The 72,089-nt window shown below is 37.8% G+C and overlaps 3 protein-coding genes across 4 annotated transcripts in view; 2 read left to right on the top strand and 1 right to left on the bottom strand.

Moving 5' to 3' along the window:
- Positions 1-12,231: 12,231 nt before the first annotated feature.
- Positions 12,232-36,824, bottom strand: cbarpb (CACN subunit beta associated regulatory protein b). 2 transcript variants are annotated; one of them, XM_067398664.1, is made up of 10 exons: positions 36,760-36,824; positions 34,296-34,366; positions 32,022-32,167; positions 28,407-28,486; positions 28,033-28,195; positions 26,037-26,208; positions 24,607-24,759; positions 22,693-22,924; positions 17,779-17,968; positions 12,232-13,885 (listed from the first exon to the last, which is right to left on the bottom strand). In XM_067398664.1, exons 2-10 carry the CDS (start codon positions 34,338-34,340, stop codon positions 12,448-12,450), a joined length of 2,619 nt encoding a protein of 872 aa, XP_067254765.1. In that variant the 5' UTR covers positions 34,341-34,366; positions 36,760-36,824; the 3' UTR covers positions 12,232-12,447. The 2 variants fall into 2 exon arrangements, with proteins under 2 accessions (XP_067254765.1, XP_067254766.1); XM_067398665.1 differs by having other exon boundaries at positions 28,407-28,468.
- A 2,005-nt stretch (positions 36,825-38,829) lies between these two features.
- atp5f1d (ATP synthase F1 subunit delta) lies at positions 38,830-49,263 on the top strand. Its single transcript, XM_067396133.1, has 5 exons — positions 38,830-39,081; positions 42,230-42,383; positions 47,801-47,889; positions 48,883-49,020; positions 49,136-49,263. Exons 1-4 carry the CDS (start codon positions 38,968-38,970, stop codon positions 49,003-49,005), a joined length of 480 nt encoding a protein of 159 aa, XP_067252234.1. The 5' UTR covers positions 38,830-38,967; the 3' UTR covers positions 49,006-49,020; positions 49,136-49,263.
- A 17,642-nt stretch (positions 49,264-66,905) lies between these two features.
- The window catches only part of midn (midnolin), a 23,036-nt gene continuing 17,852 nt past the window's right edge, over positions 66,906-72,089 (top strand). The window contains exons 1-4 of the mRNA XM_067396131.1: positions 66,906-67,154; positions 69,451-69,682; positions 71,749-71,836; positions 71,927-71,989. Coding sequence (XP_067252232.1) covers positions 67,079-67,154; positions 69,451-69,682; positions 71,749-71,836; positions 71,927-71,989 — 459 coding nt within the window. The 5' untranslated portion in view covers positions 66,906-67,078. The remainder of the gene's footprint in view (positions 67,155-69,450; positions 69,683-71,748; positions 71,837-71,926; positions 71,990-72,089) is intronic.

Here is a 72,089-nt window from a genome sequence, read left to right as displayed (position 1 = left end):
TACTGTAGTGTATATATTAAATTGAATCTCTTCAATATAAGAAAGACAGCAGGGTCTCACTTTTGTCTCTAAGTTGTTCTTAACTGCAGGCAGGCAGGATCTCACATTTGATAATTTCAGCAAGAGGTTTTACAGGGTCAGTTTTAGAGCAGTAATGCATGAAACCAAATCTCTATTTGCTTCCCAGCAAAGATTTGACCAAGTAACTGCAATTTGTTTTATTACTATGACATTAAAGGAAATTTTTCTTCATTATGATTTTAGGACATTAGCATCACCATGACATTTCTGACTTTATGCCCCCCAAAATATCAAAATGGCTTTTATTCAAAAATTAAAAGAATAGTCATCATTTAGAAAACAATTATATTTATCTTTATTTTTATTACAGTTTTAGTTTTAGTAATTTTAGTCCTCCAATCAACTCCGAGGCAACATTTATAAGTTTCATTTAAGTTTAATATATATTTTAAATTTAGCTTTATTTCAATTAACAAAAAATATTTTTAATGGGTTTGACCTCTTCAATAGTCCATCCATTCAAAATAGATTTTTTTTTTTTTTTTCGCTGGTGTATTTGTAGTTCTCAGTTGATAATCTAAAATGAAGGCTTCTGAGGTCAGACAGGGCCAACCCATTACACATTTCATTATGTTTCTGAGCTCACAATCTAAGCTTGATTTTCTTTACAAATCAGGATGCAGTTTTTGAAGAGTGCCATTTTCCTAGTAAATAGCAAGAAATCTAGATTGATTCATTTGTTCCTCAGTACATAATGCTAGCGGGACACCTAAAAATACATTTTATTTCTGGGAACTCGTTAACTCCTCAATGTCCTGTTTTGATTGATAAAAGCTTACCCTGGGTTTGAATAATGCTTATTTGTATTCATATAATCATGGGACAATGATCATTTCAGTTACATATTAAGATTGTAATTGTGTCCTGCTTATGCTCCCAAGGAGGTCCAAAGATGAATGTTCAAACCTAAAATGTCATTTCAGGTTACAAAATTGATGTGCTTTTAGTTTAGTTTATTATCCATGTTGTGGAAAATTGTCTCTGGCTTCACCATACAATACATCACAAACAATATAATAACAAAAAAAAACAAAAAAATACTTTTTACATTCGATTGGCCCAAACCCAAATTTGACAAAAACATACTTTTGGCTCCAAACCATGTTTCCAAGTAGACTCGAACTGAACCACAACAAACACCATCTGTTGCATAACAGTCTTCCAACACAGTCATCGATATTACCTATTTAAGTCTCCAGTAAGTTCATTTTGTTCCCACTTTCACTGTCATGCCATTATTCCGGTTCCATTAGTGTTCAAACCCCTGTCAAAAAGTGCCATTTATTTAGAATTTTTTTCGCAGCACCATTTTTGTCCAGCGTTGATTATTTCCGGCATGTAGCATTTTACACAGCTCTGGCTCTCTTCGTCGGGCTGTTGAAATAGCCGATTAGAAAGTGGTGTGTGGTAAAGTTGCCATGGCAACTGTGAGTCATTCTGCAGCAAGCGGAATAGTCACACTTCTACAATAGAATGTGTTCCCCCCCTTGTGTCTTTCTTTCAACATGGCCACATCTCCAGTTCGGTATGCATTCTTTTGTGTTTTCTAGTGTCAGACACAGGGGAATGACTTCCTATAAACCACAGGCGCAGAGGTCGATTGCATTTAAATGGCAGTACACATGACAGGGACACTGCTGTTTGCGCTAGACAAGCTAATACCTCATTGCCAGTGTTATCAAGCAACTCCTCAGAATCTTATTCATTGCAGATTTTATTTTATTTTTCTGAATCTAATTAACTAGTCTTCAGATAAGTAGTGTTGCAGTTACACCCACAGACTACAATTATATCATCTCATCCCCGTTGTTTACAGCTGCTGATTATGCTGATTGTGTATTATAATTAGACAGCCTGATTAGGTAGATTGATGACGTATGCCTGTGTGAAGTGTGCTTATATCACTGTGTTGTCCGAGTGGAAGGTTCAATCATATTCGTGATATAATTGAGAGCCATTCATTATGTTGCCAAGCCATATTTTGAATGCTTGTTTCATATTAGCGCTGCTTGTGTAACAGAGGCCAGCTAGTAAGAGTTGTGTGGGTAAACCTCACTCCCCTGGCCTCAAGAGGCACACTAGAGACTGCGGTCTTTAGCGACCTTTTAGGACAGGTTACACTTGCTAAGCAGGGATATACAAGTGATTGGAATAAAACTGAAATTGTGTTATGGCTTATTGTGATTTTTGGCTTATGGTGCGATTTCAAAACACTGCTTCATGAAGCTTCGAAGCTTTACGAATTCGACTCAGTGGCTCGGAGCGTGTATCATACTGCCAAAGTCACACACCCCTGTGGTGAACCATTGAATTTTTTAAACAATTATGACTTAACGAAGTCTTGTTTACTGAAATCACATGACTTTAGCAGTTTGATACACGCTGTGAACCACTGATTCAAAACAAAGATTCGTAAAGCTTCGAAGCTTCATGAAGCAGTGTTTTGAAATCGGCCATCACTAGATATTGTTGAATAAAGTCGTTATTTAGTTTTTTTGCCGCACAAAAAGTATTCTCGTCGCTGCATAACATTAAGGTTGACCCAATGGAGGCCTCACTGAGTCATCGGATTTTATCAAAAATTAATTTGTGTTCCGAAGAATGAAGGTTTTACAGGTGTGGAACGACATAAGGGTGAGTGATTAATGACAGAACTAGCCCTTTAAGGGCTCCCTGCAGTTTTCTGTCAAAATAATAGCTTGATGGTTTAAAATTTGAAAATGAAGCCATAAATATTACATACTATAGTTTTACTGTTGTACTGTAAAATAAAATTATTATTATTATATAATTTATATATTATATATTATTATACATTATTATTAAATATGTTTGTTAAATACTGTATATTTTATTTTACAGTGAAATATTACATTACAAATATTTCTTATTTTATGTAGTAGTAATAATAATAGTAATAGTAACAATTATTATTGCTGTTATTATTATAGTAATACTTATTCACAAGCACAGCTATTTTTAATGCAATTTTATCAGAAAAAGCGCAATTAGTTTTTCCCCTAAATCGTGCAGCCCTATTGTTGAAGTTGAAATTGTGAATCATATTTTACAAGAAAAGATGCATATATATATATATATATATATATATATATATATATATATATATATACACACACATACACACACACAAAGCTATACAGTAACTTTCAGAAATGGACAAAAATTCAAAGGCATTTTATGTGAAGCATTCCTCTCTGGTTAAACATTTATGTGGCTGTGCTTTCTTTAGATTAGCATCATTCAAGTGTTTTTTTTTTTTTAAACAGATAAAGAATATCACAGAAGAATGACGCAACAGGGCTGTTATGGAGGTGGACGCAGACAAGAGGAACCCTACTCTCATCATCCTCATAAGAGGAGGAAGAGAGGCGGAGGAGGGAAAGTGTGTGGGTGGATGTGTGGGCATGAGCTGGATCCTAATCAGCTTTCCAGGGATCTGTCTTTCTCTATCTATGTCTCTTTCTATACCTCTTGGTCTCCCCCTCATCTCTCTTTCTCTCTCTCTTTGTCTCTTTCTATTTCTTTCTCTATCGCAGTGGCACCTGCCCATTCATGTGGGCTACACTCCGTATGACTCATTCATAAGCACCAGCACAATTTCTTAACAAGTTCCCACTTTCCTCTGCCCACCCGGCCCCTTAGGAAAGCATCTGCTAAAATCACCTCACATCATGCTCCCGATGCAGCCATTACCATTCATCATGGTGAATGTAAAAGAGGGTTGGGGGTAACATGGCAAGAAGTCACTTTATGTGACGTCAGAATGAAAGCAGGAAAGATAAGACAAAGGTCTCTTTCCTTACACAGTTTTGGTTTTGTTTCAATCGTTTGTTACCTTTGTCTCAGCTTTTTCTTCTAAAATATGAATGTGTGTATATATATATATATATATATATATATATATATATATATATATATATATATATATATATATATATATATATATATATATATATATATATAATCATTATATATCAGCTCTCATAAAGTTTCTTATGAAAAATAAAATATACACAAATTCATGTATTATGTAGAAGTGTACATTAAATATATTTACAATAATCATAATTATATACCTTTGTATTAAACAGTACAGTATAAAGTTGTAGCCATATAGCCAACTACTGTATCCCATACTCAGAATTTGTGTTCTGCATTTTACCCATCCAAGTGCACACACATAGTATTGAACACACACACCCACACACACACACACACACACACACACACACACACACACACACACACACACACGCACACACCCAGAGTAGTGAGCAGACATTTTTGATGCAGTGCCTGGGGAGAGATTGGGGGTTAGGTGCCTTGCTCAATGGCATCTCAATTGTGGGTAATGAGAGTGGAAGACAGCACTGTTCATTCACTCCCCCACCTGCATTTTCTGCCAGTACTGAGATTCAAACCCGCAACCTTCACGTGTGTCTAAATCTTCTTAATGCGTGGCGAAGAGGAGAGTTTGAGTAGCCAAAGACTCTCCAAGGATCACAGCTGGAGAACTGCAGAAATTTGTAGAGTCTTGGGGTCAGAAAGCTTCCAAAAAATATCAAATAGCCCCTACATCACCTCATGTTGTTTTAGTAAAAATCCTCTGGTCTCATCCAAAAATCAAACTCCAGCATATTCAGTTGTCAGACACGACTGGAACTTCAAACGGGACCTGATTCTATGGTCAGATGAAACTAAAAAAGCTTTTTGGCTGCAAACCCACCAGATGGGTTTGGTGCACACGTGGATAAAAAGTATCTCATGTCCATGGTTAAATATACTGCTGGATCTTTAAAATGTAGGCAGTTTTTTCTGCCGGAGGGCTGTGGTTGGATCTTCCATCAGGGCAATGATCCAAAAAAACATCAAAATCAACACAAAAATTTGTTGCTGATCTGAATGAAGCTTCTGTCATTGCCTCCCCAGTCTCTTGACCTGAACCCTATAGAAAATGAGTGGTGTGAACTGTGAGCTGAAGACAAGAACCAACATGGATCTGAGAATTTAAAGGATAAGAGGAATTTAAAGGAAAGGAGATTCTGTTTGAAGAAATGGTCTCTGATCTCTTGTCAGGTGTTCTCCAAACTCATCAGGCATTATAGGTGAAGACTCAGAGCTGTTATCTTGGCAAAAGGCAGTTGCAAAAAGTATTGAATAAAAGGGTGCCATTGTGGTGACCAGGGCGGGCGAGAGCCGTGAGGGAACGGTGCGAGGCCGGTGGCGCGAGAGTTAATGAGCCCCACCTGGGAGGCGCACTGGCCTTCAGTCTCTCACGGAGGAGCTCCGGAAGCATAAAAGGAGGAGCGACGACAGTGAAGGATGAGAGAGGACCAGGCCTGGATGTTATTATGTTTGTGTGGCCGGCAGACGTATGCCTGCCGGCATTATTTTCATTTTGTATTTGTTTATTTTGGAATTAAAGTTATGTTTAACGTTCGCCGGTTTCCGCCTCCTTCTTTCCATACTTATGAACTGTGTTACATTGGTGCCGAAACCCGGGAGGAAGGAGGGACATGCTGTCGGAGAGCCCTCGCTGCTGAGGGGGATCGTGGTGCTGCGGAGTTTGGGCAGCCCGGGAGTAAAGACTGCACGAGGCTGCCCGAGGCGGTGGTACTGGAGCCTTGTGAAAGGTGGGACGGAGACCCGGATTCTGTGCTCCTGGGATGAGGTGGGTGGCTGCCGTCCTGCAGGGAGCGGAGGAGTGCCGTCGTCTGCCGTGGGCCGGAGACTGCTACCGTCAGCCATGAAGGGGAGGATCAGGGGACAGCGGACATGCAGTAAGCGCAGTTGCGGGTGTACCCCCGGCCTGCGAGGGGAGTTGGGGGTATGTGGTGACCAGGGCGGGCTCATTAACTCTCGCGCCAACGGCCTCGCGCCGTTCCCTCACGGCTCTCGCCCGCCCTGGTCGCCACAGCCATTAACTGTGGTCCATGTGTATTGGAGAGATTTATGTAATGAGATTTTCTCCCTATTTTCAATTGTTTTACTTCGATGAAAGGTTAGGGGTTTTTTTTGTGTGTGTGTGTGTCAATTTTTTTGAATAAAAATCAAAAGGATTAACAATGCAGATTTATTTTCACAGGCTTCTTACCAAGGGTGCCAATAATTCTGACCAGGACTGTATATATTCAGCTCTGATAATTTGGTCTGAGTCGAATATCTAAATGCATGTAAAATCTATAAAATAACAATATTAGACATAATAATGAATATAGAGAACATGTATTTGAGACATTTGATTTATATCTAAATATCTGACTTTTCATTGCAGACTTCTTGGCTGAGCACAATGAGAGACATTCTGAGATCTCTAAATCTCTAGAGGAGTCACAAGAGATCGCTGCCATCTTTTTCTAGACACGTCTCGTAAACAGGAAACTTAAGCCAAAAAAAACAACAAAAAAAAAAAAAACAAACAAACATCTGATTGCTGTCTAGGAGAAACAAATGAGGTAAAAGAGATCTCAGTTCTGATTTTTCTTTCCTGTGGGAACCGGATCATATTTGGCACTTACATTCCGATGCTTCTGAAGTCTGGTACATCGAAAAGTCCAGTAACCAGTTTCAGCACAGCTTAATTGGAGAGGAGAGCCTGAGTGACCTTCCGATAAAAGTGTGTCTTATCCTGTCTGAGTCATCGGCATCTCCCACGCATTTCATCCCTCTCACTCTCTTTCCCTCGTAGAAGGGAATGGGGCAAGCGAAATGTTGATGCTTTTCAGAGTGCCATTCTGTCTGTTGATAGGATGGGGTGGTCAGTGAGTTACATTTCATCTCCATTAATTTGTGCATTGCTGGTGACTCACTGGCCATCACTGCTTAATGGATTGCACAGGATATTGTGTTTCACGAAGCAGAGATATTTCAGACACCATTTGTTCCTGTGATTTCAGTTTGTAGGCACAGTTGACGCTTCCATTTTAAGAATAAATTATATGTGCAGATAAGTCTGCAAGAGCAGTTGCTCTTAGTAGACACTACGAAATGATAGCGTTAGGAGGCTACTTCCTTTGAAACCATATGTGCTGTCACTATGATGATGAGAAGCACATCATATTATGTAGCCTCGAGCGGTGCATATGTACACCAAGCACGCTTCACAGAGTACAGTCATCCGAATGAGTGCCAAGCTTTGAGGGGTGAGACGAGTCTTTTTCTTCTCTTAGCTTTTCTGCCCGAAGTACTGAATGAGGTTTAAATTAGCTTAAAATGCGCTAAATTACGTGTGTGACCGTGCAGAAACTATTATACTCAAATAAGATTTAAAAGGGCAATGTTTATTAGTTAGCATATTGCTAAAATTTGAGAAAATGAAATTTTGGCAGATATAAGCAAATTAAAATGTACAATCTTTCACCGCAGGAAATTGTGAAGATACTGATGATGTCATCCTGCACTACACAGATTCTGAACCAATCAAATTCGAGAATGTCCCTCCCCTTAGTATCACCTAAAACTGGCAAGTTCATGTTTTTTGACAAACTAGAGTTGTTGGATATTAATGTTGCCTTCAGAAATGTCCTACTTCCCATTTCTGATGTCGTAATTATGAGTTTGTCGATTTCAAGAAACGATATAAATAATTGAGGACAGCAGGTTTATTCAAATGCATACAAAATGCTTTAAATGGTTAATTATATATGTAAATATGAAATGACTGTTATGGCAACCATTCACTACAGAAGTGTCTTTCTGGGAAAGCAGGATGTCTTCCTGTTGGTCCTCGAAACAAGATTCCAATCGACCAATCAGATTTTAGAGTTGGGGCTTGAGCAACATTTTCATCAAGAAATTACATGACGGCCCATTTCAAGCACTGTTTCCATTTGACTTTGGAAGTTAATGGTTAGAGTTGAGGTTAGTGATAGTGTTTGGAATATGCTTGTTTGACAAAAAAGATCTAGAATTGGCCAATACTTTTTTTCCTTTATCTTCCCTCACCGCATCATTTTTGTACACCACAGTGATTAATTGTTTAGTGTTTAGCCTCAAGTTTTAGTGCCAAATAGAATCATGATCAAACATTCGGTCTCCATTGGAGAGATGAATCTCAAAAGCCTCTGACATCCATAGCGTTGGTCATCTTTAATTCAGATGATGAACATTCAGTACAGCACAGGGACATATATAAATAGGACGTGTCAGTGGCGACATTGTTCGCGTTGTTGTGCAGATGATTGATAACCACTATCACAAGCGTAAAGGCCCTTTCCCATTCTCCCTGGTTACCTGGGGTTGCTATTGATTTAGAATCATAATGACTGTACAGCCATCTTTAATTTATTAGCTTGGCTGATATGAATATTTGATGTTCCCAAAGGGATATTTCAGCACCTAAGATGGAGAACAGCAGGATGGAACATGGACAGGTGCTGATAGCTGTTTTCGGGAGAGAGCCGACAATCTCTTGATCTTGAGATGAAAAAAAAATGGACTCAGGCAAAGTCATAATGCATCATTCTTTATTGACTAGTTGGAAAAACATAACATGAAAATAAACGTTTAGATTAGTTGGTCCCTCAAGGCTCAGTAGATCTAGAACAAAGAGATCCAGGTAAACAAAACAAAGCCTCGCTCTCTCTTTTTTGACTGAGTAATTAGTCAAGCAGATTTTTACAGATTTTTTTTTTTTTTCTACATGGAAATTTGCACATAAATATATTTCCTCTTTCATCGAAATATACCCAGCATAGAAATAATTATTTTTGTCCATGGAAATATGGCAAAAAATCTCATCAAGTCAGCAAAGCATAACTTCTAAAATAACAGACTCCGTTAAAATACTTTACAATATTTTAGTACCAAGTCTATTTGTTTTCATTCCTGGATTCACAAAATATCTATGATTTGGTGCTTCCTTTTGGATCTGCTAAACAATAATTTGTCATCACATGCAAATCTATACACAGTAATCCATCAACCGACAGGCTATTTGATTGTGCACTTATCACCCAAAGGTCCCAACTAGGTTTATGTCAAATCCAAGACATAGACTATTCTAGTGCCTGAAATGGGACATCATTGTGCTTATATACAACTCTACTTTATCTTTTGTACAGATTTAGCTGTCCCTGACATGTTACGGATTACAGTTAGTCAAAACCAAGGTCTGGATTTGTAACCGCTAACCCTTGTGTATGTATATTTGACAATGCCATGTAAAATGCATCACATTTTGGATTTCCATTTCCATAATGCAATAACAGATTTTGTTTGTTTGTTTGTTTATGTTTTGTTTGTTTGTTTTAATATCCTCTGTAAGGTAATTTGGCCTATTCAATTATGTATGCTCAAACTGAGTTTTAAGAAATAAGTGCTCTACTGGGATCTCACCCTAACACTCACTCTCTTAAGGGATAGTTCACCCAAAAATAGAAATTCTGGCATTACTCACTTTCATGTCATTCTTGTGTTGAAGACAAAAGAAGATATTTTGAACAATGTTTCAACTGTTTTTGTGCATATAGTTAAAGGCAATGGGGTCTAAAACAGTGTTATTATATTTAACAAAACTAAAATTAAAACCATAAGAAAACATTAGCATTACTTAAAAAAAGAAATAAATAACTGATGTAAGGTAACACTTTACTGAATGAAAATTTCCTGATAATTTACTCACCCCCATGTCATCTAAGATGTTTATGTTCTTCTTTCTTCAGTCAAAAAGAAATTAAGGTTTTTGATGAAAACATTCCAGGATTATTCTCCTTATAGTGGACTTCAATGGCCTCCAAACGGTTGAAGGTCAAAATTACAGTTTCAGTGCAGTTTCAAAAGGCTTTAAACGATACCAGACGAGGAATAAGGGTCTTATCTAGTGAAATGATTGGTCATTTTCTTAAAAAAAATTACAACTGTATATGCTTTATAAACACAAATTATCGCCTTGCAAGTGCTTCCACCATTCCGCCTTGCTTCAAAAAGCTCACGGTATATGTCTTACGCCTTCCCTATTCAGCTTTTGGAAAAAACGGAACTGGCGCCACGTTCGTTACGCAAGTTGAATAGGGAAGTTCACTTTAGTTAACATGATGATCAACAATTCTTCCACAGCATTTATTAATCTTAGTTAATGTTAATCTCAACATTTACTAATACATATTTAAGGTCAAAATTTGTATCAGTTAACATTAGTTAATGCACTGTGAATTTGATTAAATTAATTAATAAAAATCATACAGACATTAAAATCTTATAAAAATGACAAACAAAACAAAATTAAATTAAAATTACAACAGAAAACATAAAAATGCAATTCAAAAACTATAATAGTATCTTAATTATATTAAAATAACACTGATTGGACCACATTGTCTTTCATTCTATGGACTTTTTAAGATTTTTCAAGTGGACTATCCCTTTAAATGTTAAACACACAGGAAGGCACCGTATTAACCATGTGAGATGGTCTGTGCATTTCATTTAGACCGAAACAATCAATCAACAATTTCAGCTAGTCTGAAGCTCTCTTTTCTCTGGCATTGTTAATTACTCCATGCACATCAGCCATTGTTCAAATAGATAATGAAAGCTTTTTATTTCTGGACAGGGCACTTCAGCTGCAGCCTAAATAGCACATGTAGACTTTTGTGTCCTACTCAACAGCTCAAACAATCACCCTAAAAGGGCACACAACCTTTTGAGCCTTCATAGATAAAGCAGATGCTACACAAGCTTTGCTTCATTACATCAAGAGCCTCTATATGTCACCAATGGCTTTTTCTCTCACATTTCACAATGATAGAATGTTCTAACACATCCCAACTGAGAATCCGAGGACAACCTTTTGTTTGCAAGATCAAACCCAGAATGATCAATACAACGCAACCCATTCTGTGAGCTCAATCCAAGACAGACAGGAGGCTGCTGACAGACGGGAATATAGCATAGTGGATAGTTCGGATTAATGTGAATGGTGGCATTTGCACCCAGATACGACAATGGCTTATGCTGGGCAGTGAGATTTGCTCTAACTGACTCTAAATGACGAATTTGTCCAAAGGCAGCGTGTGTAGCCGTTCACGGTCTAGGTTCTAGGTCACCTTCAAGTAAAGGTAATGCTAGTGTACACACAGAGCTGTGAAATACATGCAAGAAAAGGTATGCCCTTCTCTCATTGAAATTCATAAAAATGTCTCAGGCTTGATTCAAACCCTTTATGAGGCATATCTGTGATCCTAATTTTGCAGGACTGTTTTTTCTTTCCCAACTGTTGCTTACAGTGATTTCATGTTTGATCTTGGTATTACCTGACAACAATTTGGCACTATATACTTGAAAATTGTTCACTCTATTTTTCATTCTCACAGATGTGGTCAACGATACAGAACAAATGATAAAAAGCACAATAATAATAATAATAATAATAATTCAATGGTCATTGGTCATAAAATTACAGTATCTCACAAAGAGGCAGTTTTAGCCATTCAGTACTTTAACGATAAAATAACGATATTAAATGAAAAGGACACTTAATAATGGATCGCGAATGTGTTGGTGGGGAACAAGCTAACACGCCTAGTGTTTTAGTGTAACTAATCCCATCTTGTTTAACCCAAATTTCAAACACTAGGAAAGAGTTTACTTAGGAATTGGACCAACGCCATGGTGTTTCAAATAAAACAAGACATTTAGTACTGATAATGCTGTTGTTTTTGAAATACAGGTTATGTGACATAATTAGACACATCTACCTATACCAGGAAATTTCTACAGTTTATACTAATTATTATTTATAAGTTGTTTTTTTTTTCTGAAATTTGATTGAATGTGACAGCAGGTTTAGCTACTAAACCAGATGCTAATAATAAATATTATTTAGTATTTCATGAAATGAATTGAAAAGCAAAACATAGTAACCAAATGGAGGGCTATCAAGTACTTTCCAAATTAAAAATAATAATAATAATATTAATTTGGGTCATGAACAGACATCCAGATAGGCAGCATTGCAATATAATTCATGCACTTACAAATATAATCAATCTTAAATCTAATAGCACCCAAATTCACAGTGGATTACCTAGTGCAGAGAAAATATTGGCTTTTGAAGTCAACAAGTAGCTAAATTAAGAGCTTTACTAACAGACTTTTGACATTTCATTTGTTTAAGAATTGGTCCGTTGAGCAACATGAGGTATGCGCCTTAACTGCCTTTTATTTAAGAATGGGCATGGAAGAAATGTCTCTACACCACTTCTCTAGGGCATAATGACAATGATTTCAACATCATTTAAATTACCAAAGCAAACCTTTTCCAGATCGGAGCCAATGTCGACCAAAACTTTGGACCTGTAGTTGCTGCAAAGTGTTCTTGTACGAGGAGATGAAGGGAGCCACATGCTACACTGGACTGTGATCGGGCGATGTGTAGGTCAAAGTCACTGCACTACACTCGGGCGGTTCCCTGGTCCTGCGGAGATCTGAGTACAGCCGCTCTTCAAGGGTAGCCGCTAGCTTGTCACTCAGCTCTTCTGTGATTGTCTGTGGGCCGTAGCTTGTACATTCAGGCGTACATTCATCAGGAGGCTCAGGGGGTGGCAAACCTCGCCTAGAGTTCTCCCAGCCCACCGATTGCTCTCCGGTAATGTCAGTTGTTGGAAGGGGCTGAGATGCCTCAAGGACTTCCTTTTCGTTGATGGTTCCACTGCTTTCAGTGCTGGAAGATATTCTTATGTTGTCTGGATCCACATCAGTAGCAGTATCCTGATCTGCCTTGGGTGTCTCAGGAGTACTGGTTGCACCTTCGCTGCTCTCTTCATCAGGTGCACTAATGATTCGTGGGAGCGTGCTGTGGTAGCTAGTTTCTAAAGGATAGTTGACAGTTTCGCCACGTCGGAGCGGAGTGCGGTACCGGTCAAAAGAGGATTGGAAGCGCTGGCCGGGGTCGCTGTATTGTTTGGAGCGCTGCCACTGCTTGCGCAGGTGCACGCGGGAACGATGCTTGGAGCGCAGCGGGGACTCCTGCTGATCGAACTGCGGGTCGTGCCGCAAGAACTCGTGGAAAAGTGCGTCGGTTTTCTCATCAATGCTGTAGTCGCGACGGGAAAGGATGGGGGGATGAGGTTGATCATTGCGCTGAGTGAACATCTGGCCATAAGGGGACCACAGCATGGTGCTCTTTTCCGTTTCAACTCCGTCCACACCGCCGGTGGCACCTGCAGGTTCCTCTTCGAGTTCTTCGTCAAAGACATCCGTGTCGAAGCTCTCGCACACGGTCCCTTTGCGTCCGGAACTGAAGAAGTGCCTGCGCTCCACAGCTGAGCCATCCTTACTGCTACTGCTGCTTCCGAACAGACGTAGCTCCTCAGGGGCACGCGAAGGTGCTTCTATTGAGGCATAACCACTGTCCATCTGGAGGAGCTTGCGGTTTCCAGGCTCCCCGTCACTTCCTCTTTCAGAATCGACACTATCCTGTTTACGACCTTTCTCCAGTCCCTCATCTAGAGGCAAGTCCACATCCCCCTCTATCTCATCCCCAATATCCTGCGAGGGGTACCTAGGCAACCCTCCCATCTCGGTCTTACCCCCTAGAGAGCACACGCTGTCTGCGTCACTACGGACTGAGTCTTTGTCATTGTTGCTGCTCTGGTCGGATGAGACATACCGCTCGAGGGACGCACGAAGAGTCCAGATATCACGGTACAAGGTCTGAGGTTCTAAGCTCTCCTGATGACAGCCTATTCCAACACTCTCATCTGGGGGCTCGGAGGTGAGGCCGATCACCCCGGGACCCATCGCTCTGCTGCAGCTGGGCTCCACCATCACCTCCACCTCTAACCTGAAGAACAGCACACATATGAAATCAGACAAGCTCATATTCCTACATATCGTCAGTATTTCTTTAGCAAATGCCACAATGTAACACAACATCATGTTTTATGTCAGTGTGGATCTGTGAAATAAATTGTTTGTTTATTTTTCCTTTCCGTTAGAGCTTTGAGCCCAGATTCAGACATTTTAATTTTTATTTTAACTTAAATATATTTTTAATTTTTTCACAATTTTATCATTTATATAAAATGGCAATGCTCCAAAAGAGTAAATACAAAACCTCCCACAATAATTAAATAAGCACTGCTAAAAATATCTGAAAATATATATAGATCATAACTAAGGTAAACTTTTTAACCTAACTAACTGACTAGTCTAAACTTGTCAAGTAGTCAACTACTGTAAACCATCCCTAGTATATTAATATATTTTATATCAGTGTAGGCCACGCTACTGTTCAAAAGTATGAGGTCTGTAATTTTTTAATGTTCCGTTTTAAATGAGGACACTATGGGGAATACCTTCAGCAAAACATCATCCTCTTCTTGTCTTAGGAGTCTGTTTATTTTGAATGTGTATCTAAGGCAATAGTTACGGCTAGCACAAATGCTAAGAGCTTTAAAAAGTGACCATGTCAACATTATCTGACACCTGATGACACATATTAAATGTGTGTTATGTGCTTTGGCGAGGAGCATGCACACTCAGTCCTTGAGGGGGCTGATTGTGTGCATTGTGAGAGTTTTTCTATGAAGAAACTTTGCCCTCATTTGTCCCTTTTTTCGAGGGAATTGAGGCAATCATCTGTGCCTTGTGGTTCAGAACATGCTGCAGCCTAGGCGAGTAGGAGACTAAAGTCGTGGGGGCTCGCAGATGGAGCTGGCCGACGAATTTGAAAAAGATATGCATATTTCTGATTCTTTGGCGGCTGGCAAGGGCGAGCTGCTGGATAAGGATGATGTGTTATCACTCACATCATCTGTCCCAGCAGTGAGCGCGCTCCTAGCTTCAAGCCAAGATGAGCAGGACAAGACTGTTGAGCTCAAAGATGTGTCTGAGCGCTCTCAGCACGTCTGCCCTGCATATGATCGGAGGCTGGACTGGAAGTTATGTCCCGTGCTACTGACAGATTAGATCTGCCGTGGAAACGTGAGCAGCGTCAGTTCACGCACAGCTGTTTGGGCGAGCATTTTTTTGGGGGACATAACTCCCAGTTTGTATGAGCCTTTCCTGTCTCCCTGATCTTCATGCTGAGGTGGAGTGATCATGGGGAAAGCCTTTTTCTGTCCGCATTCATCTTTTTTAGAATGCAAATTATGCTGATATGGAAGGAATGCGGGAACATGGTTATGTGATGATGCCTCCAATCCAAGAGACACTGGTTAGCTATCTCTCAATGGGTGAGGCATCCACATTGAAGGCTCCGTCTCTGCCAACTAAGCCACTGCATGTTACATCTCGCTTGATGAAGCAAAGAGACATCTCTTTGTGAACCTGCCTGACATCGGGGAGAAAAAGAAAAACTTTCTCCTCAACGAGCCAGTTTTGCCTTCTGAACTTTTCGGCACATCCATTGAGATGGCTCTGCAGGAGGGTAGAGCACGGAGGAGGCATGAAGCCAAAGGGAGAAAGATCTTAGGGAAGTGATCCAAATGCGCTTAGCTTCTAGGATCCCAAAGGCTAAACAACATTTGCCTCCTTCCCCCGTCCCCCCTTCCATTTCCTGACTGAGGTCAGGTGGGGTGTGTTAGAGGCTCTGACCCATGTTTACACCAGGCCCCTGAAGCTGGACCGATGATATTTTTGCCAGTATGTCAACATTTGCCTTACTGATGGCACAGGTGGATTGTTGTGAATATGCTGTCTGGTGCCTGGCAGTTTACCGAGTTGTTAGGCTCGCTATCTGAGTTACTGCCTTTATTATGGCACATTGCTAGGCCTCCTCTCACTATAGACAGTCGCTTTATAGAGGCCTCCGCTCCTCAGAGCTTAGCCCGGAGAGCTATATCAAGTAGTTAGGCTCTCTGCGAGCCTCCCTGGTAAGCTGTCCTGAGACTTGGGCATTGTTCCTCCTCTCTTTTGGGAGTCGCTATTTTTAGGCCTCCGCCTATAGAGCTCGACCAGGTAGTGCTGCCAAGTTGTTAGGCTTTCTTGAGCGTCCTTGCCTATTTCCTCTCAGAAAGTTGTCTTGCTGAGGCCTCCATTCTCAGAGCTAGGTTATGCAGTAGCACAGATTTGCAGGCTGTCTGCTTGAGCCTCCTTGGTGCCCGTAGATTGTGTGGGATGTAGTGCTGATGCCTAGTTAGTTGTTAGGTTCTTTGTGAGCCTCCTTGGTTACTGCTTGGAAATGGAGCACCATTAGGCTCCCCTGAGCTACGCTTACTGTTAGAACAGGCGTAGGATGCAGTGCCAAGGCCTCCATTCCTAGAACTTGGCCACTGCCCTCTATGCAGAGTGTTGTTAGGCCTCCTTTCCTTGTGGAGTCATTTAGGCCTCCTCTCCGCAGAGCTTCGCCTGTCCAGTTAGATGAAGTTGCTAGGCTCTTCTGGGCCTCCTTGATGTTTTGCCTAAGGCTGGTTAGGCCTCATCTTGCTTGGGAGTCGGTTTCTGATGCTTCTTTCCTAAGTGTTTTTGCTGAACAGTAGTTCAGAGTGGTTAGACTCTATCTTGAGCCTCCTTGGAAAGGCTATATTCCCTTATTATGCTTACTTAGCTCGGACTCTGGCCATAAGGAATCAGTCATGACAGCCGCTGTTGTGTACCTTGGGATGGTGAATTCTTTTGAGACTTTGACTTATGTCAGCCACTTAGTCACTCATCCCTTCAGCATGGACGCATGGGTATTCCATTCCCCATAGCAGCCTCTAGGGGACACAGAGCGAGTTCCCATTCAAAAGAGAACGTCTCAGGTTATGCATGTAACCATAGTTCCCTAAGAATGGAAACGAGACACTGCGTCCCTTTGCCATGCTTCAGATACTCCTGCACCTGTCTCGTGGATGATGTTTTTCACAGGTGCCCTTTTATACTCACGGTCTCACCTGTAGTGATGTCATTGGCTGTCACTGTCCAATGTCAAGTTCATTGTCGTGTTTAGACTTATGCTTCAGTTTCTGAAGGAAATCTCTTATGATCACTAAGGCTGCATCTATATGGACTAAAATACAGTAAAAGAGTACTATACTGAAGTATTATTACAATTTAAAATAACTGTTTTCTATTTACATATATTTTAACATGTATTTTTCAAGATTCTTTTATGAACATAAAGTTCAAAAGAACAGCATTTATTTGAAATAGAAATCTTTTGTAACATTGTAAATGTCTTTACTCCCACTTTTGATCACTTTAATCACCCTTGCTTAATAAAAGTAATTTTTTTTACTGATCCGAAACTTTTGAATGGTACTGTATATCAAATATATTATGTTTCTTTATTTTTCCTTTCCATTAAAGCTTTGAGGCCCAGATTCAGAGATGTTAAAACAGATGCCTCCATTAACGCACAGATGGTTGTGACTCACTCTCTGATGGTTAATTTGAGAAGACCAGCAACAGATACAGGGAAGTCAGTTGTAATAGGTAAGCAAATATAAACAAATATATTAATGATCAAAACCATGCATATCGACCTTCCTGGACCATTTTGCAAACCATATGCAAACCAGTAGCTACAAATACCAAAAGATAAACCTGTGGAATTTACCCACATTCAAGGAAACAACTTCCATATTCTATATTTAAAGCAAAGCTTTTTGCACTGTAAGCTGATGATGCCATGATAAGGCAATGCAATCAGCGCGCTTAGATCAGTCCAGCATGGAATGGGGTCTGCTGTATGAGGAGTTGCAAGGCAGATGGTTGCTATAGCGAATGCATGGGCGAGGCAATTAAAGATACCTGCCGAGGGAGGGTGGGGGTGTGGAAGGAGGGGACAGAAGGCGTGGACTGGGCCGGGTGGGGCAGTAGGTAACATCCTTGGTGCGAGCGATGTACTGTATGAGGTCGATGTGATGGGCGTCATGCTCCTCTTGGTCCATGCTCTCGCTGGCTGCACGCTGCCGCTGGAACTGCCTCCGTTTGGGGGAGCCTTTGGGAATGACATGAATTTTTCATCAATAATCTCACAAAGCAATTTAAAAGGCTAACATGAAATCAAAATCAACACATTCCAGGTTTTATCGTAAATGATGAATTGATCCACCAAACCTGGATAGTTTCTTGTTAGTATTAGTCAACTATGGTCGCAAGTTCCGTCGTCACCAACATAGTTCAGCAATTCTGCATTTCCCGAAAAATCATAGTTCCAATGAACATTCACAAACATTAAAGTTTCGCGGTTGGAACAACAGCTCTCGACAGAATAGGTTCTTGTTGGTATTAGCCAAATATGATCGCAATTTTTTGTCATTTCTAATCTAAATTCGATAACTTGCTTTTCCTCTCAAGCCTTTTCATAAACGATTGTTGCATTTCCCCCCATTTAAATTAGTCATTATCCTCTGCTTTGGCACCATGGTGAAAGAAAAATTAATGTACACATGCAAATCTCAAAATGAATCCAAAAATTCTGTATAAGCATAAGCTCGGAACTCTACGCAGTTCCCGTACTACTCTCCATTGAAAATAAACAACTTCTGCTCCATCATTTGTTGGAGATAGTAAAGGGGCGGCTTTAGGCTATGCAGGCTATTGGATAATGTTAACCAATAGCGAAATGATTATTCAGGCATTGTTTTAGCAAACTTGCATTTGGTCTGGCTCCATTTTGGTTATTTTAATTATATATTTTAATAATTCCATTTAATTATTAAATTAAAATTTTAATTGATATTAATTAAATTATTATTGGTAATATTTTAAAATATAAAATAATTTAATAATGACCTAATTACCCCTGTAGTGCATTAGCTGTAATGCATTCAAAAACATAATTAACATATTAACAATATCATTATGTATCTTATTAGTTAACATGGGCTCTCTACAATGGAAATCCATTAGATGGAGAACATTGCTTTAATCATGACCTTATTGTTCCACAGAATAAAAAAACATTGAATGTTTGGAACGCTCTTTTTTGCTATCTCTCATTTAAAAAAAAAAAGTTTGGAATGGAAGAGCCCTGCGTCAACCGGCCATCTGCTTAAGAGCGAGTCTTGGCACGCAAATACAGCAGCTCCGTCTTGGCTGAGAGAATATTCTATAGTCTGCCACACACACACACACACACACACACACACACACACACACACACAAAAGCCGAACTGTTTCTCTGCTCCATGCTACATGAAGGCACTAAAACTCTATTAAGGTTTTCAATCATTTTCCAAGGTAATACACAATGCAGGAGCTAAATGAAAAGCAAAGAAACATTCAATATTGCTTTGCATCCCCTAAGGCTAGGAAACTGATCGCTTCACAGGTTCATAACACTGTCTGTACTTTCCACAGCATCTCACTTCCTTTCATGCTGACAGACCTGAGAGGATAAATCTAAAGTTTTTTACAGTAATACTTATATAATCAAACAACAGTATTCTAGTTAATCTATTTATTCATGTTTATTCATTCATTCAATCCCATCAGCTACACCTTGCGCTTTTCTCATATTTTAAATATTAAAGATAATATTATACTTGTACAAAAAAAGTCTAAATTCTAAGCTTTTAATTGTCTTCACCACAAATTATTGGTCATGATATTAACAAAATTTAAGCAAATGCAGAAGCCAGAAGTTTTTTGCAGAATATGGGAAGTTGTGCGTGGAGTGACGAATCACAATGAAACACAAGTTGCATGGTGATACTCCAGAGCAGTGTCTTCAAAAATCTGCTGAGAAATATAATAATAAATGCATCTCTACCACAGTAAAGCATGGAGAGATGTCATTGTGTGGGGAGCCTTTTTAGCTGCTGCTATTGGTGAACTACTTCACTGAGAAAAGTCAGTCATTTAATGCTTTGGAGTATAGAAGAATATTGCAGAATGGCTTGCTTCCAACAAATGAAATCTGTTATCTAAAGAGGAATGATCAGATGTTATTTTTCAACAAGACAAAACTCCTGCCAAAATTGCAAAGACAACCATGAATTGGCTTCAGGCTCATGTTTTGGCCTGGTCAGAGCCCAGATTTGAACCTTATAGTGAATATTTGGTCTCACATTAAATTCAAATGAACTGTTTAATGCCATCAACATTGAGTGGAACAACACTGACTCTTCTTCCTATGATTTGTGATTAAAAAAGTTAAGACCATTAAAAGACCACTACATTTTTTGCCATTTTTGGTTTGGCCCATTTTTGGCTTGGCCCGATCCAAGTGCCTATGCTTCGTCTACGTAGGTTGGCGCTCCGTGCCTACACATGCTTGATCCCTGACTTGCTTCACATGACGCCGTTCATCAATCAACACCCATGATCGAGGTTGGATCCAGCATTCTCTGAAGGTACTCTGTCGACACCCGATGGCCACCATTGCCACAGTTACCAGGGTATCTCGGAACTTGTCCCAGCAGGAATCCAGGTCAGGGGCCAATAGTTCAAAGTGATTCTGGTTATTCCGTGATTCCACGTCATTGTATCAATCAAACTTCAATCAAACTTTTATTTATATAGCACAATAATCACAACAGCAGTTGGCCATTGTGCTGTACAAGAGGATAAATAAATAAATATAATAAAGCAATAATAAAGGGAGTTTTCATCAAAAACACAAATTTGAAATCTTTAAAAATCTTTTGTACTACTGCAATACGACCAGGTCTTGAAGTCGTACAACATCGAAAGGCTTTGGTCGTTGGCCATGGGCTGGCAAGCACATCAGTCAAAGTCGGCAGGTTGCAACAAGCAGGAAATGGTCAATACCAACATCGGCGCCTCGATAGCTTCAATTATTTAGGATAGACGTGTGTCAGCTCTTAGAAACGCGGATAAAGTTGATCTCATTGCACACCCCATAGGTGTCAGGAGCTTTCCATGTAACTCTGTGGATCCGCTTGTGTGGAAAGTATGTGTTCCCGACAACGATATATATATATATATATATATATATATATATATATTAGGGCTGACCGATATATCGCATGCGATTGTCACGCGCATTTCGTCAGTAAAGCCGGTTCCCTGATTACGGCTAAATCGCCATCACCTGCTTTCAAATGGAGCGGCATTTAATAGACAGAGCCGTAGATCACTGACAAGCCACGCAATATCGCGTTCATTATCGAAGGCGATTCATCTGCGATATGAACGCGATATTGCGTGGCTTGTCAGTGATCTACGGCTCTGTCTATTAAATGCCGCTCCATTTGAAAGCAGGTGATGGCGATTTAGCCGTAATCAGGGAACCGGCTTTACTGACGAAATGCGCGTGACAATCGCATGCAATATATCGGTCAGCCCTAATATATATATATATATATATATATATATATATATACACACAAACTCGATTCCAAAAAAGTTGGGACACTGTACAAATTGTGAATAAAAAAGGAATTAAATAATTTAAAAATCTCATAAACTTATATTGTATTCAATATATATATTGGATAACATATCAAATGTTGAAAGTGAGACATTTTGAAATGTCATGCCAAATATTGGCTCATTTTGGATTTCATGAGAACTACACATTCCAAAAATGTTGGGACAGGTAGCAATAAGAGGCCGGAAAAGTTAAATGTACATATAAGGAACAGCTGGAGGACCAATTTGCAACTTATTAGGTCAACTGGCAACATGATTGGGTATAAAAAGAGCCTCTCAGAGTGGTAGTGTCTCTCAGAAGTCAAGATGGGCAGATGATCACTAATTCCCCCAATGCTGCGGCGGAGCAATATCAGAAAGGAGTTTCTCAGAGAAAAATTGCAAAGAGTTTGAAGTTATCATCATCTACAGTGCATAATATCATCCAAAGATTCAGAGAAGCTGGAACAATCTCTGTGCGTAAGGGTCTAGGGCGGAAAACCATACTGAATGCCCCGTGATCTTCGGGCCCTTAGACGGCACTGCATCACATACAGGAATGCTACTGTAATGGAAACACAACATGGGCCGGGCACTGAAATGGCCAGCCTGCAGTCCAGATCTTTCACCCATAGAAAACATTTGGCGCATCATAAAGAGGAAGATGCAACAAAGAAGACCTAAGACAGTTGAGCAACTAGAAGCCTGTATTAGACAAGAATGGGACAACATTCCTATTCCTAAACTTGAGCCACTTGTCTCCTCAGTCCCCAGACGTTTGCAGACTGTTATAAAAAGAAGGGATGCCACACAGTGGTAAACATGGCCTTGTCCCAACATGTGTTGATGCCATGAAATTTAAAATCAACTTATTTTTCCCTTAAAATTATACATTTTCTCAGTTTAAACATTTGATATGTAACTATGTTGTATTCTAAATAAAATATTGAAATTTGAAACTTCCACATCATTGCATTCTGTTTTTATTCACATTTTTTACAGTGTCCCCACGTTTTGGAATCGAGTTTATATATATATATAACAGAACTGCATATGTATATGTATAAATTTTCTTATTAAATATAATCAAATTTTGCAATTTTCTAAAGAAGTAAAACCCTCTAAAATGCAACTTTCTAACAGCTAAAGTTAACTGAAGTACCTAAAAATATCTAAAAATATCATTTTAATAAGGGAGTACATCTAAAGGAGATTGTCATACTATATAAGGGTACAATAACAGCATATAGCGAACCCATTATAATATGAACTAAAAACAATTTCATTAACACAGTCTGTTCATTTATGATGAAATTCACACCAGGTGGTGGATGTGTCACTGACCTCTCATGTCTAGACTTGAAGCTCTTTGGCTGCTGTCAAATTTCCACTTCTTGATCTTGAAGTAGGGACTTGCTCCCTCAAGGCTGGCATGTCGGCGGAGCTTGGTGAAGAACTGCAGCATGGGACCCTGTGGGGCCCCTCCAGAGGAGGAGAGGGCCGTGGCTGAAGCCGATGCACCCTCTCTACCATTACCCATAATGTCTGCCCTCCTGCTGACTCCTCTGACCTCCATCTGTTTTTGTTCACAAGATTACATAATTGCAAATCAATTATAAGAGATTAACAATTGGATGATCTGCTGTTATGTATTCAGCATGTGTTTGTGACTCAAATTAACTTTTAATTTTCAGTTCGCATGGATTGTTTTGTGTGTATTATGCTTAGTTAATGACCGATAGAACACCAAGGCCAATATACTGGCCAATATTTGGCATTTTTTAATTGTCAGCATCGCTGATAAGTTTAACTGTTTAGGCGGACTTTTATTTTGAAAGCACTGAAAACGTCAAAGCCTGAGCGTCCAAACGCCCATAGGCTTTATGCCATGTTTTTGGTGTTTTAGTCTATGTAACTATCTAAATGTTAGTGAGAAGAAGAAAAATAAAACTTTTAGATACCAATCTGCATATGCGATGGACATTGTATGGTCATCTTAGCTCGCTCCTTTGAAGGCATCTTGAGTAAAACGGCTCTATATTTAACGAAGCTCATACAAAAGATCCAAACCGAAAGTGATGTGACCTGTTTTACAGAATATGAAAGTTTGTTGCACATAACCCCCATTGTCTGTCATTATTAGTTTACTCTCTCTGTTTAACAGTTCTGTTAAATAAAATTTTGGATGGTATACGGTATAAACATTACATTTCACAAACTCTGGGGAACCTACGAGATCTTCTAAAGTGTGTATTTGTAGACTGTATAAAAAATGTGTGTACTATGTGTGAATTGGATGTGGGCAGCTGTCACTGGACACGCACAGTCAACAAACTTAATTCTTGATTTCAAACTAGATATCAGGGGCCGTATTCACAAAACATTTTATCTTACCACTAAGAGTTCTCCTAAATAGAAGTAAAAGTTCTTAGCTAAGAGTTTTCTCTTAAAACCTATTCACAGAGCTGCTGAGACAAACTTTTACTAAGGAATAGACTGAAGTCTTAAGCTAAGAGTAAGGGCGGAGTTGACCTTGTTGCTATGGAGTAAACCACAAGTGATTGGCTGATGGGGGAGGAGTCAGTGATTTAATCATAGAAATATTGTAGAATGAAAAATAAAGGTTTTAAAATACAAATGTTGCCCTATTCAAATAAATTTTTTTTTAATAAAAAAGTCAAAATAAAATGTTGCCATTGTTGCCATAAAGGTTTTAAAATAGGCTAAGTGTCACTAATTAAACTAGTATATAAAGTTAATTGTAAAATTTAATTTGTTAAAGATTTTTTTTTTTTGGTGTCTATAAATCTATAAATCATAATGTATTGCATTTATAAAGAAAAAGTTCAGCACCCAAGGCTCAATCGCTATTGCCTCAATGGTGTACAGTGTCTTTGGGTGGATTAGGACTGTTTGTGATTTGGTCTTAGAGACTTAGGAGTCCTCTTGACTACTTCTAACTTCTCACAGACTTAGAAGCTAGTTTTAGCGCTAAAATGCTTTGTGAAATACTCTTAGAGCAAAAAATTAGGACTCCTAAAATTATGACTGACACACCCATTATTTTTAAGAGTTTCTCCTAAATCGGCAAGTTAGGAGCTACTTTTAGCCTTAAGATGTTTTGTGAATACGGCCCCAGAAATAGATATCAAAATGGATATTATATATTGGCTTAATATCGGCACTCTAAAAATCAATATCGGTTGTGTGCAAATTATTATGCTTCAGTGGTTGAGTGTATCAGTGTGTGTGACTCACTAGACATGGACTGGAGGGTTCAGGACAGGCCACTGCAATGCTCTCACAGAACATTGTGTCTACAGTGGAATTGAGAGTGTCACCAGGAAGGGCAGAGCTGGGACTGAGACTTCGGCTGGTCAGGGCAGTCTGGGGCAGTGAACATACTGGTGGCTGTGCATGTGACAAATACAATGCATGTTAATTTTTATATGGCAGTAATGAAAAACAAACCTAAACAAACTAAATCATGCAGTCATTTGAAACTTTTCCAGTACAAATATAAAAATGTTTATCAAAAGCTTCAGAATGAATAACTTTATTGGAACAGCATTAGTACATAATATACTAACCAGATATGATGAAACCCATTTTTATAATGCGACAGCCAATCAGATTATGTTTGATGTTTCTTATAAAAAATTTTGGACCAGTGTGATTTGACTGTGGGAGGGGCTTCCTTGTGGAATGACGATTAAACCAGTTTTTAAAATGTGACAGCCAATCAAATTATGTTTGATATTCCTTATATGGAACTTTGGACCAATGAGAATTGACTGTGGGAGGGGCTTCCTTGTTTCACACATATGTTTACAAGAAGTTTCACCAAGGCTGCATTTAAAAACAGTAATACTGTGAAATATTATTACAATTTAAAGTAACTTTTTTCTATTTAAATATATTTTTAAAATGTATTTTTATTCCTTTGATGACAAAGCTGAATTTTCAGTATCATTACTCCAGTCTTCATTGTCACATGATCCTTAAGAAATCATTCTAATATGCTGATTTGCTGCTCAAGAAACATTTCTTATTATTATTATTATAAAGGTTAAAAACAGATGTGCTGCTTAATATTTCAGTGGAAACCATGATACATTTTTTCCAGGAATCTTTGATGAAAAATTCAAAACAACATTTATTTGAAATAGAAATCATTTATAACATCATAAAAGTCTTTACTGTCACTTTTGAGCAATTTGCATGGTAATGTAAATGATGCATACTGTTTCACATACTATTTTTGTAGTCAGTATACAGTGTACTGTAAAGTACATACTAGGTTAGTATACTATTCTGAACAGACAATTTCTTGTCAAGGGTCGCTTGTAGCAGCTGCAGCTGATTAGGACAAAAAAAAAAAAAGAAAAAGAAAAAAGAAAAAAAAAGTACAATTTGTGGGATACAGCAGGATTTATCTCATGTCGCTTCATCATTACTTGATTAATGTAAAGTAGGAGTAAAAGCTAACATGTTAAAACATGAATGACCCCAATATCTAGATAAATCAATTGCTCCAAAGCATAGACATCTCCTTACACACCACATCACTTGACAAACTGACAATCCATCATGCCCTCAAAGCTTTTAACTGACCTAAAAATACAATCTCATGCCCTTCTTATGTCTGACATCATACTCTACTATTAGCAGAGCAATGTGGCTGTCACCTGAAAAATTGAGAGGCTGGATTTAGCGACGGGGCGTGTTGTCATGGCAATACTGTTCTCTGATGACTCACACTCGTGGATGGTGAGTATCTGGAGGGCGGGTGGAGGGAGGTGGAGGTGGGTGAGCCGCGCGTTCTTCAAGTGATGGAAGTCACCCTCTGTAAGCGTGTACCTGTGGTGAGAAATTACACACACTGTTAGTGTTTATCACTTCATTATAGATTTATAACACACATATATCATGGCAGTGTTTGCTAAAAATGTCTTATAGATAGTTGAAAATGAGCTAACTGTGCTAGATTTATGTGCATAGTTCCTGTTAGATAAACAATTCTATAATCATATTTTATAAAGTAATTATATAAAAAATAATTCTATATATATATTTTCTATGTTTATAAGTCTTTATTTATGAGGTATATATATATATATATATATATATATATATATATTGGTTCCAGACGGGCCGGTCCGAGTATTTCACAATCTGCTCAGTTACTGGGATTTTCACACACAACCATTTCTAGGGTTTACAAAGAATGGTGTGAAAAGGGAAAAACATCCAGTATGCGGCAGTCCTGTGGGCGAAAATGCCTTGTTGATGCTAGAGGTCAGAGGAGAATGGGCCGACTGATTCAAGCTGATAGAAGAGCAACTTTCACTGAAATAACCACTCGTTACAACCGAGGTATGCAGCAAAGCATTTGTGAAGCCACAACACGCACAACCTTGAGGCGGATGGGCTACAACAGCAGAAGACCCCACCGGGTACCACTCATCTCCACTACAAATAGGAAAAAGAAGCTACAATTTGCAAAATTAATTTTTGCAAAATTGGACAGTTGAAGACTGGAAAAATGTTGCCTGGTCTGATGAGTCTCGATTTCTGTTGAGACATTCAGATGGTAGAGTCAGAATTTGGCGTAAACAGAATGAGAACATGGATCCATCATGCCTTGTTACCACTGTGCAGGCTGGTGGTGGTGGTGTAATGGTGTGGGGGATGTTTTCTTGGCACACTTTAGGCCTCTTAGTGCCAATTGGGCATCGTTTAAATGCCACGGCCTACCTGAGCATTGTTTCTGACCATGTCCATCCCTTTATGACCACCATGTACCCATCCTCTGATGGCTACTTCCAGCAGGATAATGCGCCATGTCACAAAGCTCGAATCATTTCAAATTGGTACTTGAACATGACAATGAGTTCACTGTACTAAAATGGCCCCCACAGTCACCAGATCTCAACCCAATAGAGCATCTTTGGGATGTAGTGGAACAGGAGCTTCGTGCCCTGGATGTGCATCCTACAAATCTCCATCAACTGCAAGATGCTATCCTTTCAATATGGGCCAACATTTCTAAAGAATGCTTTCAGCACCTTGTTGAATCAATGCCACGTAGAAAGGCAGTTCTGAAGGCGAAAGGGGGTCAAACACAGTATTAGTATGGTGTTCCTAATAATCCTTTAGGTGAGTGTATATATGCATAAGTATTAAAGAATTAATTGTTTTAAAACAGTTTTAAAGTGTATATATAAGTGTGTATGTATATATATATATATATATATATATATATATATATATATATATATATATATATATATATATATATTCACATTTGTAATATACATTTAATTCTCTAATATTTATTATGCATACATTTTTATGACGTTACAAATAAATTAGAGACTAGAAAATTTTCTATTTTCAAATATTCATGTCAAATTATGTTTTAAATTAATGTCAAATTAATGTTTTTTACAATATATACTTTCCCCTTATACATTCTCATTAATTTTTTAACCCAAAATCTTGATGTTGACAAATGTCTATGTTATTCATTAAAGAGCTAATGCATCTGACAAGCACAGATGTAAATGTAAAACACATGCATAAAGGAATAATGAAGGCTGCAGTCTGCTGCGGCAGTAAGCGCTGTGAATAGGAGCGCTGTGTGTGTCTAGAGTGGGCGGCGTGAGTGAGTGGGAGGCTGACCTTCGACCTTTCTCCTGTGTTTTTTTGCTATGATCGAAGAGTGCTGCTTCGTTGAAGGAGACCCGGCGGCCGGTTGTGCCCGTGGAGAGGAAACGCTCTGTCTCCATGTCGTGGGAGCTGGCTGCCGAAAGGCAGTCTGACTCATCAACGCGAATCGTAATCTCTGTGCGGGGAGAGACAGATTAGACCAGAGGACGTATTTGTTTTTTGCACGACGCCCTCAGTTGATGTATATGAGACTGTATAAAGTATAAAGTCACTTAAACTTGACCTCGACATTTTACCTGAAGCCTGTATTTAAATACACATGGAAATGCATTAACTTAGAGGTTGACATGCAATATGAACATTAACTTTATTAGTGAAGTTCTTACCATGTACTGGCTGGGCCTCCTCAATATAGGTGGTATTACTTTTCTCGGTGTCATCGCTAGCCCTGAGGCAAACAATGAACCTTCAATGCAAACAGTTAATGAGTCAAATTCAAATTTATGTAAATCACATTCATATCATGCATAAGTGGTTTATTCGCAAAATATGATGACAATCATGTTCCTGGAGTTTAATTCTATTGCTTTGCACATTTTTTTATATTATATTATATTATATTATATTATATTATATTATATTATATTATATTATATTATATTATATTATATTATATTATATTATATTATATTATATTATATTATATTATATTATATTATATTATATTGTAAAGTTACTAAGATAGTATTCAGTTATATCAAGGTTCTTCAACCTGGGGTCCGTAACGGTACTGCAAGGGGTCCGCCAATTAATGTTTGATCATAAATAATTTTTTGTTAAAAAAAAATAAAACATGGGTTAAAAACATCACAAAGTCAAATTTAAAAATAAGCACCCTGAAATGAAAGCAAGAGCACCCTCAGCTGATACTGTAATATTATCATATTGGTGAAACAGATTTGGCAAAAACTCCATTGCGTTTTGAGTTAAATCTCTGGAGAACATGAAATGTTCCTATTTACAGCGTGTTTTTGCAGCGGTGCGGAATGTAGCCAATCACAGGCATGTTTGTTGATCTCTTGAACGCAATGGCCAATCAGAGGTGTTTAATTTAGAATCCACTCACCGCTTCAAAGCACTGAATTCTGCTCCCTCTTGCGAATCCTCTCATTAACAGACACGATGTTACAAAGAGGTTCATTAGTGTAGACTAATTTTAATATAACATTGTGAAATCAAAAACGGAGATGAGTGACAGCTTTTTAGTGATTGTAAAGTGAGCAGTCTTTCACACTTTCAAGGCTATATAGCTATAATCCATCGAATAAAAGTATTAAGAGATGAGACTGACAGCCAATTACATGCTTCAAAGTTTCAGAAAGTAACATCTACATGTAAATCCGTGATTCACTCTCGAAATTGTAATTGACTAGTGATACTAGCAAAGGACAAAAATATGGCATTTCAAAATAGATATGCGAGATGTAATGAAGATTAATAGATTACTAGAAAAATATGCTTATCAATATATATTTTTAAATTCCATTCCAATTATTTGTAAAAGTAATGACTTGTAAATAATCTTAAATGTCTCACTGTACAATGCTATTTTTGTTATGGTGGAGCCATTGTTTACACATTAAATCTGCACTTTACTGGAAAATCCTCAATAACTTCAGATGATTTGATTCTTAATTGTCCATCTCACAGTAAAATTAAAATGTGAAGTTTTAGTAAACTTGAAGCTAAAGTTCAAGCAAATGTTTAATTGTCCATCTGACAGTAAAATTAAAATGTATGACTCTGTTGAATGTATCCGTTAACATAATTGTGATTTTTATCACAACATGTTGTTTATGATGCATAAATAATTGTTACTCAAAATAAAGCATACTCAAAGCAAGAAGAAGAATAAAAAACAGTTTAAGTGGCTTTTAGTCCACGTGTGTTAGCGTTCAGGTAAAAAAAAACTTGATTTTATGGGGTTTTGCTAGACAGAAAGATTTTGAGAATGTCCCAATTGTGAATAATTCAGAAAAAAAAACAAAACAAAAAAACTCATTCACATCCACCTGTCTTGACATCTAACTAAATGCCATATGATAGAGACAATAACAACACCGGCTTTATTACGACAATATACGGTTTCATACGCCATAAGGCACTGTGGGTAATGAGAAACTGGAAATGAGTTTCCAGTCCTCTAACCACAGAGCACGGTGCCACACTGCGAGTGTGTGTGTATTAGTGGGTGTTGGCTAGAGTGCACTCTCTCCCGCACCAGGAGTGATTTATCGTGGCTGATGGCTGCTATGAGATCTCATTATACTCGTCATTTGTGTGAGCCTGCACTCCTCCAGGCTGCCTGGAGTGCAGACAGACTCTACACCTCTCAGCAGCCACTGACAAATGCAGCCAGGCTGTGACGAATGTGCACAGAAAACATTGGGGCTGAGCGTCCTTGGCTTCACGGGAGGATCTGTTTATTCCAGTTGAATCTCTGTGGTTCTATTTGATGTATAATTTAACGTCAAACATAATCATATGCTTCATCTGCCAGAATTGTAACATATGCACCAACATGCAAACATCATGCAATGATGATTAAATCTGCAGACTGTATAATGTATATTCACAATGAAAGCATTCTCATCTCTGTTATTTTTATTGTATAAACTGTAATTGTTTCAGTGATTTTATGATTTTATGTTTTAGGATGTGATGTCCTGTGTGAAAAGCATCCTAATCTTAATTATGGAAAAAAAAACTAAAAAATAAATCACTGATACAATGTGCTAACATGGATCCTTTTATAAATTTTGAAACGATTTCAATGGTTCTGTAAATTTTACAAAATCCTTGATTTTGACTGCTCTGAAAAGATAAATATACAAATATCACTAAGATTTATAAAAAATAAACCTTTACTGTACTAGTCAGTGTTGTTCTTGCTAACTAAAACTTTTTTTTTTTTTAAATCGGTAATTGAAATAAAGCTGAGGTAAAATAAAATATAAATATTAGATGTAAAAAACAAAACAAATAAGAAAATAAGTTGAAGTACTAAATTACTATAACTGAAATAAAAATGAATTAAAGCTAAAGAGAAATATTTAAAAATGAAGAAAAATGACAAAAACACATCAAAATGAAGTTAAAATTAAAATAAAAATGGAAAATATATATAAAAAAGCTCATTTAAAATATTAATAAATGCTATAATAGAATATAAATAATACTAAAACATCACTACTACTACTCATCTAAAATATTATGCATGTGAATGTATTATATTAATTAGTATTTATTTTAAAGTGTTGGTTCACCCATAAAATGAAATTCCTGTCATTAATTACTCGCCCTCATGTCATTCTAAACCCGCAAGACCTTCGTTCATCTTCAGAACAAAAATTAAGATATTTTTTATGAAATCCAAGAGGCTTTTTTTTTTATCCCTAATGGAAAGCAATGTAATTACCGTCATTCAAGGTCCAGAAAAGTACTAAAGACATTGTTAAATAGTCAATGTGACTACAATGGTTCAACCTTAATGTTTTGAAATGACAAGAATATTTTTTTTTTTTTTACAAAGTATTCTCGGCGCTCCATTTTATGCACATTCGCATTTTAACTATGTCTTTAGTACTTTTCTCAAACTTGAATGACAGTAATTATGTTGCTTTCAATTGGGGATAAAAAAAAAACTCCTGGATTTCATCAAAAATATCTAAATTTGAGTTCCAAAGATGAACAAAGGTTTTGGTGGGTTTGGAATGACATGAGGGTGAGTAATTAATGAACTAATCCTTTAAATAGATACTGCAGTTGCACCACATGACAATTTTCAGCGACAAGAACCAAGTGAGAAAAGTTACAGGTAGGTTGAATTTTATTAAAGTTCCTCATCCTAAAATCTAATTGGTTGACAGAAATGGTTATCCAGAACTAGTATGCTGATTCAGGGGCATGTCAATGTATAAATTGTGAGGGACTGGTCTTACCACGCATGGCGTCTGTCCCCTTCACAACATCGGCGACAGACAATCAGAAGGACAGAGAGCAGGACCAGTGTCCCCCCAACAAAGATGGACAAAAGGACCAGCAGGAGGACATAGCCATTCTGTGTCCCTGATGACAATGGGGCTTCCTAGGTAAACACCAGGGAAAGAAACAAACCAGTCAAAATGGAAATTCCTTCTTCGAGTAAAACCGCATGACTTCAATTTTCACATTATATAAGTTTCTCCAATTATGTAGTCCGACTTGCAAAACCCTTCACTGTTATAAATGTACTGACATATACATAAACTAGAGACATTTTTTGGCATAAAAGCAAAAACTGGCCCTGACACTCTTAAAAATAAAAATTCCAAAAGGGGTTTTTCACAGCGATGCCATAGTAGAATCATTTTGGTTTCTCAAAGAACCTTTCAGTGAACAGTACCTAAAAGATTTTTTAATGCCAAGGATTTAATAATCTAAAGGACATTTTACTACTATAAAGAACCTTTTGTGTGATGGAAAGGTTGCATGGTTGTTAAAGGTTCTTCATGGAACCAGATGCCAATATATGAGATGAGTATATAGCGATATTACATAAAGCCCAGTTTCTGAAGAGGCTTTAGTCTCTAGAAAGATCTAGAGGTGGAGACCTATGCCACAGAGACAAGAATGGAAGAGACAGAAGGTTTCTTCCTCATAGACATCAAAGAACAAATGCATACAGCACCTTTCACCCTGCCATCTGCTTAATTGTCTGAACTAACTGTTCTGAAAAGGTGTTCAATGGAAAGAATGCATAAGAACAAGGCCCATACAAGTAACACCTTACAATTATTCTTAGTCTAAGTTTAAATTGGTGGAGAACAACATCCTAATTACCCAGAAGACATTGTTCAGTTGAAGATCAGGGAAGAGTTTATTCAGATCGGGTCTATTACTTTGTAAATGGAAGCGTTTGGAAGACTGATTTCTCTGTTTTAATCTATAAAGACAGCAGGCTATTTATCACTGGGGCGCTCCAACATTAACCCACATTGGCAAGAGTGAAGGATGTTCTCAAAGAAGAACCTAGTCAATTTTCCATGTGGTAGCATTGCGAAAGTTTTAAGAAGAAGTCAGACTAACTTGTTTAAGAAAGAGACAGTGTGGAAGTGAAAAAGTTTGCAACACAGATATCGCTACACTATTGTCCTTTTTTTACCTGCAAAATTTAATCAGAAATGAGACTTCACCTTGAGAGCGTTGAGAACATCCAGACCAGAAGAATTTATTTGATCTCTCTTATTTAAATAAAAATGATTTTTCTGTCTAGTAAGCCACCGAAATTTCGGCAACTTAAAAAAAAAATGTACTTTTGTTTTTGGACGAAGTGTTCTTCGGCTCAGTGGCGAAGAACACAACACCTTGAACCAAAAACCGAGTTCAATTACGCAATTACCCAAATTAAATTACAGAAACTTTTTTTTGGTTACCTTTTTTCAGCTAAATGAAATTTTGAAATTTCGGTTTAGGTGTTTCATTAAAATAATGAATTTGGTGTATTACTAATTGTTATTCAAAACCTGTATGACTTTCTTTCTTCCATAGAACACAAATGGAGAAATTTTCAAGAACAATTTTGTGATCTGAATCAACTCGAAAGAATGATTCATTCACAAATCACACATTGCTACATCTTTCTGTTCCTCACACAAAGCTATCATATGGCTGAATTTTTAAGTTGCTTTGGAAAAACTGTCTGCTAAATGAATACACAAACGAGTCATATAGACCACATTTATTATGCTTTTATGGTGCTTTCATTGTAATTGCATGGAAAAGAGCAGCTAGGACATTCTTCAAATGTTCTCCTTTTTAGAAGAAAGTAAGTCATGCAGGATTGGAACGAATAAATGTATCACCTTTGAGTAAACTATTCCTTCAAGCCTTATATAAGGTCCAAAATCCCAAAACATCCTGGAATTAGTCACTATTCCTGAAAAAATATCTCTATTCTAACCTAATCGAATGATTCTGCTTATGCCGGTAATTGAAGTTCCTGACAGTAACTCAGGGTTCTGATGCTCTATCACATAGTCTGACGGCGCAATGGATTCGGTCTGACTCAAAGTTCTCTTGCAAGGGCTAATTTGCTTAGATCTTGCGGTGGATCCAATTACAAAGGATGCAGAACAGGATATTTTTGATTCACATGTCTGGAGATAGCACTGCAAAGAGAGGGAATGGACGTAATGAATGTAACCAGCACAGGAAGGAGAAGCACAAGTACTTACGGTGGTGGATTCTGGTGTGCTCCATATGGCAGACTCATTGCTCATGGTCCAAGCCAGAGAGAGTGTCCCCCCTGAGAAAGACATTACAGGAAGTCAGGCAGCTGCTTTGAAGCCGGTTACGGCACTAAAGAAGGATTTGAATTCTCTTTTAGAAGGAAAATAAAACAAAAGCATCCCTGAACTAACAGTTTCTTTAGAACGATTGGCTTTTAAACATGAATATAGCTCCCAATCTCCTTCTTAACATATTTTGTTCACAATTCATGTATACAAACACATACTTATGTGGCAAAATATCACCCTTTTTTTTATCCAAGGGCTGAGGCCCAGCAACATATGCTCCCTTTAATACCATTAACACCGCAGCTTTCTGTCTGAACTGCAAAAAAAAAAAAACAACCTCTCTCTCACTCCTGCACACTCACCTCCCAAGCAGTCCTCGTTTCTTTAATGCTGCGACGCTGCCTTTTCTCCCATTATCTGAAGGCAGCGTGTGTTTGTGTGCAAGAGATGCAGAGATAGCAGTGTGCTTAACGGCTCGGACTGCAAAGCCTTCAGCTCCTACTGCATACTCATCCAGCTTCTGCCCACCTACCTGTTTTCATAGCTTCTCTCTCTCTTTCTCCCTCTTGAAGTCTTTAGCATTAGGCATTCCTGAGATAATTTAAGCTCATTCTTTTGTGTCTCTGAAGCATAATGCTGCTGTATTGTTCACGAAGACGTCTAATGTACTGCGTTGTTGGTTATTAAAACAAATCAAGAGAGACTCATTTGTAGCATTCATGGACTATTCTTTCAGATTACTTTCTCACTGTCAATGCACTTGTGCTCTCTTTGGTTTTCACTATGTAAATTAAATATTTTGCTGTATGATATACTCTAAAGAGTTATAACTGAATATGACCCTTAAATATGACCTTTGTTAGTGAAGCCTAAGGCGTCAGGTTAATTGGGTTATTTTTAATAATATTTTGGCTTAAATAAAACTAGTTACCACATAAAGCACATTTTAGGTTACTTCAAGAAACATATTTTACAGTTTCTAACAACTATCATGAACGTTTTGCAACATATGCTCCTGTGATTCTTCTTGTCATGCATGGCACACTCTGAGGAGGTGTATCACATTCAAAAATCTCTTCCATACGCATTTCTTATAGATTATTTATAGACTTTTAAATAAAACATTATTTACATTAATTCCTTAAAACAAACTAGAACCTTCATATAGTATTTTCATATGACTCGTACTTTTATTATAATTATCATTTTCATCATCACTACTGATTATACATTAAGTTCTAGTAGTTATTTCAACAGTAAGCAAATATTACATTGTTATTGATAACAAAATTCTTTTTTTCACTTGTAAAATTCTAATGATTTTGTTCAAAGTACTTAAATTGGTACTCAAATTGTTGCTGGAATCAATTCCAGTTCCACTAGTAAATATTCATTATTTGTAATTATTCAAAGAGTTACTTATCTATTGCAGTTTTTCAACAACTTATTCAGGTCACTGTGATTTTGTCAAGTAAGATAACATATTTTTTTTAATCCTTAAATGACATTCCTGTCCAAAAAACTTGTCTTAACCCTATCCATAGCCATAAACCTAACCATACCCAAAACTTATCCCTAAATTCAGAGGGAAATGAGAGGTGAATAACACTGATGTAGAAGCACCTAACCCTAGTTGTAAGCCTAAACTTGACATAAACTGTAAACTTGTCCCTCAAACTGGATTGGTTGATTGGAATGTTGTTCCAGGATCAATTCACATTTTGATCCAGGAACATGTTGTACTTGGTGAAATCACATTCACCAACTTTTTCAATAGATACTAGTATATTTTTAGACACTAATGTTACTGTTAACGTTTTAAATCACAATATATAAATTATAGTTTACTGAAGTAGCTGAATGTTCATTAAATATGACATGTAAAAATGTATTGTAATTTGTGAGATTAAAAAAAATATATTACTAGTAATCAATAACTAGTAAAGCTGGAATATATAGGCTACTACTAGTATCTAGCTATTAGGATGAAATGGATAGTTAGGCTACATGTGAAATTGGTTAGTCACTGTTGGATTAGCTACTTACTAGTAATTAAAAAACTATTAGTAAGATAAAAAATAGATATTAGTTAGTCTATAAATGTTCAAACCGCTTGCCATATTACTGTGTGCATCAAACAGGCGATACAAAACCGTGTAGATGAATTTAAACCTCACTCCAAACCAATGATGTTCAGGCTATTATTTCTAATCTATAGCCGTTTAAAACACAAGATATCCATGTCTGTTTGGCAAACCTGCAGAAACTCGCTGCTTGAAGATGCTCTCCGCATTTAAGACTACCATCATCTCCAATAATAAAGCACGATGTCATTCTAAGACACTGAGCGCTCATCACGGAAACAATAGCTGTGTGTGAATGACAAGCAGACAAAACTCACCTAACTATAATTCACGTGGTCCATGAGACAAAACGCTCGCAAACGATTCCCCGATCTTCTCTTTAATTTGGGGTTTTAAGTCTTTTTCTATTTATGAATGAAGTCCCCCGTTAAACACACCCACTCTCCCGTCGCCCAGTGAGAAGCGCAGACTGTGACGTCAAAGTGAGGTACAGCGCTGCTTATCACGAGAGTCTATCACGCCCTCATCCTATGATGATGTTATGGAAATGAGGTAATCCCCCATTTGAGTCAGTAAAAATCCTCAGTAACGGGCATCCCCATGCGGTATGGCCTCAGTGTAGTTGTGGTTAACATATATCGAAATATTTTAAGTTAAGTTAAGCAGGGTTGGTAGTTTTCTTGGAAAAGCCTTTCTTCCTTCCACCTGAGGTGCAAATTTAGCATTTGCTATACTCTCTATGTGCAATTCATATTTTCTGGCTTTTGGCTGGAATCCTGTTTTTTGTACTGCCCCTATTCAAATAAACTAATAAATAAAAAAATAAAAATATAGTTCATGTTGAAGAGAAAACCGCAATAGCTAGGCTATAGCACATTGAGGAGAAAACACTAAACAGTACTAATCTATTTGAAGTGAATTACTATTATATTTCATAGGGATCATCATTGTGAACTTGAATATAATAATCAATTCAATTCGTGCGATGAATACATTAAATTGATATTTACTGAGCGCCCCCTCCTGGTCGTACCTTTAGGCTAGTTTGTACTTCAGTGAATATTTCTCACAGTAAGTTTTTTTTTTTTTTTCCTGATATAAACTAATATTTAAAGACAAGAATAAACGAAGTACATAAAGGATACTGACACTGTGATAGTTATTGCACAGAAACAAAGATACAGCTCACTGATATAGTTTGTGACAACATGCCCCAGCGGCTTTTATAAGTTGTTTAAGGGCTTATGAGCAAGATTAGGCTACAGTTATGCTGCGTTCACGTCACCTCTTATTAACCGGAATCTTGAGATAACAACACGTGACGTTATATTCGGAGCTGTTCACGTCCTTTTGGTCCTTGGACTGGGGATTTTGCGTTTCCATGGCACCACTATCAACGCCTAAATGAATCTACAGTTGTCAGGTGGTACAGCGGCCACGTGGTACATGTGGGAGCTTTCAGAAAACTCCCAGCTTACAAGCGAGGACGTGAACGCTTTTTACAAGCTAGAAACCTAGAAACCCGTAAGTTACTACAGGAATTACGAGGCCGCGTGAACGCACCTATAAACAATCATTAGAGACAAACCGATACAGCAAAAAGTGGAAAGGGTATATTTGTTTATTTGTCAAACCATCAGTGAACATGCACATCACAGGAGAATTCTGTCGTTTTTTATTTGAAACAATATAAATATAAATCCACCAGAGTATCTCGTTTCCATCTCATTTAACCCCCTTATTTTCAATAAAATGGCCGCCTCGTTTGTTTTTCTAAGACTAAAGGATTTTATGTCTCCTAAATACAAATCCTCATAATTTGACGATTTACATCTGGATTGGCTATGACGTACAATAACATTTTTTTTGCTCGATAATTAGTTTTTCTTTTGTTTTCTTTACACATCCTCTCATATTTGTTGTCTATTTGATTAACAAATACACTACCTTTTTGAAAGAGGCAAACTTGGAGGAAATGACGTCACAGCTAAGAATTGTTTTGCGAAAAAAAAAATAGATTTTCAGAATTTTACTTTATAAAGTTTGAAAACTAGCAAAGCTGTAAACATTACATTTTATATGTTTCTGCCTTTTCTTTTCATTTTATTTTATTTTTCTGTTTTGTTTACCTGTTTGTAAATTTGGGTTTAAGGATTTACAAATAAATTTGGACACGGTGATTATTAAAAACGTTTGTGTTTATTTTACTAAAACGTGCAATAATTTATATTTTTATGATCGATATAAATATTTTAAGCTTCAAAAACGCAATTTAAACTATGCAAAACACCCCCGATACTTATGTGAATAAATAATATCCTCCACTTCTCAGTCCATATTTGCTTGAGAAGAAAAACTACAGGTCCCATCAGCCCCACAGTTCTCGCAAGGCCTGACGGGAAAGGTTGCCTGTGCCCTTGTCCTATCAGCCGCGCACAATCTGACTTGACTGCCCGTGTGGACAGGGAAGCCGAGGCTTGTGTATTGCAGTGCTGTAAAGGTCGGGTCGCTTCTTCGTGATAAACATGATGGCAGCAAGGTTTCTCCTTCGTCGCGCGGTCCCTGTGCTGAGACACGTGCGCTGTTATGCCGACGCGCCCGCCACTCAGATGTCCTTCACTTTCGCATCGCCGACACAGGTACTGACGCTCCGGCTTCAGGCCTACACGGTCTGCTAACACGCTAATCGCCGGCTGTGATTGTTTCAGTAATATTATATGTCCTGTATGTCATGCTTTACACTCAGCTTATCATGGATATAGTCTTTATTGTAGCTGCAGTTTGATTTGTGTGCGCGCGTGCTATATAACGTTACGTGGGTAAAACCTGTCAATGTGTAAAACTACTGTGGTATAGATTATTATTTCGCATCTACATCTAAAACATTTAATGTAACAATATACAATGTTTACACTGTAAATATAAAGGTTTTTGTATTGTTTTCTGGCTAGAAAAACATGGACAAAAGTTTGAATGACTTTAGCAGACTGTTAGCATTGCCACCGATCACCTTGACTTGTTTTTTTGACAGTTCAGGGTTAAGATCAATTAAATGTCTTAGAACAGCTGATGGATGATGTAATTTCTTCATGAAATTATGAACCATCAAATTGTTAATCCCACATAATAATGTTATATTGGTGTTATAGTAGCAGTGCAAGTAACCGTCACACAGTCGACATGGAAAACATGGAAATATCAGGGTATTTTAAAATGATTCCCAGAAAAAATAAAACAAAATTTAAGCTTTAAAAGTCAAGGACATTCTATAATAATTTAGTGATGGATATTAAAGGGATAGTTCACCCAAAAATGAAAATTCTGTAATCGCTTATTCACCCTCAAGTAGTTCCAAAACTATATGAATTTCTTTCTTCTGCTGAACACAAAGGAAGATATTTGAAAGAATGTTTGTAACCAAACAAATCTTGCCCCCCCATTGACTAGCATAGTATTTATTGTTCATACAATGTCCTCAATTCTTTCAAATACTTTTCTTTCAAATATCTTCCACCCTTAAAGGTGCAATATTTAAGAAGTTTGTAGTAAAATATCCAAAAAACTACTAGGCCTGTGTTATATATATACAATATAACCCAAATGTTTCCAACTATTTGTAAGTCGTGAGGAAAATTGGCTCCGGGACGTGTGAGGAGTCGCCTGTCAGTGGCGTCATACCCGTGTTACCCTCAGTGTCCGGTTTTATTTTGTAGAAACCATGGAAACACCAAAGACACTTTAAAATATTACACGTTTTAATAGACAAGGAACAACTGTTTTGATATGTTTATAGACAGAAAACGAATTAATGTTATATATGATAAACAGAGCCGCGTTACCTCATACTCATGACCGGAAAAGCGGAAGCGGCGCTGGTGATGACTGTGTCATAATAAAAGTCCCGCTGCTCGCGGCGTGTGTTGCACAATCGCTCCAGTGGCCTCGTTCAGCTCCCACAACACTCGGTCCTGGTCTGCTTCATACTACAGTAACGTTAATAATCGCATCCATGATAGGGGTGTAACGATACGCTCAGGTCACGATACGGTACATATCTCGATACGGAGTTCACGATACGTATCACGATATTTTGAACAAAATGAAACTGAAATTCAAACAAGATTTGAAAAAAAAAAAATGAACAAATTTCAATAATTTTCCTTGTACATACAAGATCACATTTCAATAAAATAAATAAATATAAAATTTTAATAAAAACCTTCTGTATTCAAATTAACAGTTGAATAGGGCTGTCTGTCACTGAAAAAAAATGTTAAATTTAACATGAACCTAGAATTATGAATGGGGGCCGTTCACATATCGCGTCTAAAAACGCGTGGAAGGCGCGGCCGCACAGCTTCTCCTTCTTTCCAAAGCGCTTGCGCTCCCGTGGCGTCGGTCGTTGCTATGCAACCATGAACTGAGCTCTCCAAGAGGATCAGGATGTTTCTGCAAAGGATAAATGATTTCTAGCCCTTGCATTAGTTTTACTACGAGATATATTGATGGAGATAAGATATAAAAACCACCATGTACAGCTATGATCAGCTGTTCGGCTGAGCTTTTGATGTTTTGTTACGGAAAGGCCATAGCTGATCGGTTGATTCTTGTCTCACGACCTGCGGTGCGCTTACGGCATTCTGAATGTGAAGTTGAGAATTGCATGTGCGTCGCGACCGCGTTGATCCCATTATGAGCGCGCCTGCCGCGCGGCTACATTTGAAAATAATAACTGACTTGCATGCGGAAAAGACGCAATATGTGAGCGGCCCCACAGAACTTCTTAAAGCAAAGCATCACAAGCGTCTTTTGCTTTTCTGTGAGCACAGCTGTTGCTGTGCACTGCGGTGAAAGAAAACCACGACTTTTCTCACGCGACCATGCAAGAGACTGACATGAGAAACGTTTAAACCTGCTTGCAAGATTCAGTGTGTGCCCGAAACACTTACTGAACTAGAGAGCTGATTGAGAACCACCATCTACGATAAATCGTTACACCCCTAATACTTATAGTAATTTAAAAATGTGGTAGCATTAGATCTGTACAGGAAGGATAACTCTGGGAGTTGTCGCGATTCTGCCTTCTCACATCGGTTTCATATCGCATATCGTTACAGCCCTAATCCATGAACATGATTTCTGCCCGAGTCCTATTCCAATTCTTTTCCACCAGCTGTGATGTGCAGACCACATATCCCAAGATTCCACTCTCAAATTTTGCGTCATCAAGCTACGCCTTTTTGAATAGGCTTCTAGCGACCTCTAGCGAACAGAAAATTTTACATATTGCACCTTTTAATAAATAGTAATATAAATAATTAACTAAAAAATCTACATTTGGTTTATAATTATAAAATCAGAACAACATTAAATGCAAAAAGTAATGCAAATAAATAATGCACAAAGATAACACAATAATAACAAACAAATGTGAAATTTTATTAAAAATAAAATAAAAATACTAAAAGGTGGGCATACAAAATGATTAGATGGCAAAAAAAATATATTGAGGATATATAATATAGCCATTTAAATATAAATTATACATTTATTATCTCTGAAAAATAATCTTTTAACATCCTTCAGTAATCATAAATAATTCACTATAAGTAATAAGTCACTAGTCAGATGATGCTGGAACCCTGAGTTTAGCAAAAAATATTTTTTGAAAGTGATTAATGTGTTTTGTATTTAGTAATAATTTTAGCTAATGCTTAAAGCAACTTCAGTACACCATCCTCAAACTGAGTTCACCTGGTGCATTGAAGCTTGTTATGCCATTTGCAGGTGTTCTTCAAAGAAGCCAGCGTAAAACAGATTGACGTCCCAACACTGACAGGCGCCTTTGGTATTCTGCCAGCCCACGTCCCCACACTGCAGGTGCTCCGGCCCGGCGTAGTCACCGTCTTCAATGACGATGGTTCCTCTGCCAAGTATTTTGGTGAGTTCTAGCTGCAGTTGCGTTTTGCCAAAGCATTCAGATGTGCTAGTGCTGTTTCACCAACTATTATAAAAACTCTTGGTCCCATTTATTCATAAAAAGCCTTGGTTCCATTTATTTTCTCAGTAGGGATTTCACAAAATTCCAAACCAATCAGATCTGAGATGAATTGCATTATTCGAGTTGAAGCAGAAAGAAAGTAGCAGTGCTGACAGTGATTTTCCATAAGGATAATTTCAGCATTATGGGTAGTGTAGGATTATTCTCCCATCATGGTTATGCATAGTGTAGTACTTTCATTAAACATTTATGGTGAATATGTATTTATTAAAGTAATGTAAAAATGGTTTCTACAAAAGTGTATATCATTAAATTACAACCTTGGAGCAAATGGTAGATATCAATCTATGTAGATTTTTATCTTTCAGTTTATAAATTATTTCTCATTTTCTCATCATTTTACATTCACATTTAATCAATTGTCAGATGCATGGATAAATGCAATAGAACAAAGATATAAATGAAATAAACAGTGCTTTATGTTTGTCAGGTAAGTCTAACAAGTACAGAAATTGAATAATCAAAAGTAAAATAACACTGAATAGTCTTCTTCATTGTATAAATTATAATTCATCTTTGTTAAAGTGACAAAAGTGATTTTCTCTTTGTCTTTTGTTGTCTGATTAACAATAATTACACAATCAGCAGCAGGTTTATAAGGCTGCTGTCACGACCAGCTCAAAGCTGTGACAAATGAGTGGAGGACATAGTGAAGATGGTTGCAAGAATAAACATTTATTAACATAAATAGAAAAATTTTTAAAACAAGAGAACTTGATCATCTGTAATGTTTGTCTGGTGCATGGATGTTCAAACATAAAAAAAAAAAAAAATACTCAACAAATAACAAAAGTTAAACTAAGTAACAAACAATTGTATGGATCCAAATTGAGTTATTTCTCATCTTCTTGCACTTGAATGCTTTAAACTGACTTGACTGTTTAAAATGAAAGGACTTAAAAACATAAAACTGAAAAAACAGACAAGACTTAAACCTAGTCCCAAACTATAATGCAGATTTGAGCTGTTTTAACTGAAAGCAACTTGCAATGACATATCTTAAAATATGTCAGTGCCATTGTTTTTTGTTGTTGTTGTTGTTTTCTCAAGATGCAGACCAGGGGCCCGTTCTTCGTACGTCGCTTATTACATCTGAGATCAAATGACACATCCAAGATCATCGTGCTAATCATGATCCGGCTAATTGGGTTCTTCGAACACACCTGTTGTGTATGATTAGTATCGCTGGATTGAGTTATCTGAGATAATTTCGCGTTCATGTGTTGGCTTAAAAGGGGATATGTATCGATAGTAGAAACATTGATCAGCAATGCAGTGATTGGCTGGAGTCAAGACGGCAACGTAATGAAATCATAGAATGAGAAAAGACACCTGACGAAAAACTTGACGAATTTCTAGACATTTATAAGGAAACAGCCAAGCGAATAAATGACAGAAGAACGACATAAATGTTAGATAAATGAAATGTGCACTATTTTTTTTTTACATGATTACCCAATTATTTAGGGTATATTACAATTTCTATTATTTGTACATTCAATTTTTTATTTCAATGTTGTAATTAGCAACTAATTTACCTTTGAAGCATATTTGACAGCATTAATTAAAGTTTCTTAAGGGTCAAGATCAAGTTATCTGCATCTCCTGCGCTTCATCAAGCCACTCCCATAATATCTGTCGCGGTTCAAATGCACAAATGCATGTACGGCATAGACATCTGTACATCATGTGTGTAAGACTCCAATAAAAATTATTACGTAATTATTCCCTCACGAATGAATCTCTCAAAGAGTAAAACTGCCGGTGTCTATATTATGACACTACATGGCATTATAGTATTATTTGCAAATTTATTTTTAAATCATTATTATTGTCCCTGGTTTACATTAGGGTACTCTTGTGGGAAAGTAGCAGAGGCTGGGACAGACTTTAAACATCACCTCTGGTTAAAAAGATGCAATCTAATCCTGTTTACATGAAATAAGCCGGCTCCCGAGCAGGTTTGATCTTACGGACCTGTTGCTATGACAGCAAGTCTAGGATGAGCTTCGAAGAACCAAACGATCCAAGATCATGCCAAATCGTCAACAATCAAATCCAGCTAACGGAGTTAGCGACGTACGAAGAACGGGCCCCTGTATTACAGAAAGATCTTAAATTTAGAAATCCTATCTTATCTGTTTGGTAACCATGGCAATTTCCGTTAGGAACTCATTTAGGAAAAAAGCTATTACAGAATGACATTTCTTAAGTGCATTATCTTAACTACAGATAGGAAAATTACAGGTATTACAGAAGCATCCTAACTCTGCAAAAAATCCTAAAAACTGTCTTAACTTTAGGACAGCCCCACTGGTGTCCTGACTTAAATGATATGAAAGCCAACTATAAAAATCACATAATAGTCCTGTCTGAGAATGGCATTACATTTATTATTGATTCAAGATGAAGAACTATGATGTTTGATGGTGGGAGAAACTTTTTGAACACCCAAATTCTATGTCACACTTTGACGACCAAACACTGATAATTACTGACTTCCATGAAATATAGTGATAGGATTTGCCTTTTTTCTACCAAGCTTATCAAAACTTTGCTTTCTGCAGCACTTAATCTCGTGTTTATTTCACAGCAGCTGCTTGGGTGTTGTTGGTAGCTTGGTAACAGACCTGCCAGTTGATTACCGAACTCGATGGAGCGGTTTAAGATTTTGAAACTACAGATGAGATTTTGTAAGAGAGGATAAGAATCCTAAATCAAGTTAAGATTTACATCTGTAAGATGAATTTGAAAAATCCTAAATTAACTTATATCCTACAGCGCCCCTATTGTGCTATTTTAAAGGCTCCTAACAAAAGGTTTATATGCATCAAAGGTCAAAACGCTTTAATTTTCCCATAATATACATGGCACATCACGTTTTTCAATGATTCTCAAATGACTCGTCGGAAGATTCACATTCTGTGTGACAAGTCACATTCCGCGAGCCTACTCTGCTCTGATTGGTCAGATTCCCCAGTCTGTTGTGATTAGTCTACTGCTTACAGCACGTGTGGAAACAAAACGGCCATTACCATAAGTGAGCTTCAGTTCTGTGATTGTACACACTGTAAAGACAGTAATGATGCCGTCGATTTTACCACGACGAGTCCGATGATGAAACATTGCAAGAACTAGTTGTTCAACCCCAACCTCAATCGCAAGGATGGCTTGAGCAGGATGTTTCTCAGTGATGCACTACTCAATTTGATGTACAGTATGAAATGTTGCAAAAGTAATTCCTCACCATCAGCAATACGAGTGTCTGTCCATCAGCAAACCAATGTGTATATTTCTAATTTATTGCGGTGCACATGTGAGAACTGCATCATTAACTGTATCAATAACAGTGCTAATGTTAGCAGAGTACTAACATAAAAAAAACTTCAAAGTTTGTGAAACAAATCTTGTTCCATTCTTTATCATTACTCAGAGTTGTAAGAACAACAGACAGTGTGAATTAATGGACACAATTTTAGGTAGCAGTGGGCCATAGCTGATTAGCAGAAGATGGTAATAACGTGAGTTAGCCAGTCAGATGGAGACCTACACCATATAAAACACAAATATATGCATTTTGAACACCTGGTAGAAAATATATACATCAATAATTAATCATATTTACAGGTTGTGATTCTGAGGAGCAAATTGGTCCAAATAAAGTTGGTACTGTCCCATCTTTAATGGATAAGCATTTTGTAAATTCTATTTAGACCTCACGGAGATTTGAGAAGAATCGTCAAAAGGTTATACTGCTGTTGTATCGCTGTGGTCATTTTAACCACTGACTCTTCACATCCTCATCCTTCGGAAGTTTTTACAAAGAGAATTTGCTGTTGCAGAGCAGAAAACTGCGTCATCTTGTCATGTACACAACACAAACGGGTAGCTTCAGTGTTTGAGAGCTGGTCAAGTTGTTCAGGGATGGACAACGTAGAACATAGGCGGGCGTTAGGCAGTGACGTGTAGCCATCACAGAAGTGAGATTCAAATTCCTGACGACTTGTTTAGGTGGTTTAGAGTCAATTCTTTTTTTTGAGAGACAATAACTTCTTTTTATTAATTGTGTACTTTCGGCTTCACAACTTTGCAGATCATTTACATTCACAGCTACATTAAACATTGCCTGAAAGTTAATCTTCGAAAAAGCATACTGGGGCACTTTAAGTTAAGACCTAAGATAGAAAGTTTCTGTAATCCCCCCAGTTTCTAATTGAACTAAGGCCTATTCCTGGGTTAATCTAAGCCCAGGCCTTTAACTCTATGATGGTTAAACTTTGCAATTTATTTGTAAATCACATGCTTTCCGAACCATGGGGCCTGGTCCGTACAGATCAGGGATCAACTACGATCCCTGCTACCTTGTCGTTGCACATCTTCAATTTCAATTCAATTCACATTTATTTGTATAGCGCTTTTCACAATACATATCGTTTCAAAGCAGCTTTACAGAGAATGCATGTCAACATTACAATTTAGAGAATCTGGTACCGGAGGTGACTATCCAATGTATGTGGTTTCAGAAACGTACATATAATCATGCAGTTAGCTAACAAATTTAGGCAATTTAATTTACAATCACTGTTGGCAGTTAAATTGAAGGTAGAAGCAATGAGCTCCTGGAAATAATGAATTACATATTAACATCTTGCGATGCGATGTGATGTGATAAATCGTGCAGCTGGGAATCTAACTCATTAATTTAACTGATTTGACCCTGTTCTTAAACTCTGACATGGCATAAAACAACCAAATAAATAACTTGATTTTTAGCAAGCTGTATTTAGCAAAATGTAAAGTGATTTTAACTTTTTTTCAGAATTTTTCTTAACTCTAATTTCATTTAAATCCAGTCTGATCGGTAGTACTTGACCTGATTTTGCCACTAAATTCTTCCACGTAATTGAGTAATATGAATAAGATGAATGTCATCTGGAAGGAGTGCTATTAAAAAGACAAGAAAACATTTGATATAATGTTAATTATAGAAATGCTTGCAAAAGGAATGAAACAAGGAGGGGATGAATGTGACTATGACTTGCGGGTATTCTGGTCCTCACTTGCACACTTCAAAAGGATATTTGATTTTACATGATTTTCCATGGTGACGGAAGCGTGTTTGAAAGCGACCTGCCATAAAGATGACTGGCTTATTATTGCATATGATTTTAGAAATCCATCCAGAAGGGGTCAGACTTGTCCTACAAATGAGAGCTTCTTAAGCATCAACAAATAATATAGCGCTCCTTCTGAACTCCCATCCATGCTTGAGATTTAATGTGCTTTGTTTTTTGCAGTGAGCAGTGGATCAGTCACTGTCAATGCCGACTCTTCGGTGCAGCTGCTGGCAGAGGAGGCCGTTCCTCTGGACAACCTCGACCTCGCAGTGAGTCCCTGCTCTTCTGTTATCTCGACACAAAGAATTAGGGAAAAACTCATTCATGCATAGCTCCGTTCTCCACTTTTTTTTTTTTTCCTTTTTTTTTTTTATTCACTCAGAAATGCATCATTATGGCATTTTCATTTTAGGTCCATTTTAAGAAAGAAAGGGGATGGGTATTTTGTGCTTTTTGAAAACAAAGACTGTTAAGATTAAAATGTTGGCTTGTAGATGTTTAATAAGGTTGAATCTGTGTAGTTGTGCAATATTTAATAGTTCATTTTATTGCATTATCATTTAAATTTAGCCTTTGAAACTAAATCAAGCCACCCTTTGATTGTATTCATGCCGTTTACAGCATCATTAAAAAGAAATACAATGCTCTTCATATTCTGTTAGTCACCACTTTCTCAGAACAACGCAAATGTTCAGAATGACACATCAAGCTGATTCCAAACGGGATGTTCTCGGACATGCCCTTTTTCTGACACGGAATAAAGAGCACTTTCGGGTTTATTCCACATAAATAGGCCGCTTTTTTATTCTTCCTAGAGATAGCTATGCTCGGGGGCCTCGCTGGTTAATAAGGAAGGAAAGGTCAGTCACCGTTGAAGTGTTGCAGATGTGTCAAATCCCCACTGAGAGACCTTTAACTCCCAGCAATGTTTGGCCTTTACACTGTGTAATCGCCACTGTGACAAATGTCCTTCACAGGAAAGAGGCCACGTTTATTTGCTCACACTGTTGAGAAAATGGCCGTGCTAGTCTAGAATGTGGCTCAAGTAGCAGCAGCATTGATTTTTATGGCAAAGATGAGTTTTCTCACTTATAAGGTGCTTCAAGATATTGAAGTTCTCAGATATATACGACACTTGTTCCAATTGATGGCTCCTTTTATAATGTCAGCTGTTATAGATTGAATTTTCGCCTGATACATCAGTGTCAAGATTACAGTGAATGTGAACCAAATGTCAAGAGTGCCATGTCTTTTTTTTGTAGGCGGCGAAAGCGAACCTCGAGAAAGCCCAGTCAGAACTGATGGGCGCTTCAGATGAGGCCGCCCGGGCAGAGGTTCTGATCAGCATAGAGGCAAACGAGGCAATCGTCAAAGCGCTGGAGTAAATGACTTGTGTGTTGGTATGTTCACTTTTTTAGCAAATATGAATACGTTGGACAACACTCATTAAATACAATATAATACATGAGGAATATGAATGTACTTATGCTTTATTTTTATTTTTTTGTTTCTCAGTAGGAAATTCTGTCGGTGTGAAAAAGTCTCCGGCTTTGTCTGTTCCCCACCCCAGTGAAGTCAGAAACTGCAAGACTGCTTGCTTTGTACAGTGGATGAAATTAACAATAAATTTATTTGAAATAACACGTCGTGTCACTTACGTTCTTTGCGCTTCACACTATTAATTCAAGCTGGATTTGCTGTGCTATAGATTTGTTTGATTAGTACAGTATGGTTCATGACAGAAAGGGGGCAGTATAGTACTGAAGAAACCTAAAAGATCACCAAGCCATTTGCAGAGGGAACTGGAGCAAATCCATTCCTCTTTACTCAGTCAATAGCTATATCTCCATTCACATATTTTTATTTAAAAAAAAAAAAAAAAAAAACGCTGGATGGAAACGCCAAGATGCGCATAAATTCTAAGAATGGGCATTAAAAATGTATGAGCCCAATTGAGACAGATAAACTTCAGATAAGGAAACATGCACACAAACAACGATGGAAACATATTAACCGAATAAATTCCTCAGTGTGCATCAAAAAAGTCATGTGACTGCATAACGTGACCAATCAGTGAACCAATCTCATTGTACAGCATCTGAAATGCTGTTTTGATCATTATGAAATGCCCGAGTAAAGTCTGTCATCAAAGTGGTTCAATATAATTACCTCCTAGAACTGTCTTACATGACTACATTCCCAAACAGCAGACATCCGCCTCCAAAAGCAACATAACATTACCGCGTTTATTGCATTCGGTCCACGCTCCCTGAGGTGCAATTTATTATATACAGTGGCTTCTCCTACTGCAGCTACTTCCATTTTTCTTTGTGATTTTTAGCACAAGCTTATCAGGAAATGCCAATTTTGTTCTCTTTAGCTCACTAAATGGAAACTGCGCTTTATTCACAAATTTTTTTTATGCAACATTCCAGTTCTGCACAAGTTACATTCGCATCTTTTGATGGAAACATAGCTATTGACACTTTTTGTGCAAGATAGATAGATAGATAGATAGATAGATATAATATATAATGCTAATTTTCAGCTGTTGTAGCTGTTATGCTAATTTTCAGCCTACTCAAGTTGCCTTCATATACATTTTCTAGATCCATAAAAACTGATAGTTACTCACAAGCCAGCAACAGAGTTAGAGATACAGCTATTCTACACTGCAATAAGAAACACTCTACAGTCGGTGGATGTGGTGGTGGTAAATTTTTGAATTTACGTAAGTACAGGGTAATTTTACATGGCTGCTCAAGAGCTATATGCATGTGCTGACTGGAGTTTTACAAGACTAAACCACATGCGTATGCATGAAAGTCAGACGTCTATCGTGGCAACATGCTGCAGCCTGCTCCAATAGCACATGTACAGAATTGGCAGAGATCACTTACAGAGCGTAGTAATCGTCCTTTGCTAAGAAAAGTTGTTTTTTGGGTGATAAGCTCACTAGTTTGTCTAAATTGTGACTTACACTTATGTTTACTATATGTATACTATATTATGATGAACTGCTTATGAATAGTTAAAAAAAATTGAATGAAAAGACAATGAAGACATTGTGGCAAAGACGGATATAAGATTTTAAAGGTGCCCTAGAACGTTTTTTCACAAGATGTAATATAAGTCTAAGGTGTCCCCTGAATGTGTCTGAAGTTTCAGCTCAAAATACCCCATAGATTTTTTTAAAATTAATTTTTACATTTTTTATTTTGGGGCGTCATTAAATATGCGCCGATTCAGGCTGCGGCCCCTGTAAATACTTGCGCTCCCTGCCCCCCGAGCTCTCGACTATAAAACAGTACATAAAGTTCACACAGCTAATATAACCCTCAAATGGATATTTACAAAATGTTTGTCATGCATGCTGCATGCATGCTTTGGATCATGTGAGTATAGTATTTATTTGGATGTTTACATTTGATTCTGAATGAGTTTGATAGTGCTCCGTGGCTAAAGCTAACATTACACACTGTTGGAGAGATTTATAAAGAATGAAGATGTGTTTATGCATTATACAGACTGCAAGTGTTTAATAATGAAAATAGCGACGGCTCTTGTCTCTGTGAATATAGTAATAAACGATGGTAACTTTAACCACATTTAACAGTACATTAGCAACATGCTAACGAAACATTTAGAAAGACAATTTACAATCATGAATCATGTCAGTTATTATTGCTCCATCTGCATTTTTCACTATTGTCCTTGCTTGCTTACCTAGTCTGATGATTCTGCTGTGCACATCCAGTCGTCCTGCCCTTGTGTAATGTCTTGAACATGAGCTGGTATATGCAAATATTGGGGGTGTACATATTAATGATCCCGACTGTTACGTAACAGTCAGTGTTATGTTGAGATTCGCCTGTTCTTCGGAGGTCTTTTAAACAAATGAGATTTACATAAGGAGGAAACAATGGTGTTTGAGACTCACTGTATGTCATTTCCATGTACTGAACTCTTGTTATTCAACTGTACCAAGGTAAATTCAATTTTAAATTCTATGGCACCTTTAAGATTACTTACAGTTTAAGAGGCCACAAGGTTCTATTCATGTCACACGTTTCCCTTGTTGCCATCTTTCGTCCTACATCGCAAATGTGAGTATAGCCTCTATTCTTAAACTTCCTCTACAGGATAGTCTTAATTACCATTCTGCAGTCCCGAGAAGGGACCATTTTAGGTCAGAAATTCTGCCCTAGCAAAACTTTACATAACTTTTATAAACCTCTGTATGAGTATATACCACTTTAGGAACAAGATGTCCCAACTGCACATTTTGAAGAAATGGTATACCAAATTGGTATAAACGGATCTAGCAATGTCCGAAGAAAAAAACCACCTTCATTGTCCACATTTTTAAGGTAAAAGTGGGCGTGGACATTGTGCAATGTGCAAGGCTTCCCGATGTCATCTGCTTCCAGTAATTTTAGTAGAGCAAAAACTGTCCTCTATGCTGCTTGAAATTGCAAACTGGCATTTTTGAAATCATTTTTATTATCGTTACCATAAGGACACTGATTTATAACACAAATAGTTCTTCTCTTTACTTACTTATTCTAGTTATTTACCTATAGTGGCTAATGAAACAAGTCTCACACATTCACAGAAAATAGCTTCCAAATTGCAAAATAAGTTGATTAGGACAAAAGTGCCCGATTCTGAATTCATTCTCCCAGTTTAGATCCAATCTGCTTCAATGCAGCTGCCCACAAATTCTAGTCATCCTGAAGACCTTGATTAGATGGTTCAGGTGTTTAATTAGGAGCCTAGCTAAACCATTGCTGCATGTGTCTTTACAAAAGTTCACACTGCTGTTGCAGATTAAATATAATGGATAACACTGAATAAATATCTTTTCATCAGGTTAGATAATGATTATTAATCACTCAAACCCTTTTTTCTAAACCTTTCTACTTGACAGTCAGACTTGCACATCTGCCATGTTTGTAGTTTTTAACACTGTGTTTGTAGTTCTAATCAAATCAAAACCCTCACAATGGGTTGTGGGCAATATCAGCTGTTGCAATATCAGAGTGTGCACGGATCTGCACTTCATATTCTATCCAGAAAAAGTAGATTGTTGGAATACTTATTTCAACATTCTACGATTTGGGACACGCTAATTCTAATTTTTAGTATGGATAGTATGCGAATTGGTACACAGCAAGTTGCTCCTAGAGGTCAAGCTTTTTGCAGAGTTTAGCTCCAACTCATCTGCCTGTATTTCGAGTGATCCTGAAGACCTTGATTAGCTCAGGTGTGTTTAATTGGTGCTGGAGCTAAACACGACAGGAGCAAGATTGGACACCCCTGAGCTAAACTTTGCAAGAACGGCCCTTTCTGAGAAGAACTGGAAACCTTTGTTGGAGGGGTTTTGCTTAGGTCAGTGATTAAAGTGTGGGTATCTGCAGGTTGGTGTTATAGGCGTGGAGAAAGGTCTTTATCATTGGTCACTAAAGCCGTCTGTCAGGTTGTGGGGTAGGGTTAGGGGTTAGTTTCTGTTGTAGCGATTCACCTTTCGGCATGCCCATTACTCCGACCTGCAGCTATCCCTGTCCCCAGTGGTTCCCAACCCTGGTCCTGGAGTACCCCCAGCCCCCAGTGTTAGTAAAGACTCTAAAACCTTAAATGGGTTTGTCAAAAAAGAGAGACATCAAAAATATGCAGATACTTCAGGACCAGGGTTGGGAGCCACTGGCTTAGTCATGCTTGAGATGTCTGCAGGAGGACAGACAACTGTAAAAGTGCAGCTTAAAGCTCTGACCTGGTTTTGCTTGCAGTCTGCAGGGCTTCAGACTCTCAGGTGGCTGTGAGATACTGCACGCAGGCTGGGAGTGGGCGCGGAGGCCTGACGCTCCCGCCTACGCAGACATACGGACCAGCGCAGATCTGCGACCAGTTCTGCAATTACTGGAATTGACTACGGATGGAGTTCTGAGAAAAGCATCCGGTCTTAGGTCAATCTTTTAGGGCTGTTTCTCCAAGTAGACCCTACACCACATCCTTTTTTTGTCACTCTCACCCACACTTGCAATGGTGTCTACAAATAGAAAACAGAGCAAGCATTCTAGAGAAACCTGCAAATCCACAACACACCTCAAAACCTTGTGGTTGAACTTTGTCAGCTTTGTTCTAGTGATAAAAAAATCCTTATTGACACCTCAAGTAATAAACTATATACATTTGGGCATTTAAGATTATACTTTCACATGATTCATACTTTATGTTAAGCGTTATGTTTTTTTTTTTTTTGTTTGTTTTTTTTTTTTTTTGTGGTACTAAACTGATTAGTGACTAAATAATTGTTTTGACTGTTTATCATTTACAAGTTAGTCCCTGCTAGTAGATGTAGTAACTAGATCGTCTGGCTGCAAATAGTACAGTATCTTTCCAAAGATATTAGACTTTTACTTCTGGGGATCCTTCGAAAGCTAATCAAAGGAGATGACTGGAAATGCTAACGGCTGACTTTCACCAGGTATTATTGACCTACTTGGTCAAGACAAATATGCAGTCCTCCACAAACCATGGCAGAGAGGTAGGTAGAACATACTTTTTTATTGAATGCAAGTAAAGGAACGGACATGCTAACTTTCTTTGTATCTCCCTTGTGGTGGTCTTGCGTTCCACCGAGCAAAGTGTCACATTCCAGAAGGGTGAGGTTGTTAAATCAGTTGACTGGGAAAGTGAGGGTGAGGCGTGGGCACAGGGGTCTCTTGTAGAGTAAAACCTTGCACAATAACTCTACAGCACAGTTTCAGTAAAACCATGTTTGATTGCTCATAACATGTACTCGTATGATATACTGTAAAGGTTTAAAAGATTTATATGGCCAGATAAATAGAGATGCACTCATTTTCTCTGTAAAGACATCAAGAAATGACTGACAACTCAAGAAACCTTCCCCATAAACTTGCCAGAATCCAAAGACTTCCGGTTCAGTCTCCAGCATATGACTCCATGTCACCTAGAAGTGTCTAGTCTTAAAGTTACCAATCAAGAATCACTTTCCTTCTCCACCCCCATCACTTTTTCCCACGTAAGGTATCCAGCTGGAAAAAAGCTCTGATTTTCCCCATTCCCAATGCAAAACATTGCCCCTTAGAATGCATTACACTGTGGAATCAACCCTGCAGCACTGCATGGAAAACCAGTTGGGGAAAACCCAGTTGTCACATAGACCTACTGTTTAACAACAAAAAAAAAAAACGCGCGTCTGTGCATGCATCTCTACTCTCAAAGTAGAACCTCTTGTTTGGTAAGAACATTGAGTAAGTTTGCACACAAAATAAGAAAAAAAAAATAGTATTTGATTCCCAGGGGACACACAGACTGATAAAATGTAAACCTTTAATGCACAGCAAGAGGCCGATCATAAAGAACAAGTTTTTGCATTCCACAGCACTGCTTTGACATTATTTTTCTACATTAACATGCACCAAGTGGCCGTTTGACTATTGCGTTTTGCGTCTTTGCAGTGTCTCCTGCATGAGAAAAAGTGTCTGGATCTTGCCTTTTTTTCATTCCATTGCCCTTGTCTCACGTTTTTAAATACAAAACACTTCACACTCTGTGTGAAGTCACTTTCTATAACTCGCTTTGCTCATTCTACCTGACCTTTGTTTTTAAGTGTTGGTCTATGTACACATTCTTCAGATGCCGTTAGCATTTTAATGTATCAGATTTTTCATCGTCTCACACCGCGAGTGCTTCGTTTTCAATTCATTGTGTTGTTAAAAGTAGTTCACTGCTTTGAGACTCCTTCATTGTGATCAGTTCTCTTGTGCTCTGTCTTGCTCACAAGAATGCACCCTGTAGGAACACACCCTTACTTCTGCGCCACCGACTCTCAAAAACTATGGTTTAGCTAGTTGCATTGCCTGTAGTAGCAGCTGCGCTAAACGTATATTCCGCGAAAATATGCTTTGCTCTTGAGGGGTTTTCAAGATTGAATTGTTTCCATGGTATTGGAACATCCCTTATGGAATTTACGTACAGATTATGGGACATGAATTGTTCACTTGCATTAATAATTTTACCTAATTTATTTTCTTAATTTTACAAAGTAATGTAGATTCAAATTTATCCTCCTGTCCCCTACCCAACGTGACTGACTCGTGCTGGTTTCCTAATCACATGTCTTTGAGTTGAAGCACTAGGAAAATATGCCATCAAGCTAGTTTCCATTTAGCACTATCCAAGTAGACACAGCGGCATTTACATGCTTGTTCTGTTTCGGACAAGTCCTGGATTTGGTGCAAGGCCCCACACCCCCATGCAAATGTATGACGCTTTCCAGTGCTGGCAAACAGCAGACCAAACATAACCATGAGCCCAGCCATTGATCTAATTCTGTCAGCTGGCCCGGTATTAGCAGGTGGTGGGGCGGGGAAGGTTGGGCTGTTAGGCGAGGTCAGGAATGCACTGACTGTAGGCGCTAGATGGAAAAACGATGCCAATTGGTCACTTACATTTATGGTGGACAAGATGACGAGAAGTAATGATGACAGCAGTTTTGCAGTATCCAAATTAATACCCTGGACTTATATGCCAAAATGAATGCTTGACAGTGACCTTATATGTTTACCACCTTGTTGCCCTTTCGCCAAGTTATGCTATGATGATCCCTCTGAGGCAGTGCTCCCAGGAACTCCCGACTCGTCATCATTCCAGAAAGTTAATGTGCATGCTAAAGCTAGCTTTCACATTTTCCGTACTGACTCAAGCTAGTAAAAGCTTTCTAATGCTTCAGCTTTAGGGCGACTTGAAGCAAAAAGACTCCTTTTGACAAATGGACATGATTTACTACATAACTTATTACTGACTGGTCGAAATGTCTTAACTGTTTAGCCACGGTGTTATGTAGCATGCATTTTATCACAGTGGTTACAGAATGCTGATTAAGTATTACATGGGCAAAAAAAAAAATATATACTGGGTTCAATCCAGGACAATCCCCCAAATAGATCACCTCTTAGAATTCACAAGGCCTCAGATTATTGGAAACCACTGCATGTAATAAGTAGAAGGTTGCTGGTGTGGTTTTGCAGCAAGGCATTTAAGTAAGAACACCTCATGAACAGTGTGCAATATCAGTGTACAAAACGTCTAATGAACCTTCAGTGTGTTGACTCACTGCACTTGTAACCCATCCAACAAGTGATGCACCTTAGTAAGGCAAATAAGTTTTCAGAAACATTAGCATAACATTAACATAGCATTGCATGTAAACACATCCTTGTGCTTGGTGCCAGATAGGTTAATAAGAGTACAAAAATAGGCCTCTTTGACAAATGAACTGGTAGGAAGCTAGAACTGTAGCAGATATTCTGATCTGTTATACACCAACCTGACTAAACATGGATTGTGTTGGTCTCTGTCAGCCTCTTAGCATGAAGAGTTATTAATTAAAAGGTATCTCTAGGTTAAAGTGCCCCTATTATGGTATTTGAAAGGTTCCTATTTTTGTTTTGGGAGTCCTCTACCACAGGTTTATATGCATGCAAGGCCAAAAAACACTGTGGCTGTCTTATGCATTTATTTTTACCTTATTTGCTCAACGACTCCCAAACGATTTGCTCAACTGTTCATTTTTTCCAAACCCCTGCTTTGTGTGATGCTAATCTGTGGTGATTGGTCAAATAACCCAGTCAGTTGTATACAGGTGTACAGTATACAGTACTTGAATCATTTACATTGTATAATAATAATAATAATAATGGTGTGCCACTCTTTTCTAAAAATAAAGACTCAGAGAGGAAATATGTTGTTTTGTGTTTAGGTTAGCGAACCTAGCCCACAGCTCGGTGGTAAACACCCAAACAGTCATGGTACACTATATTGCCAAAAGTATTGGGACACCCCTCTAAATCATTGAATTCAGGTGTTCCAATCACTTCCATGTCCACAGCTGTATAAAATAAAGCACCTAGGCATGCAGACTGCTTCTACAAACATTTGTGAAAGAATGGGTTGCTCTCAGGAGCTCAGTGAATTCAAGCATGGTACCGTGATAGGTTGCCACCTGTGCAATAAGTCCATTTGTGAAATTCCCTCACTACTAAATATTCCACAGTCAACTGTTAGTGGTATCATAACAAAGTGGAAGCAATTGAGAACAACAGAAACTCAGCCACAAAGTGGTAGGCCACATAAAATCACAGAGTGGGGTCAGCGAAGTCGCCAACTTTCAATATCTACAGACCTCCAAACTTCGTGTGGCCTTCAGATTAGCTCAAGAACAGTGCGTAGAGAGTTTCATGGAATGGGTTTCCATGGCCGAGCAGCTGCATCCAAGCCTTACATCTCCAAGTGTCAGATGCAGTGGCGTAAAGCACGCCGCCACTGGACTCTAGAGCAGTGGAGACGTGTTCTCTGGAGTGACGAATCACGCGTCTCTGTCTGGCAATCCGATGGACTAGTCTGGGATTGGTACTTGCCTGACTGCATTGTGCCAAGTGTAAAGTTTGGTGGAGGGGGGATTATGGTGTGGGGTTGTTTTTCAGGGGTTGGGCTTGGCCCCTTAGTTCCAGTGAAAGGAACTCTTAATGCTTCAGCATACCAAGACAATTTGGACAATTTCATGCTGCCAATATTGTGGGAACAGTTTGAGGATGGAACAGTCCTGTTCCAACATGACTGCGCACCAGTGCACAAAACAAGGTCCATAAAGACATGGATAAGCGAGTTTGGTGTGGAGGAACTTGAGTGGCTTGCACAGAGTCCTGACATCAACCCAATAGAACACCTTTGGGATGAATTAGAGCGGAGACTGTGAGTCAGGCCTTCCTGCCAACATCAATAATAAACAAATTCCCATAAACAGACTCCTAAACCTTGGGGAAAGCCTTACCAGAAGAGTTGAGGCCGTTATAGCTGCAAAGGGTGGTCAACTTCATATTAAACCCTACGGATTAAGAATGGGATGTCATTAAAGTTCATGTGCACGTAAAGGCAGGCGTCCAAAACTTTTGGCAATATAGTGTATATGTGTTTGCCCAATGCAGAAACGTATTGATAAAGCACTGCAGTTGAACACCAACGTATTGCTCTATGCTTTATCATAACTCCAAGTAATAACAATGACAAACATTTGACACATTCCTAGACAATTGCGAGTGAACACATATTGCTGTTAGCTGGTTAGCTGGAGACCTACAAGCTGCGCGGAGAGTACACAACACACACAACTAAATACATATTGTGCATGCTACGGAGAACATAACAACAACAATTATTAATCATACTACAGCTTGTAATTCGGAGGAGGAAGAAGCTGGTCCAAATAAACTGGGTACTGACCCATCCTTCAATAACAACCAGCCTGCGAATGCCTTGTTGAACGCATTTAGGTTAAAGAAGCAGTCATCAGTAAAATGACGGGAACACAGCACAAGGTTTGGGCTATACTGCTGTGGTATTGATGTAAAAATGAACATTAAACACTGATTCTTCACGTATTGGCAGTGTTTGAGGGGTTTCAAGTTTTCCCTGGTGTCTGCGCACAATAAGTGGGCGGGCAATATGCTAATGTTTCGTCTTGACGTCACAACGAAATGGCTTAGGATTAGTTTTACAAGGACTTGTTTAATTGATACAGTCGACTCTTACTTTTAAGAGACAATAACCTTATATATGGTGTACTTTCAGATTTAAAACTGCACAGGATGTTTTCATTCACTTAAGGCCCCGTATACTTCAAACGAAGTTCTTTTTCGTTCTTCGTTTAGGAGTAAAACGAAGTTCGAAATGCGTGACCAGTAATAATACTGTAATCGAACATCTGACGCCGCCCACACTGCTGAGATCGACGGTTAGATGAATATGTAAATATGTGCCGTGCACAAGTATTTTTTATAGAAAGCATAAAAAAGCGTCTGATCATAACAGCATGGGAATGTTAGCACAAGCTCTGCAAATTAGCACTCCAGTCACGTCACGTCTTCATATAGCACTGTATTCAATAGATTGCTTAAAATCAAGCAGCTTTACAGTATCAAACATGAAAAACAGTGTTAGTGCCTCATTTTATCAGAAGCACAACTTCATTTTGTACTATAAAGCGGCTATCCAGTGTGTTCATGTTTTCACCCGCGGAGCTCTTACCTCGACGAGCTCAAACCATAGACAGTAAAAGAAATGGACACAGCGACCCCATTGGAACTCAATTGAGTCAAGTGAAGCCCATTTTTAGCGATTTTTACCACTTCCCTTTCTGACGCGCAGACTCACACAAAGCTTGATGACGTCCGCAACCTGTCTGACAGATGTAAATCTTCTAGTAGCTGTGCGTGCAAACTGCCATCGTTAATCTTGCAGAGACGGCGAACTTGAGCGGGGAGTTCTTTGGCGTGAGTGAGCAGGAGTAAGTATTCTGATTAATTGTTTTGTATAGTATTTTAAAATGTAACGCCAGTACGCCATATTAAGATAATCTCCCCGATTGCCTGCGAGCTTCTCCTCCTGTCTGTACGGTTATTTCTCTACTGTGCGACAGAGAGTCGAGTGGTTATGACGCAATCGTTAGCTTATTTTTACAAAAACTGTTTCTACGGGGCCATAATGTAACATAGAAGGTAATGGAGCCCTTTATACATTGTCGTGTATCTTTGGAAATAAATAATGGACAAATGGAGTCTTTAAATGCCTCAGATGTAAAGTTATTCACTGTCAAAGTGACGCCAAAATGAATGGGAGTCAATGGGGATGCTAACGCAAGTGAAGTTCTGCTACAAGATGGCAGCACCCGGCCGACTTCAACTTCCGACTTCGACTTCCTTGGGCACTGGCTCAAACACACGAAACTAGTCAAAGACGCAGTCCACGCGAATGAAGGCGGAGCCTCAGCGCACACCTCCTATTACATTATCGTCACTGACCAATGGTAATACGAAGGTGTTTTGCAGCTGAAGTTTTTCCTGAAAGTTCGCTTTGGCAAGCCGTTTCGAACTTCCAAAAAGAACACAAAACAAACTTCATTTTGGCCTGATTTTGTTTGAAATGACGTCACTTCAGTTCGTTCTTCGATTTCGTTTGAAGTATACCGGGGCCTTTAGAGTTATGTTACACACTACATGAAAGGTAATCTTCAAAAATCCATGATAGGAGCATTTAACAGTTTGTTCTGTGATTCAGTGGAAATGCTGCTTTTGACATCACAACTTAAGATAATCGCCAATAAACAGTTAAGGATTGTATAGTTCATTCATTACCAATTAGCACTGTGGCCACGTCATTTTGCTGCAGTTCTAGAGTGATTAGTCACATGGCTGGCTAAAACAAGTGCTCATGATTTCACATTGCATACTTCTACAGGGTTCCACACCAGTTGAGTAAGTGCCATTGAGATGACTGTGAATGCAAACGGATAGCTTTCTCCAGGCATTGTATAAACTTCCTTGGATATAATTACTAAATGCAAATTGATAAAAGCACTTTTCCATTATTTGTGTCATAGTTGTTTGTGTTTTTAATTTTAATGCCAAGTACAATGTAATTCTATTCAGTAAAAATTGTTGCTTCATAATATCTTTGCAGCTGTTCGAATATCAACTAATAAGGAACTGAAAGGCACACAGAAGAATTAATTTGCATGAACAAACAACACTTTTCCTTTGAAATGAAGTAGTATAGAATGTTGAAACTTCTACTTTTCCAGTATATAAGCACTAGTTTTAGATTATTATACTTTTTAAAACAATATCTATCTTGTTTTAATAATGAACCTGATTAACTCTTAAGTAGCTTAACCTAAATAATTATAAAATGCTTTTAATATTGCTGTTGACTTCTGAAGTCACTAATTAAGCAACAAAATCACCATTTTCAGATCTCTACTGAGAGAGCAATCTAGTTCGGAAACAGGATTAACTTGTCTAGGAAACCAGCAATGTTTTAGTCTTAAATTAATCCAGCTTTTTCCAAGAACACTTCATAGAGGTCATAAGCTGATTCCTTCTGCCACTATGTAGGAAGCTGTAAAAGTAAACAAGCTCATTGGCCCACATGTAAATGCTTTACCGGACGGACACAATTGAACTCTCTGTGGTGAACTCGAACAGCACAGGGAAATAAGGAAGTAAGCAATAAGGCACATTAGCAAGAACAGCCAGTCGTGGGGACTGCAGCTTAGAGAGAGATGGGAAATAATGGCATTCCTGTGAAGTGTATGCTTCTATTTTTAAAGTCTGATTCGATGCGGGATGACCGAGCTTCCTACGTCACAGATGGAATCAGAGGGCCAGAATAACCTTCCATATAAATGATTAGATTACCGCAACCGGCCGAACAGCGGATACAGGTGAAATGTCAGTGTGCCACACAGCCCCCGTGCATTGCTTCTCTATAGAGGCTGTGTTCTGATTAAATGAGCCTAACGTGGGAAGTTGCTAATCCGAGCCAACCCAGGATTAAGCCTGCAGGACTTCGAGAGTACATGGGAGAATGCGTGTTTGAGTGTGGGTTGCTGAGTGGGTGGTGGATAACAAGGGTTTGCGGAGAACAAATAAACCTTGCAGAACATGAGGCTAACAAAGCTACCCCTGTAATTTCATTTTGTCTTAATTCATCATATGTTTTGTAGAATATGAAATGAAATGAGGATTAATAACAGGCAATACACACTTGATTTGCTCTGCTGACATGTTGGACCAATTCTGTTGTGCTTATTCTTGGCTACCATAAAGGAGTGCTTTTCATTTATAATGTGGTCAAGCTCAGCAGGTGGCTACTTATGAAAGACTCTACAAATGGAATATGCCTACTAAGGCCTGGAACAAAAGATGGAATATTGTGATTATATATTTAAAATACCTGCATCAGTGAGCTTATGACTAGCTGAAGATTAACCACTTTAAATAAGAAAGCTAAGCTTGTTTCCACCACTGAATAGAACATAAATTGGTAATTGCGACTTTTCTTTATCGCAATTACAAGTTTACATCTCACTCAATTCTAACTTTTTTCTCAGAATTGAACTTTATAACTTGCAATTGCAAGTTTATATCAAAATTCTGAGAAAATAAGTCAGAATTGAAAGATATAAACTTGCAATTGAAAGAAAAAAGTCAGAATTGCGAGATATAAACTTGCAATTGCAAGAAAAAAATGAGAACTGAAAAAACGGAACTGGCGCCACGTTCATTACGAATACAGAAGGCGTAGGACATACAGCATAAGCTTTTTGAAGAATATGGAAGACGGAAGCACTCGAAAGGCGATCATTTGTGTTTATAAAGCATATAAATTTGAATTTTTTAGAAAATGACTGATCGTTTACCTAGATAAGACCCTTATTCCTCATCTGGTATCGTTTAAAGTCCTTTGAAGCTGCACTGAAACTATAATTTTGACCTTCAACAGTGGAGTCCATTGAAGTCCATTATAAGGAGAATAATCCTGGAATGTTTTCATCAAAATCTTTAATTTCTTTTCGACTGAAGAAAGAAGGACATCTTGGATGACATGGAAGTGAGTAAATTATCAGAAAATTTTCATTCAGAAGTGAACTAATCCTTTAATCATTCATCACAATGAGTAAAAAAAGTTCTGATGTGCAGCAAAAGATTGTTGAGCTACACAAAATAGAAAGTGGCTGTAAGAAAATAGCTAAATCCCCATTTCCACCATCAGGGCAATAATTTAGAAGTTCAAAATCAAGATGTTACAAATCTGCCTGGAAGAGGACATGTGTCTAAATCGCCCTAATGCGCGGTGAGGAGGAAAGTTTGAGTGTCCAAAGACTCTCCAAGGATCACAGCTGGAGAATTGAAGAGATTAACTGAGTCTTGAGTCTCAGAAAGCCTAAAAAAATTATCAAACAGCATTTACATCCCCACAAGTTGTTCAGGAGGGTTTCAAGAAAAATCCTCTGCTCTCATCCAGAAACAATCTCCAGCATATTCAGTTATCAGATAAGGCTGGAACATCAAATAGGACCTGATTCTATGGTCAGATGAAACTAAAAAAGAGTTTTTTGGTAGCAAACCCACCAGATGGGTTTGGTGCACACATAGATAAAAAGTACCCTATGCCCACGGTTAAATATACTGCTAGATCTTTAATGTTGTGGGGTTTTTTTATATTTTCTTTTTTTTTTTTTTTAATGTATGTACATTTATAACACTATTATATATTAACATTGCATCGAATTACAACAACAACAAAAAAAGTTAACGCTGCTGTGAGGGTGTTTCTAATACAGCGACTATGGAAATGACAGCAAAAATGACATCTTTCTCTCCTGACTGCAGTTATCAATTGCACTCTTTTTTCCCCCTCTTTTTGAAAGTTATGAAAACACTATTGTGGAGTTCTTCTTTTGCTATTTGTGTAAATGGAAACACAAAAAAATATATTTAATGAAGTCTCTCATTTACCGCTACAAAAGTTTACCCAAATATGACGACTTCTGCTTCTGAGAAACCCGGAAATGTGAAAAGGGTCTATAGGCAGAGTGGTTCGGTATTAACTTCTCATTAGCCTACGTGACTCTGGAATACTTGATTCTCATTGGTTAATCACAGCATCCACTGGTCAGATATTTCTTAACATTCGCTGTCATCCATAACAACGCTGTAAATCAGTCCACTAGAGTAACTGAAACTGGCGCTACTACAAACATTTTAAAATACATTAACATAGAAAACATTCAACACACACATTGTAGGAGGAAATACACCTGCATAGTACACTTTGTTGCAAAGTACTATGTCGCCTTTTCACTTCATATCCTTTAGGTGGATGTGTAAATTCTTGTGTAATTTCTGTATTCCCACAGTACTCATTTATCCCCAACTTCCTGTTGACAAACCTATGAGCCACAGCCCTATGCATTGACAGGCATATCCTAATGCCTTCCCCTCCGTTTCAACAAAGGAATGGGGGTAAACAACAATCGGAATGGGCTGACGGATACAGGCTGTTGAATATTTCTTGAACGTGAAAATGGGAACCGGAGTGACTTTGATGGTTTGGAATGCTGCTCACCCACACATGCACAAACGCCCACATATGTCCCACACATGTCTCACACATTTAAAAGATAAGCATAACGAATAAAGAAACTCATTGTATGTGACACGTCATATCCTTCACATCCACCCATTCCATTTAAAGGCAGAAATTCTAGCTAATTGATTCATCGAAAGTTGTTTAATTGGCAAAGAACAAAGAACCTCTTTAATGGAATTCCCTTTAGGGTGAGAAAGCAGCTAAACGTCCTTACACAACATTGTGTCAGCTTATTAGAAACACTATACAAATAATTTATTATTCATCAACAATTTGTAAATCAGTTAATGGCCTCCACCTCCACCAAAAAAAAAAAAAAAAAAAAAAAATATATATATATATATATATATATATATATATATATATATATATATATATATATGTACACACTACCAGTCAAAAGTTTGGAAACATTACTATTTTTAATGTTTTTGAAAAAAGTCTCTTATGCTCATTAAGACTGCATTTATTTCATAATAAATAAAATAAAAAAAACAATAATATTGTGAAATATTATTGCAATTTAAAATTATGGTTTTCTATTTTAATATACTTTAAAATATAATGTATTTCTGTGATGCAAAGCTGAATTTTCAGCATCATTACTCCGGTCTTCGGTGTCACATGATCCTCATTCTAATATGCTGATTTATTATCAATGTTGGAAACAGTTGTGCTGCTTAATATTATTTTATAACCTGTGATACATTTTCAGGATTTTTTTTTTTTGATGAATAAAAAGTTAAAAAATGTCAGCATTTATTTCAAATAGAAATCTTTTGTAACAATATACACTACCGTTCAAAAGTTTGGGGTCAGTAATTTTTTTTTTTTTTTTTTTTTTTTTTTGGAAAGAAATTAATATTTATTCAGCAAGGATGTGTTCAATTGATTTTAAAAAAAAAAGTGATAGTAAAGATTTATATTGTTAGAAAATATTTATATTTTCAAAAAATGCTGTGCTCGAAAAAAGTATCACAGGTTCCAAAAAAATATTAAGCAACACAACTGTTTCCAACATTGATCATAAATCAGCATATTACATTGATTTCTGAAGGATCATGTGACATGAAGAGTAATGGACTGGAGTAATGATGCTGAAGATTCAGCTTTGCATCACAGAAATACATTATATTTTAAAGTATATTAAAATAGAAAACCGTCATTTTAAATTGTAATAATAATTGTAATAGTATTTCACAATATTACAGTTTTTTTTCTGTATTCATTATGATATAAATGCATAATCATTATTTTGACTAGGCTACTTTATATATTAACCAATTTATGTAAAGGCACCTTAAAGTCTTGGCTACAAAATAGACCCTAACATTTCCACTGTTATTGCCCCTAAAAATTATATTTGTCATTTTGTGACCTCATTTTCTGACATTTATATATATATATATATATATATATATATATATATATATATATATATATATATATATATATATATATATATATATATATGTATGTATAAATACCCATGATCTAATAATTATACAAAATTAGGTTGGTAGTTTTAGTTTGTAGGACAAAATTCGCAAAATTACACTAATTTAAATGGGTTTTGCGCTAGATTTTTGAAACCTGGAAACCACTGAGATAAAACACATTTTGTGCCTTGACAAATTAGATATAGCTTAGCCCTTCCCTCTTAAAACAAAATATATTTGTTTTTTGTTTTTGTTTTTTTGGGGTTTTTTTAGGCAAAATGTTATGTTAGTCAAATTATTTGCTTACATAACATACTTTTATGTCTTGAAATGTTTAAGTATTTCATGATAATTTCTAATCTTTAGTATTACTACTGCTATATCGAAGTGGCGTCACCAGCTTCCTGAGATTCGAATTCCACGTAAGTTTGTTGTTTACCGTAGACTTCTCTCGTATCCAAGCAATGTGTTTTCCTTGACTGGTTGCCCAGTTACTTCTTTATGACGTCAGGACATAGTTACGCCCCTCCTAAATCAAAGGCTTCTCCACGTTAACATCTGTTAAGGTGGTTCGGATCTTCTAACTTGGCTATATCTGTGTTTTTTTCCAACCAACTGCACCTCATTTTCAGTCATAAATTACATCCGAGTGAAACTACTGTCCGAAATTCATAAAATGTTTTGAAACGTGCACACAGAATGAAATAAAACGTGTGATTTAAGGCTTCCACCTTAAATCACATGCTGACATCGCAAGAAGCAAAGTCTCCACCTATTCTATGAGCAGCTTTGTAAAGTGGTGTTGTACTTTAACTCCAACGCTCGAATGCTGTCACACGTTGTAGTTTCGGATAGCAGGAGCACTGGAACAGACTTGGGATTTAAACCGGTGTCTGCACAGGGACGGCCGATTCATTTAACCGAGCGCACCGGCTGTTGTGGCCACATCTTAGTGGACATTCTTTGTGGACAAATCTAAACAAAAAAAATTCCTCTATACATGCCAAAGCTAGGCAACTTTGTGGACGATTCTGAGACATTGTCGCGAAACTTTGAGGTTTTCGCCACAATTATTGGTAAGTGTCAGTCACATTTTTAATGAGGATGGTGAACTTTTTATGCAACAGCTGGGTTGCTGTCTGTTTGAATTTTTCATTAAGTCAGGTTACATGTTTAATCACGTGTTAAGATAAGTTAGGTGTTTAATTTGACTTTTTAAATTTGTTTTCAGTAGAATCTGTAAAAAAAAAAAAAAAAAAAAAAAAAGCTTGTATGGCCTTAGATAATTTGAACTTGGAGAATTAAAGGGATTTTAATGAAGAAAAAATATTTTGCTCACCCTCATGTTCTGTGTCGCTTTCTTTCTTCTGTGGCACACAAAAGCAGAATATTAGTAACTGACAGCCACAGTTTCGGTGCAATTGCATCTTTTTCTATAAAATAGTTACTGAGGTTGTCATTCTGCCTAAAGATTCCTTTTGTTCTCTACGGAAGAAAGTAAAGATTTGGATCAACATAAGTGTTGGTAAATGACAGAGAATTCAATTTTGCGTGAACTTTTCCTTTAAGTAGCAAAGAAATATTAAGCTCATAAGCTTCCACTTTATGTTTACTTCTTGCTTATACGAAAAAAAGTTGTTTTGGACGTGCTACATGTAAACACCTCACTTGTTTGGAAATTGGCTTATACCTCTTTTGGCCACTGGTAGGCGCTAAAACCACACCGTAAACTGTAGATGGATGGATTGATATTTTTTCTCACACAGGTTCACATAAGTCAGAGATGGCTCTGCTCATATGCACCACGTGAATGAGTTGTAAAGTCTGGCACAAGGCTCAAACACTTAAGCCTTATGCCAGCTTTTTTTCCCACGAGACTTGCGTTTCGCAAAGCAGATTTGCTATATAACCCGAAACAAGTTCTTTTTTATCAGTAGTTTCACTCTTGCTGTACAGATAAGGTGTTATATCATAGCTGGCCAACCGTCTGTAGACGTTTGCAGACTGTAGCTTATAGCACATTTGGCACGAGAGAGCATGATAGTGATTGACGTAAGTGTCAATTTGTATATCGCCCCAAGCGATGCTTATGCTGGATGACTGGGACGCAACGTTTCCTTAAGAGCATACTGTCTTTTATGGAGGACTATTTGAATAGAGATAATGATAATCATAATACATGCTTTTAAACGTAAGCTGCACACGTAGAAAGATTACATGCTCTTAAAACATGCGTGTATAATGATATATTTGCATATGGATGATTCTTCAATATCATTATAGCTTTTGTTTCCATTTTTTTGCATGTTAAATTTCTCTATATTGAACTTGTCCCACACCCAGACATGTAAACTTTTTATTCACTTGCTTATAACATATTTCTCTTATCAAAACGGCTGTCATCATTGAAGAATCACCCATAAATCAATGTGTTAAAAAGCTGCTCGATCGCTGTTTGTATCGACGAAAGTACTATCATGTATTAGCGCGCTTGAACATACATTTTACATATCACAAATATATCACAAAAATCGCTAAAACAAAATGGGTTATACAAGACGAACCTCAATAATAATAATAATAATAATAATAATACTGACAGAAAAGTCGACCCCTAAAAGTCATTGAATAATTTGCACAGTTGGCAACAATTATGCAAACGACACTTTTTGTTTATAACGCACGCGGATATATAGTAGTAGATTTGCGTTGTTTTGGAAACAGACAGTTTAGTGTAGCCATTTTAAACATTCAAGGTTATATTCGGTGACTTATCTTACTTTGACAGTTTGCCTCATGAATGGTGTGGAATTGGTAAGAGTGGGCTGGAACTCCAGGACTGGAGCTCCTCGCCCACTCAGATTGGATTTGTCCTCAATGAGGAAAGCGATGTGGGGGAGAGAAAGGAGGCAGGGTTTGCGCTCCACGTGGGTGAGCATTCCGTCCCCCCATTGGCTACGAGTGCGTGACGTCTTTACAGAACCCTCCTCTGATTGGACAGCGCTTTTGTGGGTGTAACCATAGCAGCACAGTGGAAGCGAGATACGGCGAAACAACGGGCATTATTATGCGTGTTTCACTGGAGTTCCTCTTCGCTATGAGGGCTGGGGTTTAAGAAAAACCGTTGCGCTGGTTTTGCAGTACACTGTCAACGACAAAGGACTACAGAATATTAATTTTTATGCACTATCGGAAAATTAGAATTAAATTCCTCTGTATAAGAAGCTATTAATTTGGAGACTCTCCTCTGGATCGATCACCAAACGGGAATAATCATTGGGAATATTTTCCAAGAGCTTTTACAGATAGCTTTCCACTGAGAGATCCAGCCCTATTCGTCCGCTTCCATCGACCCTGTCTCCTCTATCGTAGGCTATCGAATGGACCAGCATCCGAGCGCCCGGAGCTGCAGCAGTCGCGGAGCTGCGCCGTCCTGCGAGAGCGTCTCCGGCGAGCCCCCCATGAATTTGTACATCCACTCCACCACCGGCACACGCTTCGAGCTCTCCCTTCCCGCAGAAGAGACCGTGGAAGGGCTAAAGCGAAGACTCTCTCAAAGACTGAAAGTCCCCAAAGAAAGACTCGCTCTGCTACACAAAGAAACGTGAGTAGTAGCCGGATGTGTTACTGTTAGGCTGCACGGTTGGTTGTTTTAAACAATGGTTAAGAGTAGGTCAGAAGGTTGATTTTTGCTGGGCTTCCTAATGGAGATTTTCAGCCACCTCTGATGGCAAGCCGTTTTAACACTTATTCATTTAAACTAACTTGTTGTATATATTTATGTTACCAGTACGTATTCCAGCAGTGACTGCTGTATCTTTCCAAATCACCAGCAAATAATCATTAGATAACAATGCTTATTCAATGCACATAAATAGTATCTATACAGTTAGTGACTAGTACTTATTCAGTAATGACAATGTTACTGTTTATCAATTGCAATTCTAAAGAGATCTGTAGGTATATATACACCTTTGACTAGTAGTTGCTGGTATGTATTCTAGTTTTACGAACTCCATTATGTAGAAGTACTAACTGTTTATTCGTTTTTAACCATTCCAATAGTTACTATCATTTATTCAAGTGTTCTAGTCACTAATATTGGGATATTGACTACAGGCAAAACAATAACCACTAGTATGCAAGGAATGAGCTGTTGTTGACTAACTGAATAGATAGTCACTACTGGAATAAGTACTAGAATGACCAAGAAAGGTAGTGACTAGTACAAAAATAAGTACTAGTAACTCTAATTAGTAAGGGAATACATATTTAATTGGCTTGCCATAGACCCATACATCTTGGAGCCCTGGCTCATTTTGTTGCATAGCACCATTGCAGTCCATGTTACATATCTACTGTGAATATTTTTTTTTTTTTTTTAATTTTTAGGTTTTTTTTTTGGAGGGGGACTGTGGCAGTCCACAGCCTCTTGAATAGAGAAATGAAAGTGATCTAAGTTGTTGACAGTGTGCTGTGGAAGTCCGTTTAATATAGGCCATGTGCAAGGTGCACTAGAAACCTGCGATATATCTGAAACTGAACTATTATTTCATAACATTATGCAAGCAATATACGTTTTAACAGCTTGTAAAGAGCTTAAAGGTGTTCCCAGCTGACAGTAGTACATACCTATAAATAGAATCTCTTGATTAAACTGGTTCGTTTGCTTGATTAGAATGCATAGCATTAGTAATTGTCATTATAAACTTGATGCCGGGAGAATAAAGCATTCCCAGTGAGACTTGCACTGCTGTGTTAGAATATTCTGAGCGAACGTTAAGAGAATAAGGGGCAATGTTAGTTTCAGTGCAGTTTGCACATTGCTTAACAATTGCACTTGGGTGGTGGAGCTGGGAGGTGAGAGAGAAGCTCTTTTGTCACTTGCAAATGACCCTAACAGTTGCATTGTTTGTGCTTTGAATTGGGCTGATTGAAAAGCCCTCACAAGTAATCACCACCAAATTACATCATCCTTTTAAAACGAAGAGAGTCGCTTAATCTCTTCTGTTTGGTTTAGCTGCCTCCAGGCCAAGTGCTCAGTCCCTTTGTTCGGCAGGAGGTGGTGACATTTAGCACAAGCACATGTGTGCACATTTATGCCACTAGGACAGATATTTTTAAAGGATTGGTGGGTTAAGAATACATTTAGACAGTGTATTTGAAACATTAGGATTCATGCGGGGGTGTTTTTGGACTAAACATGCTGATTTGTATATGCACTTGTATCAGACACTTTTTTTTGGTCTACTGGTAGAGGCTACACATGTACTTGCTTACTTTGTTTGAAATACTTGTATAAATGTCTGTATCTAGATAAGTGGCCGTCATGTCCGGACCAAACTTATATTTTCATGCTGGTATTATGTACAGTTAAAAAAGGATAGTTCACTCAAAATTGAAGAATCGGTCATCATTTACTCACCCACATGTCATTCCAAAGCTATGTGACTTTATTTTTATATTTTTTTGGAACAAAAATGTATTTTAAAAAAGTTTTCATAATTTTGGACCCCATTGACTTTTATTTTATGGGAAAAAACAACATTCTTCAGAATAACTTATTTTGTGTTTGGCAGAAGAAAGAAGTAAACATCTGTTTTGGAATTAACATGCTGGAATTTTTCACATCTTGAGACTGGAAGTCTAACATCTCCTTGTCCTTTCTAGACGCCTGAGTTCAGGAAAACTTCAAGATTTGGGAATAACGGATGGGAGCAAGTTAACGCTGGTTCCAACAGTTGAAGCAGGCCTAATGGTGAAAATAGCATGAACTACATTAAATTTGTTGTACTTTAATGACCCTTTTGTCACTCATATTTACCCTGTTGTATCTCTTTTTCCAAAGTCTCAAGCATCGAGACCTGAGCAGTCAGTAATGCAGGCACTGGAGAGCTTGACGGAAACACAGGTAAGATTTCACTCTAATAAGGTCATCCCAGTAGATGTTTGAATTACACAGTGGCCCATTAAAATGGACAGTTGTGCGTACACTTAACCTAATTGCCAGG

This window comes from Chanodichthys erythropterus, chromosome 10 (genome assembly GCF_024489055.1).
Source record: "Chanodichthys erythropterus isolate Z2021 chromosome 10, ASM2448905v1, whole genome shotgun sequence".
Taxonomy (NCBI): domain Eukaryota; kingdom Metazoa; phylum Chordata; class Actinopteri; order Cypriniformes; family Xenocyprididae; genus Chanodichthys; species Chanodichthys erythropterus.
The sequence above is the reverse complement of the archived record's forward strand: the minus strand, read 5'-3'. Positions and strand labels throughout refer to the sequence as shown.

What these genes read in the sequence shown, in the direction of transcription:
- cbarpb (XM_067398664.1), bottom strand. Translation starts at nt 34,340, where the DNA reads ATGAGCAATGAGTCTGCCATATGGAGCACACCAGAATCCACCACC. An exon ending in GGAGGCCCAGCCAGTACATG is followed by an intron (nt 28,196 to 28,406) that starts GTAAGAACTTCA and finishes CTCCCCGCACAG; the next exon opens with AGATTACGATTCGCGTTGAT. An exon ending in ACACAGGAGAAAGGTCGAAG is followed by an intron (nt 26,209 to 28,032) that starts GTCAGCCTCCCA and finishes TTCTCACCACAG; the next exon opens with GTACACGCTTACAGAGGGTG.
- atp5f1d (XM_067396133.1), top strand. Translation starts at nt 38,968, where the DNA reads ATGATGGCAGCAAGGTTTCTCCTTCGTCGCGCGGTCCCTGTGCTGAGA. An exon ending in CTTTCGCATCGCCGACACAG is followed by an intron (nt 39,082 to 42,229) that starts GTACTGACGCTC and finishes TGCCATTTGCAG; the next exon opens with GTGTTCTTCAAAGAAGCCAG. An exon ending in TGGACAACCTCGACCTCGCA is followed by an intron (nt 47,890 to 48,882) that starts GTGAGTCCCTGC and finishes TTTTTTTTGTAG; the next exon opens with GCGGCGAAAGCGAACCTCGA.